Genomic DNA, 56832 nt, shown 5'->3' with positions numbered 1-56832 from the left:
CCAAAGGTCGTGGCAATCCATCCAGCAGTTGGCGAGACGTTTCACTGAAAACCGCAAATGTGAATGCCGTGGTGCACGCTAGAAGAAAAGCTAGGGGGTTACCAAAGTCAGTGGTATTTATCCCCTGGAGACGATAAGGCCAAAGAGCCACAGTGCCAGAAAGAACGGACAGTGTTGTGACATTTGCTTCCATAAAGCAAGTAAAATGAAAAATGATAGGTGCAAAGTAAAAAAAAGACAGAAAAATTTTAGAACCATTTGGATTTATTGCAGTATTTTCCTGAAGATATTCATCATCATAACCATAAAACAAATACAATATTATAATTTCCCCCTAAAAAGTAGCACAATTGAACTGAAATCCCACAAATTGTGAACAACATTTAGAAAGGAAATAACTTAATAGAAAGCATCAGTATAAATCAGTGTTGAATAGCTGGAGCTTTGACAGTATGGAAAAGAGTTGGTCATCACAGAGTTAGTGGGGAGTCACAGTTGATTGTGTCGATTGTCACCAGATGACCCAGACTTAAATACAAATATTGCTTTCGTTAAAACAACCCCTGAAAAACAAAACAAAACAAAAGCATAGAATATCTCTGTAATGCAATACAACTCACATACTTCCAAAAGTCCCGAGTAAAGAGGAGTCTTAGCTGCAGCGAAAAACAAGTTCTTCATCTTCACAAGACACTTTTTTTTTTGTTTTTTTTCTGTTTTTTTTTTTTGCATGAATTATGATTTAATTTTGTATTTAGTGACACAACAGCATCGACTGACATGGTAGGAGAAACATGTTTTATTGTTTCAAACTGCTAGAGTACTGATTGAAAGACTGACAGTTTATGGATGCCTGCTTCTCGGTGGTAGTAGAAGTTGCTGGACATTTTCTGCAGACGTGGACTTCGCAGGAAGCTGTTTGTGTTTGTGTCTCTGAACATGTTTGGATTAGCTTGTAGTTTTGCTAGTCTTCAGTGGCAGTGGGCAAGTCTGTGTCTATGAAGATTATCTGCTTTCCTCTCCGCCTGCCTGCCTGCCTGGCTGGCTGGCTGGCTGGCTGGCTGGGGGATCCTGGAGGAAGAATACAGATAAAGACACCGTGAGGGATTTCTGCTATCGGCGGCCTCAGAGCTGCTGACCCCTGAGAGGCAGCAGGACGCCAAGGAGAGGGCCAGGTCGCTGCATTCATACAGGCCCACTGCGGAGCAATATAAGATCTGGCTGATCTATCACCTGCTTTCCCGCTGTGCTTATCTCTCTCTTGACCTTTTTCCATTTCAGTTTCTCTCCCTGGCTTGATCTCCCTCGCTGTTTGCCACATTTTCAGTTTATTTCCATCTCAAAAGAGTCGAGTTTCAGTCATACAAGCACTTCTCGGAGGCAGAGACTTTGAGTTAAATATCAGCAGATGAAGCAAAAGGAGCTCTAGTTTTGCTAGCTAAGACGTTACACTGAAGCCCAATTGAAAAGAAGGGAGATTAAGATGGCAGCTAACGCGTAGAACTGAGCTGAAAAAACACATTAAAATGTTTCATTAAATGCGAGTTAGCTTAGCTGACCTTTCACATTTGAAGTGGTTATGCTAGCCAATAGCATACAACAAGGAGGTCATTGCCTGTTGTATCTCATTTCCTGTATCTGTTGTATTTCTGGTTTGGTCTTAAACAGTGAAGTTTTCCAGCTAATCTGCTTTTAGCTCAAACATTAGCTTTGCCGGCTGCAACAACTGCATACTGATAGTTAAAAAGTATGTAGTATACTATAAGGTGGTTGTGATTTTTCATTTTGCACTAACTTAAGGTAATATATATTACATGGCCAAAAGTAAGTGGACACACATGTTTGTGTGGTTTATGTTTTTTGGTCTGGGGCTCTTTTTCTTTTCTTTTTTTTTTTTTTTAAAGTTTAACACATTAATTAACTTTCCAATTGAAAGCAAAATATTTTTTCTAATATTCAACAATTTTCTGAGCTAACATTTGACATTTGTGCATTGAATTGCAGGACAGATAGGCTAATGTCTATCAAAAGGATACTCAGAAGTCAAGTGGATTTAGTTTGCAACATGCTCAGAAATAGTATGTAGTAATATTTCTTTTTCCAGAGCCGCTCTGCCTCAGAGAAATGTGTTTATAACTTAAACTTGAACCAGCCTCTGCTTCTTTCTTTCCATCTCTCTCTCTCTGTCTCTCCTACACAGCACACCCACATGGCTTGGGCAGGGCAGAACAGTCGCAGTGTTTGAATATTGTGGTTTCTGTGTCCCGCAGAGAAAGTCACAGCACAGACTGCCCCTCAACACTCACACACACTGCTTTTTTTTTTTTTTTTATAAAACACACACACCAATAAAATATAAATTTAGCGCCTGACTCAACCCTTCCTGCCCACACACACAGAGGCATCAACACACACACACACGCTGCTTGACCCAAACAAAGGCAGAGCAGCCCACACTGACTCCCTGTGGTGAGCTACGACCACTGCATGTAATTATTGTGGAGACGAGTCTCACCATTACTATGCAGGATCTGTATCTCTGCATTTATCACTCTGTTACAGAAGCATAATGTTAAGTGTCTTGTTAGATTAGGATGTAAAAAATTAAGATAAAATAAAAAGTTTCACTTTTCTCCCATAAAAAGGTCAAAGAGCTGTTCCAGAACCAAAGTGAACCTGGACTAATTTACATAAATCACTTAATATGCACATAGTATTCATGCATTTTTAGAAGCATCCCATATGTTTTTAGGAAACATGAATCCATTTAGCTTAATTTGCATCTGGTGAATGGACACTTTGGTTTATATTATGGTACTTTGTGTATTTTAATAAATATAAATGTAGCCTATATATATATATATATATATATATGATGGTTTTATTAGTATGTTGTGTTGAATGTTTTCCTGTCTGTCCTGTTGCACTATGAGCCCATGAGGCAAGTTCCTCACAATGTTTATTGTAAAGTTAATTCAACAGACTGTATAAAAATAATTCATATTTTGTATCTTCCCAACTGGGACTGTAATAAACTTACTTTCTTACACACCCATTGCGGTATCTAGCAGACTGATAGTTTTAGTTTATCCGTCCAAGTTTTTATGGAGTTTTATTTGTGCCTTAATTGGGAGCGATGGGACATTTTGAACGCAGAAAAAGCACATTAATCATTACCAAGCAAAAAATAATTAAATTTAAGCAAACAAATCTATCTTGTTTTATTATCCACATGGTATGATAATAATCTCTTTCACAAAATAGGTTTTTGTTTACTCTGTGTTAATTGTTTCTCTACTAAATATAATTTATGTGCTTGGAGAAAAAAAATTATATTTTCGGTGCTCAAAATGTGTTATTGCACACTCAGGGCTGAGTCACAAAAATAATGCTATACTTCTGAGATTTCTGCTGCCTCCCCAGCACAGTGGAGGGGTATTGATTTTCATTTGTGGTGCTTATGGCTTAAAAAAAACATTTACAAAATAATTGTCATGACTGAATGACAGGGTCTGTGGTTAGGTTTGTCACACCAAATAGGTCCTCGGCTTCAACCTGAGGCTTTTCCAGTTTGCATGTCTCACCATCACGTTGAAAGCAGCCAATATTTAATTAACTTCCTGCTGTCTGTGTAACACCTGCATGCACCTGTTCCTTTAACCTTTAGTCTTTGCCTCATTTCTCACACTCTGCCTTCCTCACAGATCGTGGTCACTGTGACTTGAAGCACATGACATTCATTCATATTTTTTCATTCATTATCCTCACTGCTTATCCCTATAGATTCGCCATAGTCCTGCGCTTTGGGTTGGACACCTGCCCCACCCCACCCCACCCCACCCCACCCCCCCCCCCATCAACACGCGCCCACCCCCACATGCCCAGGATAAGTAGAAACTGCAAACAAGTAGACATTCAACTTTTTGATCAGTGCGCGTGTGTGTTAGTGTTAAGGACTTTAACCTGCTATTCTTTCCTCATATCAGTAATTCTGAACACAATCAGCTGTTTCCAGAAGCTTCTCTGTGCCTCCGTATTTGTAGAGTGAGATTAGTTATTTGCTGTTTTCATACTCGTGGAGAGAATTTGCATCATTCACAAAGAACTTGTGACTCGGGTTGTAAACTCATCTCTGTGCTTCCTCACTGTAGTTTGGTTCTGATTTGCATCTTTTTCTTTGGACTCTTTAATCCTGACCTATCTGCTCCACAGCTGCCTCAAATATTTCCAAATAAGCCTTTATCACAAGGGATCAGTGAGTTAGGGAAAAGATACAAGATATAATACATTCCTACATATTAATTATAGGTAAAAACATATTAATAAGGGGGAAAATATATATATTATTACTTCTATTCATGAAACAGTGGGGTCTGTGACCACCTACCTATACATTATTCCTTGGTGACCCATCGTAGTTCGCTCTTGACGTTCTGCAGCTCTGATAGGTTAACGGCAGGCCCAGGCAGTTTCACCGCACCCGGCAACGCCTTCTTCTCCTCCGGCGTCTGGGCTGCAGCGCTGGTCTGGTCGGGTGATTGAGGCTAATGAAAAATAACACAAACAGCAGTTGAAATTTGGTGGAATTAATTGAACAACATGCATTTTAGAAAAGAGCTTTGTGGTTCTTGAAATCACCAACCTCACACCTTTGTGTGTGTGTTTGTTTGTTTGTTTGTTTGTTTGTTTGTTTGTTTGTTTGTTTGTTTGTTTGCAGTGTTTCTTCTTTGGCTACTTCAGAAAATGTATTATTCAGTTACAGTTACTTCAAACCTGTAATTTTAGGGTTTACTCACTGTTACATTGGTACCTACTAGTGCTACTGTTGCGTTGTTCTGACCTATAAGGCCAAAAGACAGCAACTACACATTAATTCGATATGGGAATAAGAGCAAAATACAACTTTCTGACATTTATTTACCTTTATAAAATATCATTTTGCCACTTTAGTATACAATTTTAGAGAAAATGTGATGTAAAGTCTGCAAAACTACCAAAACATACCATCTGCTAGCTGGGGGAGTTAGCCACAGCTAGCCTTAGCTAAAGTCAAATTTACCAACTTGCTCGTGAGCACAGAACAAAACTACAGCTCCCATGAAAATGTTGCACAACTTGGCTTCGTCCATGTCCATAAACCTCATAATAATAAAATAAAATTCAAATTTTAGCTGTAATCTCTGGTGTCCTGCTGTTTTTACAGGCATGCTGAACTAACCGTGACCCTACTACACAATCATGGACTCGTCTCTTATTTTAATTTTTTACCTGTGAGCATTATGGGAAATGGTGTCCATTAAAGGACACTAACAATTAACAACGATATTAGTTGTAGGTACAAATGTTAGTGGGATTTTTAATTACGTTTTTACTTCTGGTTCAGAACTTGGAAGTTCTGGTTTCAGCTCTCTGTGAGTAAATCATGATGATGGAACGACAAAGTTACATACACATTGGAGAGGTGTGGTTTGTGAGACAATACAAGCCCAAAATATTACATTTAGTTTGCTTGTATATTGTATTGTATGTACGTATTTGTGATTAAGGGACACCAGTTTGTTATTTTTCAAAGCAAAATGTTCTTTCACTTACCTGTATGTATGTGTGTGTGTGTGTGTGTGTCTCCTGCGTTGTCTTACCTCCTCTACTGTTTCTACTGTCTCCTCTCTCCTCTTGACAGGATGTCCCGCCCCTGGACGCAAAGCTCCCATCGGGATGTTCAAATTAGCCTGACAGACATCGAGAACAGCCAATGAGACACTTTCATCACTTAAACAAAAAGAAGTTTCCTGTCCCTGTGTCTCGGCATGTGTGTGTGTGTGTGTGTGGGTGTGTGTGGGTGTGTGTGTGTGTCTGTGTGTGGACTCCTGCTGTTTCCTCAAAACCCCTTGTTTTGATTATAGTCAATATTTCCTGGTTATCATCATGTCCCTAAAAGGGACTTGTGTTTTTATGAAAATTGGGACACACACACACACACGCACTCTCACACACATGCACAGAGCTCAGAGATCTGCCTGCTAACTTGATGTTCTACTGCTGCGTGCCCTGACGTCCTGTCACTTGGATTTGATGTGTTTTGTTTTGTACTGTACTGTAATGTATTGTATATATGCTCATATTGTACAGCTGTACAGACAGGGAGTGTGGTGTGTGTCAGTGAGGATGTTGGATATTGTTCTATGAGAGAGTTTTATTTTTTCCAGAGATTAAGGTATGAATGTTACAGGGAAAGTTCTGGAAGAAATCGCCTCATTCATAGCATGTTTGCTAAAATTTGTATTACTGTAACGTTGCTTTGGCTGGGATTGTTTACTGTCTCTATGCTTAGCATGCTGTTAGCATGGAAGGATCACTGAACGGGCCTACCGGGGGCCCAGGGGGTCCTGAAGGGACTTCTGTTTGAAGTGACGGTTAAAATTTCTTGTTGGAAAGTCAGTCAAACAACTACAAAGAGACTCAAAACAACCACAAAGAAACTCAAAACAACTACAAATAGACGCAAAACAACCACAAAGAGACTCAAAACAATCACAAAGAGATTCGAAACAACCACAAAGAGACGCAAAACAACTACAAACAGAGAAAATAACTACAAAAATTGCAAAACAACTACAGTTAGATCTCACAAAGAGAGATGTCGAATGACTACAAAGAGACAAGAATCAAAACATGACTTCAAAGAGATGCAGAACGACCTCAAAGAAACTCAAGACGACCACAAACCGACGCAAAACAACCACAAAGAGAGGAAAAATGATGGAAAACTACATGGTTCTTTTGTTTGTAGTCACTTAGTGTGTCTCTCAGTCTGGGGATCTCGCTCCTACATACTGTATAGACGGGGGTCGTGGGGTGGCCTTTTGCACATTTGTGCCCTGGGGCCCTTTTGTCTTATAATCCTTCCATGGCTGTTTGTAATTATCCTCTGACACTCCACTGTGCGCAACAAAAGATTAAAGGAATATTTCACCCTAAATTGACAATTCAATCTTTACTCTCACCATTAAACATGCCCCAAAATTAATTTACAAGGAGAGAAAACACACTGAAATCGCCCGTGCGCTGTAGTTCCATCTCAGCCTCTGTCATGATCATAAAGGCCGATAACAAACCTGCAGCTTAGGTAAATTATCTGTAGGGAAAATGACAGCTAATGATATAATTACAAACCAAACTGTCCGCTGTGGACATCCATCACAGCTTAGCCATCACAACTGCCAGAGTTGTGCGCACACATTGAGAAGTTTGTGTTTGTTACAGCTGTTCTCTGCTGATTTTACTCCAGTTTATTACCAGCCCCGTGTGTTTGTGATTGTAATTTCTTTTACTACAAAGTAATTTTTTATTCTGCAGTCCATTTTAAGTGCATGCCACAGTACAGTGTTTTAGATTTACACTTGCCTTTCCACACATCAGTCGGTTTCTACTCATTAAATCAGACTATAATTCTTAAAAAAAAAAGGGGTTTGAAATGAATGAAAACCAATGGATGCCATGGGTGGAACAGTAGAAAATATATATACAAATGTCTGCAACACAGCTGTTATGTAAAGTATATGTGATTTGTAGTCTCCTAAACGCAGCACACTCTAAGTGTTTTATAGCCAAACAACTGCACCGAAGGCCTAAATATTTATGCTCCTCACTAATGATGCACACGGCCGAGTGAAGAATAGGTGTGAGAGAAGTAAATATTGGACCAATACTGGAAACATTTGGAGACAGAATCACACAAGCTGTTTGGGGAAATTTACTGGCCTGCTTTATTTGGAGCTACGGTACTGTATATACTCGCTATTACCCCTGGGAGGAGATGGAACTACACAGTGTGACTTGCTGCATTTCGATCAGTCCTATGAACGTTATTGAAGGTGAACTAATCCTTTAAGCTCAAAGTGTTTTGTGAACATGAAGTGAGAGTCTAGATAAGAAGTCAGACCCCAGACACTTAGGGGCAACAGTGTATTTGGGGGGGGGGGGCGGAGGAAACAAGTCTGTCAATCACACTTTCAATCCAAGACTGTAGTGTCCTGTAATCCTGACCTATATAGTTGGGCAGGAGAAAGAAGCTGTTTTTTCAACTCGAATACAAACAGACTTAGATTTTACTCTAAGGCCGCGACAGATTTGAGATTTAGAACTATTGGCCAAATAAAAGTCGACACTGCTTTTGCTGTTGGGGTACATTTGCTGATTTTATCAGCCGTTATGGCGACGGTTCAACACTGTTTGGTGGTTGCTTTCAATTTTATAGTGTAGTTGTTGGGTAACACAGAATGTATCCAGTGTCAAAGCGTTTCTATAGGAATCATCAAGCTGTGTTCTGCAGGTTTTAGTACTTTAACTGCAAGTCAGATATAATTAACCTTACCTCCAGCCCATTTTCAAAATCATAACAAAGATTTTTAAATTGATTTCCCACCCTCCAGACAGTCACTAGTTTCCATTCAGGTCACTACAGGTCAATTTGCAAAGCTATAAGTTTTCATCAAGGCAGGTTATGCACTGCAGTGAACTTGTGAACTAAGGTATTAATTGAGACTGTTATGTTCAAGAACACTCCAACATTCACTATTTCAGAGTCTACTGCCAAATCCTATTGAAATTCGACTCCACAATGCAAATGATAAATAAATTCTGACATTTTGGATGTCATGTAAATTTGGCCTTTTTTCTTTTTTTTTGCATTTAAAAGGTTCATGTTCGGCAGCCGACTTTTTGCAGCAACTTGAAACACACGAACGAGAAGAGCCTTCCTGCAGCTGTACAACCTGAAACAATAGTAATGTAGTGATGTAACAGAAAGTAATAGCTGCCTGGAAAACAAGAACTCAGTCTAATAAACATACGGTATGCTTTTGAAAATGTTGGAAAATAAAATAGATAAAAGGAAAAAGGGAAGAAAGTTTTTTTCTTTAATGGAAATGTTATTTATATTGTGAAGCTGTGCTGCTGTTCTTGTTTGTGATGAAATGAAACCTATGATGGAGACTGAACTAAGAACCTCATGTTTGTACTGTACTGGTATTTAAAGACCCTCTGTCCTGATGCCTCCCATGGTTAGACATGAAAATGAGCACAAAGATAAGAGAGACGACGTGCGCGCACACACACACACACACACACACACACACACACACACACACACACACACAAAGCCATTACAACAGAAACACAGACGACTCTGCATCCCTTCGCCTCGCTACAACTCTGCACTAACGAAGCCTTGATACTGTATATGCACAGTCACAACTCTGTATTTGCCTTTGCCATTAAAATACTTTAATGTGGAAACACGTCTGTCATCTGCGGCTTCCATTTTTAACAGGATCAAACTGTTATCCACTTTTATCCTTGCATGTTCATGATTGTCAGGGTGGGAGTAGAAGTAATGAAGATTAATGTGCAGATCCATGCAGGACAAACACACTCAGGACCAGTAGTGAAAAGTAACTAAGTACATTCACTCAAGTACTCTACTTTTGAGGCACTTGTACCTTGAGTATTTCTATTCTATGCTACTTTAAACTTCTAATCTGCTGCAATTCACACGGAAATATTTTTACTTTTCACTCCACTGCGCTGCCTGACAGCTCCAGTTACACATCACTTTCAGATTTTCCACTGACAGCATATGATCAGTTTATGAAGTATAACATGCTGTTATGAGTTAAAGAGCGTGTGTTCCTTACAGCAAACGTTGATGTTAAGGTAAATATTAGAGTTATGTGGGAACTTGGAATACATGAAATAATAATGATAATAATTGTATGTAAAATGCATGTACAACTACACACCTGACTAAAAATAAAATGCTGCTTAGATATTAATGCACCAACAACATATAATTGATATATTATAAAATAAGACACTGAAAGGGCCTTTTCTGTATAATCCATTCTTTTACCTTTAAGTTTGTTTTGCTGATGAAACTTCTGTGTTTCTACTTTTCCTTGTAATGGGGTATTTTTTAAAATCGAGGTAATGCTACTTCTGCTTGAGGCAAGAGATGTGAGATGTGAATACTTCCTTCACCGCTGCTCCGGATAAATATTTGGATTTAGAGTCACTGACACATGCATGCACACACACACACACAAACACACACACACACACACACACACACACACACACACTCTCACACTCACCCATGGAAACAGCTCATATTCTGCAGACAGATGAAATTTTTTTTACCTGAAGGGCCTTGACGTTGGACGAAGGTTTGGACATAATCCCCCCGGTAAGTCCACTGACCTGGAGGAAGCACAGACCACAAACATTCAGCTGTGTGTATATGTGTGTGTATATGTGTGTGTGTGTGTGTGTGTGTGTGTGTGTGTGTGTGTGTGTGTGTGTGTGTGTGTGTGTGTGTGTGTGTGTTGGGAGCATTGGGACTCTGTTTCTGTGGTTTTAAAGGCTCGGGATAGCATTTCAGTTGCTTAGCGACTCTTAGAGAAGAGAAGCAGGTAGAGGAACTGTTCTCTGAATCATTCATGAGAGGGAGACGGAGAGACACCGGGGAATGTCAAAATAAAAGCGCAACAGTGCCTCAATTTCAGCAAGAGCACTGAAGCTGTGAGAGAGAAACTTACAGTGATGTATATAGAGGTGCACGGTGAGGCAGTGCTGAGTGTGAATCTAAATCACCTCCACACCTTCTTTTACTGACCGTCTCCTGCTCTGGGATATTTGCATATCATATATTGTAACATTTTTCAGCATATGAATAACATTATAATTATTGTTACGATAATTACTTTGTCCAATTAAAAGTAATTTTCAGATAAACTGAAGGATCGAGTTCCTTTTTTCTAATTCTAAAGCTAAATGAATAATTTGAAACCCCACAGGATTATCTGAAACATGCATTGCAACAAAAGTGAAAACGTTTTTCTCAGCTCATCAAAGTGTTGGAAGTACATAGTTTTAACAGGATAGCGAGAAATTGTAACTGTTACAAATGGGTACCACTGATATCACTCCATATATATCATTTTCTGTCTGTGGCCCTTGAGTCCAACCCGATGTAAAGACTTAAAAATGGATCACAAATATATAATTTCATTTTTAAACAATGCTCAGTCATTTTCAAGACTGTCCTCCCATAAAAAACGACCCCATTGGCCGTTTGTACGAGCAGCTCATTATGCACCATAGTTATGTTTCATTGTTAAGCATCAGCATCAGTCAACACAAATTTATTTTAACAAATTTATGATCTTTCCCTGAACCTAACCGAACCTTAACCATAACGTCGTCACATCATAAAATGACTTATCTTTCAGCAGTATTTTAGAACAGATTTAGGAAAGCACAGACTTGATGTTCACGTCTGATCAGAAGACGCTTTAATGAATTGTTGCAGAGGGCATGAACAAATGGTTAATTTGAACAAGTTGTTAGTGAGCCCCGAGTCCATCTTTCCCACTCAGAATGTAGTTTAAATATATAGTTTCATTTTCAAAACTCTGTACCAAAATCCTTCACTTCCGCATTTCCTCTCAGCCTCTTTTCATTTATTTTTTTTACTTCCTCCCTCCCCTCCTGCTGTTTCACAGATCAACACTGACCCAAGTGCTTCCTGATCGTAGAAGTTTCCATGCCCTATTTATCTTATCTTTTAGGAGCCCAGAGGACCAGAGAAACTGAGAGAGTCTCAGGCTCTGCGGCTGCTGCTGCTGCTGCATCGATGGCAGCACTTAGATACCGTTGCCAGGGTGTTGTTTGTGCAACAACACACAGTAAGAGCTCTTCTGTCCTTGACATGACAGCAGAAGCCTGGACACCCCCAAAAATACACAAGCACACACACAGACACACACTCGTGCTCTCACAACGTGATGATATTTATGTTGGCCATGAGTAGCAGCTGCGTTCTGAAGCCTGACAAGCCCTTTCACTTTCACACATATTGTACACACACACACACACACACACACTTACACTCATGACCACAGGTACAATCCTCATGTTTTAAATAATTCAAATCTTCAGTCTTTAAAACCCTTTAAACCTCTGTGCTAACACTTCACAGAAACAGCCTTTGAGGTATGTGTGTGTCTGTGGATGTGCGAGGGAGTGTGTGTACGTGCATACCTTTGTGCAAAAGAGTGGGTTGGTCAGTGTGTGATGTTATTACTGTATTATCTCGGGTATGGATATCAAGTATGTTCAGATAGGTGCAGCTGCAGGTACGGCAGCATTAAAAACAATATCTGATATGCTTTGTTAATTAGCATAATCCGGACTGAAATATCTCAAGAACATTTGAATGAATTGACATGAATGTTTTTACAGACGTTCATGGTCCTCAGAGGACGAAGCTTAATGACTTTGGTGGTCCCACGACTTTTCTCGTATTACCACTGCGAGGTAGATATTTCTGCTTCAGAGTGAACTACCTTGATCACTATCAGATAAGTTTCTGTGAAATTCACTGCAGTTGCTACTACATGCTCCCTAGAGGATAAATTGTGATACCTGCAAAACTATAATGGCATTCCCATCAGCTTCAGCTTTACTTAATTGCTAATAGCAAATGCTAGCATGATAAAAGGATAGAGAACAGCAGCATGTTAGCACTGTCATTGTGAGCATGCTAACAACACTGCTGTGTCTAAGTACAGCTTCACAGAGCCGTTAGCATGGCTAAACAAGCAAAACCAACAATGAATTGATCCTCGTAACAAGCATTGCCTCTGTCGTCAAGCCTTATATAAGTTATTGAACACATAAAGGAGACACAAAGTTGCATCATCAAAAACAAAAGGAATAGTTTGACATTTTCATAAAATGCAGTTATTTGTTTTCTTGCCTAGAGTTAGGTGAGAAGACTGATACCACTCTCACGTCTGTACGCTAAACATGAAGCTACAGCCAATGGGGGATTAGCCTAGCTTAGCATAAAGAATGGAAGCAGTTTTTATGCTACAGTAAAAGTTGCTAATTTGTTTTGTTTTTTTTGCTATTTTAATGTTTATAAAACTAGAACACAGCCAATTCCTTAGCCACCATAGCCAGTCATTATGCTAAGCTAGGCTAACTCTCCTGGCTCTAGTTTCATATTTAGCATGTGAAGATATGAGAGTGATATTAATCTTCTGAGAAAGTTTCTTTCCAAAAACTGTTCCATTAAATAATGTGCACTTGAGTAAGAAGTTGGTGTGGACTGTAACAGACAGAGAAGGAAATGTTGGAAAGTGCTGCTGGTGTTGATTGTTACATCGTTAGGTTTACACTAATGTCCTACCTGCCAATCAAAAGCACAACATATACGTCGACACAAACACACCCATTGACAAAGCAGATGCATCTTACCTGTTGATGACACACCACTGTATCTATCCACTGTCTAATGCTCGATTTTATACACACTTAGACTTCTCTTGCTTGTTCACTTACACTTTCTGGCTGTCTCTCACACACTTCTTTTCCCTCTACTCTCCATCTCTTTCTTTTTCTTTGTCTTTTCTTCTTCTCTCCTCCCCCTCTCTCTTTCTCTCTGGCTGCCTCATAAGTGGTAGAAGGATTCCTCTCATATCTGGGATTTGTTCTCACTATAAATAGACGAGTGATACACAGAAGGGACCTGCTTTCTATCCACACACACACACGCACACACACACACACACACACACACGCACACACAAGGACACACTCAGAGACGGACCAAAACATAGTCAAACAGTGGCACAGGGCACTTGAATCTCCTTAATTTGATCACCTTTTTGGAGGTTTTGGACATTTATAGTAAAATGTAAAGAATTTTCTCATAAGACCAAACTTCATTCAAAACTTTTAAGCATCACACACCTTAACACAAAACTCTCTGTTTATATAGAATTTTAATATGTTTATAACTACAAGTATGGGCCCTGCTTTGAGCATATTTTTAAGGTTGTCAAACTAAAATTATAGTAAAATTTTCCACTGAGGGAAAGAATTTAACTGCAGGACCAAACTTCACTCGGAAAATTAAACATTTGAGCATGAATCACTCAGATACAAAACTTTCTTCTTGTAGGATATTCACAGATATGAAAGGTCTGGGAAGAAACGTATTTGAACATCTTTTGGAGCGTTTTAGCTAAAACCTTCCGGTGAGGAAAAGAATTTACCTGCAAGACCAAATTTCATTCATACATGGAACTTTTAAGCATGAAGCACTGAAACACCAACTGTCTGTTAATATGATATTCACAGATTTTTAGAGAGACAAGTACATTTCCTGATTTGAACATTTATTTTAAAAAAATTTTAAACTATGATCAGAGTAAAAACGTTCAAATGAATAAAATAATTTAACTGCAGGACCAAACTTCATCCAAAAAACTGAAACATTTAAGCATGAAATGACAATAATTAAACTGGCTGCTTGTATGTTATTCACAAATGTTGCCAAGTATAGTCCTTGATTTTAGCATCTTTCTAAAGTTCATGAGCCGTTTGTTTTGGAGCTGGAAAAATTAAACTGCTAATCCAAACTTCATTCAAAAAACCGAAACATTTAAGCATGAAACACTAAACTGTCGGCTCCCGTGACATTCCCAAACGTTTATAATGGCAATATGCAATATACTGCATCTCCTTCGAATCCTGTCACTTCAATCCTGACACTTCAATCCTCAAAACACTCCTCCTAATCTTAGTGACTAAAATGGCACTGCCCTATTTCTGTTCTGTCACTCACTCAAACACACACACACACACACACACTCATGCGCACACAGAAGTAGTTATGCTGGTATATCTGCTTTTAAACATTAATGCGCAACCACAGGCCGACAGTGATCTCACAGGGTTAAAAGGTGTGTGTGTGTGTGTTTATGTGTGTGTGTGTGAATGTGTGTGTGTGCTCTCTTACCTCCTGGCGTGCGTGGCTGCTCTGCCCTGCCTGCGTTCCCTCTGAGGTCCTCTTCAGCTACCTGACCTGTTTCCGCTCGGCCTGATTGGCTCGGACAGACAGGAAACTCCTCCCTGAGTGGAACCCAACCCAGCATCAGAAAAGCAGAATGAGTTCTCAGCCTCCCTTCAGTGTGTGTGTGTGTGTGTGTTCTTGTCTGTGCATGTGCTTCTATATATTTAAAGTCTTGTGGATTGTGTGCAATTCAACCTACCTTTCTTTCAGTATGTTACTCAGCTGTTCCTCAGACGAAGCAATTCACCTTCATTGCAACAAAGCACAGTGATCTTCTTCAGGCTCACCTATGAAAATTAATCCCCTGTGTGCCCAGGTAGTAAAATGAACAGACTCAAACTGTTGGCTTGTAATATATTTCAAATTATGCAAATACAACCCACACACTGGTCTTACCTGTTGGCAGGGGCAGTCCTTAACCTCTCACAGATAAAGCTGAATGTTGTGCTATTGCCATTTGGCGAGATGAAGTTTTGCAGGAAGCTGTGGCCAAACGTTGTAAACGTTGTAAGGGAAAACAACATCATTCGAGCGTAGAAGCTGCGCTGTCATTGTACAAGTTTGAAGCCACCCCATAGGTAATTCTGGTGAATTCAGGTGATTTTGTGTATAACTTCCTCAGGATGTGCAGATGTGGAGGATGTTTTTATATCCCTTGGCCTACAGCCATGGGAGGATCACAAAGTGGTGAGCCACGCCATGGCCCTGAACCCACTTCCTGTGTAGCACTTAGTCTGGGGTAATTTGACTAACTGCAAATTTGTTTGGTAATATGCAATATACTCAAATGACAGGTCATGCACTTTACTTTCCCACGTCAATAAAGAGACTGCATTTTTATACTAGTGAGAGTCTCCCTAAACTCCTTACAAAAGCTTTTTTGGACAAGAGGTTCAGTCTAAGTTTGGGACAGCTCAGTTAAGGGTAGATGAGCTATAGATTTGGGGCTAGGATTTAGATTAAAATTTAAATTGGGTTATAAAAAAAAAAAGAGAGACTCTCAGTGATGATGGTCAAGACTAAACGAGTCCTCCCTCTGGTGTGTGATTGTTTCAACCAGAAACTAGTTTTCAGCATTACAATGTTGTTAGTGTGCGTTAACCTTTAATCTCACATTATTGTCACAAGCGTTGGTCATCATGTTACTGAAATTAAACTTGTAGCCTGTACTGAGAAACTGGAGGCTCTGTTGGACGCTGAATTATGTCCAAATCGATGTGAAGTCCATCCACACGCACAAAGCTCCATTCAGGAGCAGGTTTATGTTCCCTGTTCACATTTATGGCTTAATGAGTCAGCCTGGGAGCAAGTTTCCGTGTTGCATCTGAGTCGGGCCATACACATTTATTGGTGTCCTTTTACCCTCCTGACCTTTTTAGTAGGATGAAATCCAATATCTGGACACACTGTTGCCTTTTTTTATCGCTGCAGCTTAGGCAAAGTAGCTCTGCAAACTCTGATTGATTGTTCTGGGCTCCACTTAAAGGACTGGTGCTGCCTTCAGGAGCTCAGTGTTATATCACACTCAAGTGCCAGGCTTTTTCTTTCTTTCTTTCTTTCTTTCTTTCTTTCTTTTCCATTGCATTTTGCACTACTATCAATCGATAATCCATATAGTTGCCAGTTACTTCCTGTCAATCAATCAATTGATCATTTAAGCTCTAATGCCGTCCCATTTTTTTTTGATTTGTAATTCATTATATTTTCTTATCAAATCCTGTTGCTAGTAAAGACTAATAAATTGCTTTTATCATCTTTCGGGCCTGTCATTTGTTCCTGTTTGTTTATTACTTTCAAATGGTCCACCCCCACCCCCAATGTAAATTGTATTGTATTAATTTTTTTATTTGTTTGTTTATTTTATGTATCTCTAATAACTTAGTGAAGCATCAAACATGCTTGTTTTCTTTTGGCCCAGTATTCCCCCAGTACCACGGTCCGAATCTGGCCCATATCCAGCATGATTGTCAGATGCTACTCCACACATCTGGATGAATTCTTGCGACAGACGTTACAAAAGAATAACAGCTGGAATCTGCCCAGATGTGGAAGCATATGGGCCAGACTCGGCTAAAAGACCCTGGCATATGTTGGGCTAGAAGTTTCATTTTGCTGTTTATATCTTTATTTTTGAAAGAAGAAAAAATGGTAATTCCTCCAGTTGAACACTAGGCGGAGGCAGTGCGCTGTTCGGTTGCTGCTGCCTTATAAAACAGAAGAAGAAGAAACCCCCCCACCCCCACCCCCCCACCCCCCCACCCCCCCACCCCCACAAACCAAGTTAACGTTCCACACTCCGGTCCGATAGGTGGCGGTAATGGCTGGCTGGTTGCTAACCGCCAATAAAACCTGAAAGAAGAAGAAGAAGAAGAAGAAGAAGAATTCCCAACAGGAAGAGTTTGTCGCACAGTGCTGACGGTTATTTTCATTCACAGCACCTCTGACAACAAACACCGCCTGCCTTCACGGTCAATAGTAATACGCCGACTTTTTAATGCGGTGGCGAACATGTGTGACCGCGGATAGCTGCGTGACGAACGGCGGGCGGAGGGAGTGATGGAGGCGGCGCTGCTCGGGTGATTCAGTCCTCGGGTGCACCATGATCCCTGTGTCTCTGCTGGTGTGTGTGATGGCAGCCTGGTGTGCTGTCTATCTGGCCGACACACTGCTGAGGGTGAGTATATATGCTTTTGTTTTTGTGGTGTGAATTAGCTGCCAGCTGTAAGACAGGGAGAGTTATAGTGTTCACGGACCTAATGTACGTAAACAACAAAGAGAGAAACTGGGTAAATTGTCCTCAAACCTGGTGAGAAGCGAGTTCAAATTCATCATGAATCATAATGAATACAGAGAAAAACACAAGCTACAGTAGCAGTAAATAAAGGATCAGATAAATTAGGTAGATGTTGTACAAATTGGCTAAATGAGTCAAATGGACTTGAAAATTGACCCTAAAACTTGCAACTAATTAGTAATTCAGTGTTGCATTCAGAGGTTCAGGTCGAAATTGAACACAACACTTCATCTTAGTAACATTTCCAACTACTTTCTGGTCTTTAAAAAGCTCATCGGCATCATTGTGTTGGTCTGCAGCGTGAGTCAGTTTCAGAGCCAGCTTTCTGGTGTGGTTAGTGGGTTGTACTGTGCAAAAGTTTTAGGCTCAGTAGGTTTTATACATCAGTTAATATCATGCAAAGTCCAAGAAAAAACATTAAATCAGTATCTGCCGTTTTCCTCGCTGCACTTGCACACAGTTTTTTAAAAGCACTCTGCAGGTTTCCGAGCATCTCATAGAACCTGCCGCTGTTCTTCTGTGGATTTAGTCTGTCTCTTCATGTGAGCCCAGACTGACTCCCTGATCATTGAGATCAGGGCTCTGTGGGTGCCACACCATCTGTAGCAGGACTCCTTGTTCTACTTTCCTCTCCAAATGTCTATAGTGCCTAAAACATCTGCACAATATTAATGCAATCCACTCTGAATCTAATGCAGCTGATGACTGTGTGAGCTCAATGTTAAATATAGACCGCTAATGTACATGTAATTTGAACATGTCAACATCCTGAGAATAAACTTTATGGCAGTTGAATTGGATTGCATTAGATTGTACAGGTGAGTGCGGTTTGTCCATCAGAGAGCGCTGACATGTTTAATTTTTTAACTGTAAAATGTTTTGCTCAGAACAGATCTCAGCTGCTTCCTCTGTCTCTGTCTCTGTCCCGCAGTCGTCAGCGACGCACCGGATCAGCTATGAGTCATGGCTGGCGAGTCGAGGGCTGATGCTGTCTCCCTTCCACGTGCGGTGGCAGACGACCATGTTCAACCGGCTGTTTGCGTACTGCGCCCGCATAAACCCCCAAGCCCTTTACCTGTGGTGAGGAACAGCTATTTCAATTATAAACTTACTGTTCTTGAATTATTTCCGTACTCTCCTCATCCTCACTTTCAGTCTCCTGCTTTTAATAAGTTTTTTTGGGGGGGATTTTCCAGTTGGTCACCTTAAGCTAACTGATAACAAAAAAAATCCTGCAAGCTTTTATTTTATGTCTCAAATCCATTCCGTACCTTTATATGGTCATAATGTTCCACTGCTTGAAATAAATCCTCTGTTGTGTCAATTTTCACGTCTCCCAGGTTCAGCAGCGGTCTGGTGTTCGGTATAGTGGCCATGCTGGGATCGGTGGTGCTGCTGGTAAAGACGCTGCAGCAGACGGTCGCTCAGATGACCACAGACAACCCTCGGATAGGAGGTCAGCAGGCCCTGCAGGTGGTGGTACGTGCGCGCCACACTGGACGTTTCTGAGCTGTTACAGATGATTCACAGCAGATAGAGGATGTTTTATTCCCTGGTTTGAGTGTTCAGTGTTTCAGACTGCTGGTGTGAAACATAAAGACATGTGTGACACCCAAAAAGATCAAATATTCACTTAAATCTGACTGGTAAATCATTGTGTTTTCAGTCCGTTCAGTTTTCAGAGCACAAACATCCTTGAACGTTCATAAAAAAGACTGGTTCAATTCAAATGAGGGGCCGAAAAAAGCCCCCAATTATGACGAGGGCTCTTATTTAGCATTTCCCTCCTCTTCACTTTTTATTCATTGAGGTGCCAAATGGCGGTGCATTAATGTGAGCACTGTTCCCTGCGGACCTGTGCAGGTGATTCATGGGAAGCTATTAGCCGTCCATTTATAGTATATATAGTATTCAGCCTGGAGAGACAGAAAATGCACCACACAGCTAAAAAAGGGGAGGGGGGGGGGTGCACAGGAAACAACAGCTTCAGCAAAACGTGACACAAAACAGTGGAGAGGAGGATTTTAAGTGTTTATGTCCAGAGTGGTTAAATTACATCATATGGCAATAAAATTTTCTGCTATAAAAGGTTTTAAAATACACATGAAAATCATATCAAACCCAAAAGAAAAAGAAAATCTAGTGATGCGTCTAGTGAGCGTCTGATGGCGCTCATGTTGTGTTGTGTCTCCAGGTCCCTGGTGTCAATCTGCCCACCAATCAGCTGGCCTACTTCTTCACCGCCCTGCTGCTCAGCGGAGTCATACATGAGCTGGGCCACGCTGTGGCAGCACTGAGGTAACGTGCTTTCTTCTCCAATAACACACACACACAAAAAAAAAATGTTACCATGGCAACCAGCAGGCTCATGATAATCATCCACCATCCGCCGTTAAGACTTAATTCAGTACAGTATGGTGGGTATCATAGGGATAATGCTTTGCCGTACTTTTAAACATCTCATATTAGCTGCACACACACTCGAGGTATTTTCAGAAGGTTTCCACTTAAATTGAGATATTTTTCAATGTCATTCTGTCCCTCCTTTCCTTCTTTATTCCTGCTCAGTGAGGTCTCTTTCTCTACAAAAATGTACTTCTATTTTTCCACCCCTCTGCAGGGAGCAAGTGCGAGTGAACGGCTTCGGCATGTTTGTGTTCGTGCTGTATCCCGGTGCCTTCGTGGACCTCTTCACCACTCACCTCAACCTCATATCACCCACGCAGCAGCTCCGCATCTTCTGTGCCGGTAAGATGGTTTTGTTTTTTTTTTTCATCTGCTGATCACAGCTCAGGACAGAGATGATGATAATAATCCTGATTATTTTTGCCCTCTCTTTGTCATCCCTGCTGTTAATCACAATTATTACAGGCATTGTGTTAAATGCTCTTTTTGTTTTGTTTTTTTTTTTTTGCTTCCAGTGAAGGTCACTCTGAAAGTCGCACTTTTATGTCTGAGCAGCGGACAGCTGCTTCACATCAAATCATTTCCCTCTGCAATTAAGAAAATTAGATTTTAATGAATTGATTGGTGGAGCTGGCACTTATTCATGCATGAATGGGACTGATGTCTCCTACAGGCCACCGTAGGTGATCAGCAGGAGCCGGTTTATGAGAGTGCAGTCTGCTCTACAAAAATAGTTCAGTTTTTGATTAGAGACCTGCTGTGAGGTTATGTAATGCTTTTGTACTCAGGTGAATGCAGTATTATTACAAGTACTGCATTAGAGAATTTTTACCGAGTGGTGTTGCTACTTTTACTCAGCTAAAATATACAAGTCTTTCTTCTGCCACTGGGAAATGGATGTCAGCTGTAAATAATAAAAATGCAAAATTATTAAATTTTGCAAAATTTCCCTTTGCGGTTTGGAGCCTTTAGAGGGCAGCAGAGAGCTTCTGTAACTGAAAACCCCATCTGTCTCTTTAACTGGAGAAAATTTCCTTCAGGCTTTTCCTTTGCTTAATGTGACAAGAAAATAAGTCGGGTGGTGAGTGCTGCCATGAAACTGAGACATCCAGTCAAGTCATATGACAAACCAGAGAGAGAGAGAGAGAGAGAGTGTGTGACATAACAGCATGCTGTGTTTATTTATTTATCCGTCTCTCCCTCCTTCACAGCAGAGATGGCTGTGTTCGCAGGGGGGCTCTCTCACATAACATGTTTATTATTTGTCCCTGTGGAGATCGGTGATGCAACTTTAATAGTTTGTTTACTGTAAAGTCAATAACAGAAATATATGTAACTTTTTCTTTGGCCTGAAATTAAAAGCATTCTGGGATTTATTTCCCCACTTGGTAGTAAACCAGCAGTGACATTTTCAAACATAAAACAGGAAGATTTTTTTTTTTTTTATTTCCCATGAGGAAAGAATTTCCTCAAAATATCCTGCTATCTTAAGCTCTTACTTCTCCCCCTGACCAGAGACTGTGTCTGCTGCATGATGCTGCTGCTTTGACCTCCTCAGGCAATGAGACACTTCCTCACGTGGTTTTTGGGCGACTGACTTTGTCTTTTTGCATAATTAGGAGTATGGTATAGACGGCTATTTTCAGTGCACAGTGGTTACAGTTTTACCACAGCATCCTATAGTCTGAATATGTGGAGAACAGCTGTAAAACAGTGGTGGAGATGTATGTGGAGAACAGATCTGGTGCAACTCTTGGTTTTCCCATAGCTTCAGTTTAACTGGGTTTTCCTGTTTGCAGCGGGAACTTGATCACGTTCATAATCTTTACAGTATTTTAGGTTATAATTGAGAAGTTTGAAGAGCTGCAACAATCCGTCAATTAATCAATTAGTCGATCGGGGGGGGGAAATAAAAATGAATCGCCAACTATTCTGATGATAGTGTTTCATTTATTTTTCAAGCATAAATGAAAAAAAGATGGTTTTCAAATGTGATTATTCGCATTGTGAAATGAATCTGCAGACTAATTCATCATGAAGATCATTCTTAATTTGCAGCCCTATTATACCATAAATGAATGTTTTTAAAAGTCAACACAAATTAAAAAGTAATCAAATCTAGGCTGAAAATGTGAAAATATAAAAGAGATTTCCTGTATTTTTTATTTTTATCTTTATTTTATAGGAGTCTGGCACAACTTTGTTCTGTGTGTGGCAGCGTTAGCCGTCCTCTTCCTGTTGCCTCTCTTTCTGTTTCCCATGTACTCCACTGGAGGCGGGGCGCTCGTCATCGAGGTCGTGCAGGTCAGTGCAATAAAGATAAGATGGAGTCCACTCTCTCATGACTCTACAGTAAATATGAAGCTACTAATATTGGAAAAAAAACAAAGGTTTGATCACTTGTCTGTCATTAAAGAAATCATTGCTTTGCTCCTTTAGCATGTTTCCAATATTAATAATAATCTGGGCGAAGCTGACAGCGCATGAGTCATCACCACTACATAGCCATATAATAAAAAAAGTAATAATAATAATAATAAATTTTATTTCTACAGCACTTTTCAGACCAAAGTTACAAAGAGATTTACGTAAAATAATAAGAGTGAAATATAAGAGTAAAAATAAAGATAGTAAGACAGATAAGATGTTGGAAATAAAATAAAATGGTGTCGCCACAGTCGGTTGCTGAAGCAGCTTGGTGTTCAGTCTGTTGACAGGATTCCCGCATTGCAAGATTGAAGGACTGAAACCGTCAAACTATGTTTTGCTGACCTTGTGACCTTTTTGAACCAATGTTTACATTTGTGTGTGTGTGTGTGTGTTTGGACCAGGGCTCGGCAGCCGACGGTCCGCGGGGTCTGTCGGTCGGGGACATCGTGACGGGGCTGGAGGACTGTCCGGTCAAGGGGGTGGAGGACTGGAGCAGCTGCCTGTCTCACCTCTCTCACACCCCGCAGACTGGATACTGTGTCCCCGTCGCCAGCCTGCAGCCCAGCTGGGCTCATGGGCGAGGTGAGCGTGCCGGCCGGACAGCGAGGGCACCGCGAGGCTCTGCCAGAATAACAGACAGATATATATTCAAAGAAATAGTGAAATGAAAATGACACAGCAAAGATGAGTTCGTTAATAGTTTGTCAGAACATTTTAATAATCAATGAATTGTATTTTTCAAACACAAATCCCAAATATTTTCTGCTTGCAGCTTCTCAAACGTGAGGATGTGCTGTTTTTCTTCAATCCATTAAAAATCTTCAGGTTTTGGTTGGTTGGACAAAACCACCACTGTGGGCTCTAAGTCACTGTCTTTTTTATATTAAATACATGATTTATAAACGATTAATAGAAAAAATAATTTGTGGCTTAATCAGTAATGAAAATAAATACTAGTTGCGGCCCCATTTTCATCTCAGCCAAAGGGCAGAATTAAAGGCAGCATCTTCCCTCCATCATCACATCATGTGAAACTTCTTCACACGGAGCGTGTGTTAAATTTAGATCCCGTCTGTGGCCATCTTTCAATCTGTGTTTGATGATGTTGAAGATTCAGAGTCATTTACTGAAATGTGTACTGGATGTGTTGGATATCTTGTCATTTTCTCCACTTTAAGGAGGACAAGAAGGATAATTATATTTAGCCACACCCAGCCTGGCGGTCGAAATAAACCAATAACAAGCTTTTTTTTTTTTTTTTAATTTGACTCGGATCTGAACTTTGAAAAACAAGCAGAGATTTCTCAATCTCGTTTTTATCAGTTGAGAAGTTTTTGCATCAGTTAGTCCAAAAAAGAAGCAAAAACATATCCTGTGGTTAAGAGTTAAGTCAGTTGTTGTGCACAGCTGGAGTCATCAGGATAATCTGAGTTATGTCATGAAGTGAGTGATACTGTGCTCTCGTCTAATCTTCTGCTGTGAGTAGATTTAACAACTGAGGGGAGGAAAAAACAAAACAAAACGGCGCTGCCATCCAGAGAAACCCAGAGTTGCCTTTATGATTTTCAGTTTTCCAGCCCGACTCACACAAACCTAATCAATCTGCTTCTCTCTCCTCCATCCATCTTCTTTTCTCTCTCTCTCTCTCTCTCTCTCTCTCTCTCTCTCTCTCTCTCTGTGTGTGTGCAGCCTTCAAGCGTTTGGATGGAACGATGGACTGCTGCAGCAACAACAGCCTGACTGACCTCTGCTTCTCTTACATGAAACCACAGGGCAGGAGCAGCAGAGAGAGAGAGGTGACACACATTCACTCACTCACACACACACACACACACACACACACAGACAGGCAGGGAGTTTTATATGACTGGTTCATCATGAGAGCAGGTTTCCAAACCATTTTATATAGTCAGGCATATTTATATCACTTCCTTAAATCAATTCAGTTCCTTCTATTGCTATTTTTGGCGGCTTTGTTTACAACAATGGGACTTAAATGCACAAAAAAGAGCTGTTGTTGTTACACAAAGTCACAATTAAAACTATAAAATGATTATACTACAGAAAAGTAGTAAAAGTTGATTTACTCATGCTTGATGGGACTCCCAGTCCCCTGAATGTTAGCTGCAAAATATCTTACAAGGTTTCTGTGCAGTTGTCCTTTGTAAACAGGTCATAGAAAAAGACAATATAACCACTGTCATGAATCAACTCAAAGAAAAAGGAGTGCGTCATTAAAACAATGCGCTATCACGAGTGAAGATACTGTATGTGGGAAAAAAACAAGATAACAAACGGACAAAGACACAAATACTAGAAACCAAAAAACAACAATGGCAACAACAAGAGAAGTTACATTTAATAAATGGGAGAAAAAAAAGGCTCCGAACTGTTCGTTTCTTCTCTCATGTCTCTGACCCTGTGGCTGCAGTACGCCTGTATGCCGGTGCGCAAGATGGTGACGGGGACGCGAGTGTGTCGCACCGACGACGACTGCGCCGCGCACTCCCACACCGCCAGCGTTTGCGTCACCCCCTCGCTGGAAAACCAGACCCGCTTCATCCGTGTCACACACCCTCCCAACACACACATGCTGTTCGTGGGGTATCCGCCGCACCTTCAGTACGCTGGTACGTTACCTCCCCTCTTTATTTAATTTCACCATTTTACTGGTAAGTTTGAAACATTATGAACTGAAGCAGAAATTTATTGAGCATTTTTAGGTCAAAATAGCCACAAATATTTATTAACTACTAATAATTTTACTATAAAGTTATAAATAATGATTACATTTTTTTGTTATTTGTAAATAATAATTCAAAAATTGCTGTTTAAAAGGTTTTTTTTTTTATTTTTATATAAGTTTCTCCCCTGAAAGAGACGTGAGCTGTAATATTGATATAATTGCTGTTTACAGTGTGTCTCCAGTCTGAGGTGACGTACAGTGAGTGTGTAGGAGGCTTGTCGTCTCAGTCAGTTCAGAGACGGATTTATCAAGTGATGTAAACAGAGTCAATAAAGTCCAGCAGTGTGACAGTAACCCCCCCCCCCCTTTTTGTTTCTACCCAGTGAGTCTGACCAACTTTGTGCCCCGCTTTGGGTTCCTCCACCTGGACCTGCCCGTCTTCTTGGAGACCTTCTGCAAGTATCCTTCCACGTTTAAAGGACTCGACCCCGCTCATAATCAGGTGATGGATGTGTGAGGAGGCGGCTGTAGATAAAGTAAAAGCTACTTTTCTGCCAGGGTCACTCACACACGCTCTGAACAAATGATGTTACTTTTTGAAGGATAGAAAGATATTATAAGTCCAGGGTTACAAAGTACAGTCTGCTCTGTCTAAATGAACATTTTACTATTTTTCTTTTAAAATGGTTATATCGTAAAAATAATAATAATAAAAATAATAGCAATAATAATAATAATGATGATAACATTTTTCATTATATAGCTATTTTCATGTTTTCCAGATTAAAATGATTTCAAAGTAAAAGTCAGAATCCCGTATAAGCCACTGTGTGTGATACAGCTTTAGAGCACAGGTGCATTGCAAGTGCAAATTTAAAGAATTTGCTTAACTCGGATTAAATTGATCATATCATTAGGAATCATTGTTATATACTTCTGGGAAATACTGAAAGATATGATGTAATGGTAAGTAATTATCTTTTCCATCATACTTTCTTACTTTGGCAGATATTCAGTTGCATTCTGTGATATTAAAAAGTCTTGAATGTAACTTGAATGACCGGTGAAGAAACCCTGGTAATGCTGCAGGGAAACGTGAATATTTCTGATTTCTATATATTTATTAGTTACTGGATAAACTGATCAAAGGGCCAAACTCCTCAAATGTGTGTATATGATTGACTGTGTTTATCGTCCTTAGCCCTGGTGTCTCTCAGATACGTGGTCTCCCTCTCCGGTGCGTTAGCCGTAGTCAACTCTGTGCCGTGCTTCGCCCTCGACGGCCAGTGGATGCTGAACGCTCTGCTGGAGGCCACGCTGGTTTCTGTGGTTACAGACCGTCAAAAGCGCGAGCTGATTGGTTTCTTCCTGCTGCTGGCGGGCAGCGCCCTGCTGGCAGCCAATGTGGCGCTGGGCTTGTGGATGGTCACGGCGCGGTAGCCACAGCGGTCAGCTGCCCTGGCAGGACGCAAAAACTAAAAGAATAGAACCCCATGTGGACTGAGACGTGTTCGAGATGTGTCGACCATTAAACTGTGAACATGCAGGGAACAGGCTGCATTACCCAGCAGTGCTGCCCAATTTCTGGAGACTGTTGAGCGGAACATTGCTCGGCCTTTGAGCCCTCACTGGACCACCAGGGAAACCTATAAACGACTCACTTCCACCTTGTTTCCCGCCATACACAAAAAAAAAGCACATACACAAACAAACAAAGCACTGTCCTGTGTGACTGTTTACAAAGACTGCGCAGTCTTTTCCAAATTTGAATATCTGTGACGTGTTTGGGTTTGAAGTCAGAGAGAAAGCCATCTTAGTTTTGCCAAGGGTTTGATGCCATATTTCCCTGCAAGTCATGTCGTGGAGTAATCTAAGGCAAAAAAAAAAAGCCTTAATTTCATCAGCTAATGCATGGCAATACCTTGGTTAACTCCCACTTATCAGCTGGAAAAAACTGCCTCGTCCGAAGTGTGTGAATTAATTCATGAATCGATGAAAATGACTCCTACGGTATTTTGTAACGTCCAAAAAAAAAAAAAGTTTGAAGGTGGGAACATTTTGAAATGAAAAACATTTGCTAAGTGTGTTTCTTCTCCTCGGGCATTGTAGCCGGAAAATGGCTGAACTGTTTCCCGCTCTTCCTCAAAAGTGTTAGTTTCGTTAATTTTACCCCCTTGGCCTCTTCACTGTCTGTGACCTGGATGTAAAAGTTGATTGTCAGTAGTGTGGAATAAAGGACTGATTTTATTGAAGGGCTCTTTTAATCAGTCGGAGAACTCATCTACAGTTTCATTTATTATTATTATTTTTTTGCTGATTTCTTTTTTTCCTGTCATATCTCAGGTGCTGCCTGAGACACCATTCGACTAACTGACACATTGTGAAGGATGATGCATGATTAGTTCTTTGGTGGGAATGAGAGATTAAAATTCCACCCATTGATCCATATACTTTCCTGTTTGAGGTCAATGGAGGCTGGAGTGGAAAGTCGGGCTGCGAATGGACAGGTCTCCAGTCTCTCATAACACATACAGTTATAGACAAGGTACTTAACCACAGGCAAGACAGCTGTATTTATATAGCACATTTCAACCACAGATGATTTAAATATATAGGCAAAGAAAAGCATTAGAACAACATGTGGAAGTAAAACCAGAATAACATTAATTGATAGAGAATAAAATCCGATTTTAAACATTAGATCAAAAAATAATGTAAAAAAATACAAATAGTTTGAAATACAAATCGAATTGTAGAATTCCAGTTCACCTAAACACACAAACACTTAGACACCCATGTGTCCATCATCTGTGACACCCTGCAGTTGTCATGGGTGATGGTGTAATCCTATCTTTTCAGGGTATGAAAAATAATAATAATAATAAGAAAAGTGACTTTGTGAATTTTATATCAGATTAAATTATATTTTAAAAGCATGTAATAAATCATTTATGATGCATTATAATGTATTTATAAGCAGCAACTCCTCCTGTGAGCTTATCTGCTAAATATGGGGGTTAAAGTCAGGTAGTAAAATCCATATTCTAGTTCTTAACGGTCACATCCGCTCACATGAAGGCAGTTAGTTACTGTTGACTTCATGGCCTCTTTTAGTTTCCTTCCTCCTTTTTTTTTTTACATTACACATAGTTTACCATCTTTTACTCCAAATATGAAATGGAAGATTGGATGATTATGTCAGGCTTGTAATCGGTTCTCTCTGGAGTTTGTCTCGACTGCAGAGCAGAGCTCCTTTCTAATTTTACACCCTTCATATTCCCAGCGCACTGGCACACTGTCTTCCTCAGACGCAGTAACAAAAGAACACAGGCTACACTTTTAGCAGCGGCTCCAGACCGCAGTGTTGCTTCAGTCGTTTCGAGGAGTCGTGCAGTGATTATGTTTTCCTTGAGTGTGACAGTGGGAGAGATGACATATTGTAATTTGGAAGGGTGTTTCCCACAGACATATAAATACTGAACGGCCTTCAGCTTAGTCACAGAGGTGTGTTTAGCAAAGATGAGCAGACGACTCTGTCAGCAGGTTGAAAATTGTTGTCCTTATCGTTGAATAATGAGGGGAGAATACGAGAGGATTAGCTCATGTTGCACGCAGGGGTGGCATCTTTGTCATGTGTATATGTTAGTGTTCAGATAAGGCATTTCGAAAAAAGATTTTTCCCTCCTCAATCTTTGTTACTTGTGTCCTTGCATGTGTGTTTCTGCTGCTTATCTTGTGCTAATGACAGCCTGGAGGGATGTTTGGGTAAACAGACATGGGAGGACGATGAAGAGGAGGAGGGTAGCGGGGTGAAGGGAGGTTTGTTCTGACTGTCTGGTTCATAATGAGCCATGGGCCCTTGATTTAACTCAGTGAACTCCTCTGTGTTTAACAACAGAGTCCACAGCCACTTAGGCACAGCAATATGCTAACATGCTCACGGTGACAACGCTAGCATGTATATGTTTAGCAGGTATAATGTTTAGCCTTTGGCACCTCTGAGACTTTCTCTTCTGTGTCATTGGACGGTGCTATAGATGTTTCCTAGTAACTGATTTACAATTAAAGTATTTTTGTTTCATTGACAGTAGACTCCATTCAAACTTGATTATGGATTCATGAGTAGCTGTTGCAACCCGGTCCAGCTCCTCTGTTGCCGTCACTACAGCCACGCCCCCAGCATGGACTAAAAAGTTTGGAGGCTAAATGAGGAGCAGAGATGATGAAAACCAAGGGTCCCAGTTGAGCTTTCAAACAATGAGAGTGAAACAGGACGCAAATGATTGCGAGTCCAAGTGGTGAACAATAGCTTCGTGGTCAAAGTGTCCACATGATGAATGGGTGTTTTCAGCAGCGCAGGAAGTCAAGTCTATATAAGGGACTTTGTGGCCGACGCCCCAAACCCTAATGAGCACGTGCAGAAAGAGCTCTCACTATATTGAAGGGGGGGGGGGGGGGGGGGGGGTGGTGGTTGACGGTTGACAACCTATCAGGAACTGTGGTGTTATCATCATCAGAAACTATTGATGCACTGTGACAACAACACAGATGTGTTTCTACAGGCAGCGACGTCACCATCATCATCATCATCAGATTAATCGATTGTAATCTGTGTGTGTGTGTGTGTGTGTGTGTGTGTGTGTGTGTGTGTGTGTGTGAGAGAGAGAGTGAATCTAATTTTGTTCTGGTCTACTGACTGTCTGATCTGATAAATGTTTCGAGCAGAGCACCCTGCTGTTTTCAACATGAGACTAGACACGCACACTTTTCACACGTATGCTTACGCCGCTAACAAGGTCTGCAGCCAGTTATGCACCACACACACACACACACACACACACACAGATAATGTTCTGGTTTTAGCCAATGACTTTAATAAATGATTTCTGTTCACCACTGGGACGTCTGGTCCCTTGTTTCCTAGAAGGAGGGAAGGAGGGAGGAGAGGAGAGGAGGAGTGTTGGGTGAGAGGTGGAGTGATGAGGGAGGGAGGGACAGTTTGAAGAGCTGGGGTGAAGTTAGAGTAGCTGCAGATAGACAGATAGCAGCAGAGAAAGAGAGACAGGCTGAGAAAGTGAATAAAGTGTGAATTTCTACAATATGTTCCTGTAACCTTTTGGATTTCTTTTTTTTTTGGTCAGATTTCTCTCCTTTTTTCTTTTTTTTTTTTGCTTTCTGTTGTGTTTTTGTCACTGCTTCCCCACCTGAGAGTTAGATTTTTAGAGTTGTGTGTGTGTGTGTGAGTGTGAGTGTGAGTGTGAGTGTGTGTGTGTGTGTGTGTGTGTGTGTGTGTGTGTGTGTTGTGTGTGATATAGTAAAGTCATGGAGCTGGAGCGTTTAGGCGGCGGTGGGGTTAAACCTGAGAAGGGTAACACTCGTCTCTACAGGATAGCACTGGCCATGTGTGTGTGTCTCTGTGCTGTTCTTCTGCTTGCACTCATACTGGGTAAGTCCACAAACACACACACACACACACACACACACACACACACACACCACTCACCACACACATTTCTCCTCACTGATCCTACATTATAATTTGAATGGAATTCCATGGAAACATATTGTATATTACGCAGGCGGTCCTCAGATTATAGTACACACTGACTGTAAATAACACACAGGCACGCTGCTGGGAGCAAAGGTCTTTATGGAGGGCTCGCGGGTAATTTGTGTCAAACTATTTTTGGTCCATATAAGGTTTCAAACACACCCACGTGCACATGCAGAACCTCGGACTCTCCATAACGCACTGTGGGAGTCAAATGGGACACTGGGGAAAGAGGAAAGAATGTGTGTGTGTGACACTTTGTGGGTATTGTTTCCTTCAGAATGTGAAATTAATTAGCAGGGACTGTGTGGTAGAGTAGTGGCGGGTAGGGCGTGTGTGTGTGTGTGTGTGTGTGTATTTGTTTATTTAGAGAGGGCAGTGCAGATTAAACAAGACTGGCACTTTCAAAAACATGAGTATAGATGTGACAGGGAGAGAGAAACCAGCAACTTGCTCCCAGAGTCCGGCTGAAAACAGGCAGAATAAAAATAAAAAAAGTGTTGCAATACTTTGTCTTGATGAATTTAGGCAAAGCATTTTTATTTGTGTGGCACATTTCAACAACAGCTTTACTTAAGCTATAAAAGAAGCACCAGACAGTGTTGAAAGACTATATAAAACTTAGGTAACAGTGTAGAAAGAATCAGACTTTTCATATTTAATCATACTTTATTTAAAACCACTACATGTAGCACGGTTCCTCTTTTTCTAGACTTCATGTCAACCAGATGTTTGATGGTGTCACAGAAAAAACAGTTTTTCCTGATTGTTAAATTTTGCTGCATATGAATGGAAGAATGAGTTCACACAAAAGGCGTGAAATTCTCCATATTTACCAACTTTTAAAGTGTGTTTCTTATTATTATTTTGCCTGATAGATTGAAGCTTTGTCGGTGCAAACTTTGAGATTTTAAGAAAACTTTTTTAACTTTTGTAAAAGTTAAACTTGAATCCAAAACAATGGCAGGACACTTTAAGTTTCAACTGTCTCCATTTAGCATCTCCTGGCTCTAGCTTCATATTTAGCGCACAGACAAAAGAGCAGTGTTGATATTCCCATTTCACCACTCTCCACAAGTAAAGGAAATACGTGTATTTCCCCAAAACTGCCCTCGTGCAGACGGTTTGAGCGGTTCAGTAGTTTCAGTAGTGTGTGGTGGTGAGGATGCTCGTGGCTGGGAGGGGTACACGAGTGTGTCTCGGGCGGGGTAAGTATTGTTTTTCTTAGTTATTGAAGGAAGCCAGGATTCTCGTGGCAGCAGTGAAGTGTAATTATGTGATGTGCCTGCATATGCAGTTCCACACACCCACTCTAATGGAACCTCTCTCTAATGGTCTCCAGCCATGTGACTGACCACACACAGAAATGTTTTCATTTTTAAAGAGTGTGTGTTTGTGCACATGCATGTTTGTGTGAGTGGCCTGTTTGGTATCTGAGTAGCGAACATGAGGTTAATATTAGTAGTGACACCGGAGCCTCGGACATCTGTGGATGTGGGCGTTTAAACCCCTGAGTGTTTCTGAAGGAGCAGAATAGGTCGTCAAGGTTGTTGTAGGCCGAGCGCGGTCGTACAGGGCTGAAGTTGTGAGTGTGTGCATAACGCACAACGTTGATCAACCCATCACAAGCAGCTCTAACTAGACAACATGACCGGTCAACCTCAGAGGTCAGACATTGCGGCGCAGCTCCATAAACGCTCCACTCATCCGTTCACAATGGGGATTTGGTTTCTAAATCCGTTAGCTCACTTCGCGGGCTTGTGCTGCCTCTGCACGCCCTCGCAGACACATCACAATAACGGTGGTTTCTGCCTGGAGGTTAGAGAGACAGGCTTCCATTCACCTTCTAGGAAAGGAAGTGAATGAGTAAACCCGTGGTTACGCCACAAGTAGCGTAAACAATGGAGGGCTTACTCTGTTTGTGGTGTTGTGATTGCCTTAATTAGAAGTATGTGAAGTAATTACAACTGACAGTCAAGTTAAACTCAGAAAAGGTGATGTGTTTCAGAAAGTGCTCGAGATGTTCTCGTGACTTGATGAGTAAACATCATCATTATGTTAGGTGGCGGTTGTAAGTTGAGGCATTCCTCAGTTCAGGCCGGCGTAAGGTTAAAAAAATGAATCCACCAACTGTTTACACTGACTGCTCTCCTCCAGCTGTATCAACTGCACTTTGGTCTGTATTTGTCCCATTTTGATAATGAGTGGATTGTGGGAACGTCACTCATTACACTTCCCCTCTGATAACCACTTTCATTTTGAGCTGCATGAAAGTATGATTATCAGGTTCTCTTCCATCAGCGCTTCATTCACTGATGGCCTGTGTTACCATAATAACGCATGATATTGCAGCCTTTTAAAGGACACAATATGAAAATGCTGTTTTCTTTCAGCTCCTTGATAAAAGCAGCTTTGTTAGACTTACATAGGCCGAGGAGGTTGTGAAGCACTGAGACCATTTGCACACAACTCGGTGGAGGGATGGGATGCGGGTCCGGAACAAACCCAATAAATTCTGGGCCAGATCAAAATCATTTACTAAAAGTTTGACTTTTCTCTGAAGTCTTGTGTATGTTGTTTGACAGCGGCTTTGGTGGAGTTCTGCGGTCTCATAACATAAGGCCCACTTACAAGCTTCTTTCTGCGCTTTCAACTAGAGATAAAACAATTACTCAATCAATGGGAAATGAATCTGCATCTATTTTGATAATCTCTTAATCAATTGATCTTTTTTTTCAAGCAAAAGTGCCAAATATAACCTGGTTTCAGCTGCTCAAATGTGAGAGTTTGCTCCATTTCTCTGTCTATCACCATTTTATACTGAATATTTTTGGTTGATCAAAAGAACAACACCTTGGGCTCAGCATTTCTCACTTTTTTTTTGCTGACATTTTACAGACAAGACGATAATCTATGAAGAGTTGCCAGAATGATTGATGATAAAAATAACTGGTAGATTTATCCCTTCCCCGACAACATCTCAAGGTCTTCATCTGTAGTTGGAGTTTGTTGAGTTGTCCTGAGATCACATTGGCAGAATAAGATGATTTTCTGTCCATGACTAACGCACCTCCGCCAACTTTTCCGGGGTGACGTGTTTTGTCAACCTCCACCTAAAATTTCCTTGGTTGAGTTTCTGTTGAAAACCCGTGTCACCAGCAAACTGTACATTTATGTGGTTTGGGGCAGTATATATAGACATGCATGCAACCAACGCTTCCTACAAAATAACACTACTGTCTGAGTCACAGGGTGATCTATACATTTCACTTGTCACCATTCATCCTCAACTCTTTTCTTCCCCCTCAGTCTCTCAAAAGTCCAGTCAGGAGGAGTTCTGTTTGAGTCCAGAGTGCATCGAAGCAGGTGAGGAGTGGTGGCTCTGAGCCTCCACTCTTGTTTGTATGGAAACTGCTTGAGCATGAGATATTTCAGTTGTGGCTGAAGTATCTAGTGCTCAACACTTATTATTGGGACTGTTTTTTGTCTCTTTCCCTCCTGTAGCGGGGTCTATTTTAAGTAAAATGGATCGGTCTGTTGACCCCTGCGAGGACTTCTATAGTTTTTCCTGTGGTGGTTGGCTGAAGGAGAACCCGATCCCTGAAGATTCCTCCTCATATGGCATCTACCCCTGGCTGCGACAGCATGTCGACATCCAACTCAAAGGTTTGCTTTTACCCAGGAATTTCCCATCAGTGTCTGAGTTCATCAGCCTCAATGAAAGTTGATGTACACTGTGATTAAAAGACTCAAAATGTTCTATCAAAAGACAAAAAGAGAGCTCTACTTGGATATGTGAGGAGAAACAGCAGGAATATGATTTCATAACAACCAGGTCAAGTTTAATGAGTGATTTTCTGTTATTATCACTTAATTCCAAAGCAAGACTAAACTTGTTGATTTTATTTTATTTCACAAAGCAGTTTCACAAACTCTTGATAGGGAAGAAAACGCTGTCCATCACTCTTTTTAAATAAATAATATAAATGTAAACTATATATCAAAAGGAGAAATGTATCTTAACAAGAACATCTGAAAAGTATATTTGTTTTTTTTGTTTAGATACATTTCTTTTGTTGATATGCATATTAACATTTTTCTTGTTTTTTCTTCTTCCCACGAAGCCTGGTTGGCTTCGTGGGAAGAAGAAAAGATAAAATAAAAAATAAAAAAAGTGTTAATTGTTACCTAACCTGTTGTTTCTTATCAGAGTTACTGGAAGCTCCATCAGACCCTGATGAACTGGAGGCAGTGACCAAAGCTAAGATCCTCTACCGCTCCTGTATAAACGAGGGTGAGTCTCACACACACATGCACTTGGTTTTTGTTACTTAGAGGGACATTGAATTGATGTACATTCATTCCCCGGAGACTCACCTTAACCTGGAACATAACCACTACACACCTACCTCCAACTCTTATCCCCATAATGTGGCAGCATGACCATATTATTGGCCATAGCGTGTAAACAATACAACAATCATACACTCAAATCTACGTACAGCACTTGTGGGGACTGTTGTTTTCATCATACCTTCTCTAGCCCCTAACCTGACCTTCAACCTAACCTAAATCTAAACCCAGTTGTTATCTTAACCCTCAAACAACTCTTTGAAGTAGACAGGAGGACTGGCCAAAAAGCATTCGTGATCCTAAAATGTCCCCACTTTCCATGTCTACAACAGGTCCTCACAAATATACTGTAAGTCAAGACACACACAAACACACAGTGACAGTATAAAATAGGATAAGATAAGCTTTTATTGATCCCAATGACAGATCTAGGTCACTGCAGCATCAAAAGTAATAAGATACACGAGGGGGAAATGGGAAACTATGATCACAAAGGTAGAAAAAATAACAACAACATGAACTTAAATAATGAAAATCAATAAAGGACTGTAGAATTAAAAAAAACAAACAAATGCTGATGTTTTTTGTGTGTGTCTGTTTACAAAGCTGTGCTGGAGAAGGTGGACACTAAACCGATGCTGAAAACACTGAGGCAGGCAGAGTTTCGGTGGCCTGTTGTCGGGGAGGGGCTTGGCGGGGAGTATCAGTGGTCGGCGGCTCAGTGGAGCCTCCTGAAGACCGTGGCTGAGATGAGGAACCAGCACAGTAAGAGCGTTCTGATTCGCCTGTACGTCTCCCCTGACGACAAGAACTCCTCACTCCACATCATCAAGGTGAGACATTCCCTTTTATTGTTGTTTGTGCATGATTCATGTTTTTTCACATTTAGGTTTGACATTTAAGGTTTTTTAAGGGATTAGGGCTGCAACTAATGAAGATTTTGATTTCCTCAATTAATTAATTAATTGTTAAGTTTTAAAAATAGTGAAAAATTAGAGCCCAAAGTGATAACTTAGTGAAAAGTGAAATAGTCAACCACTCAAAAATATCCAGTTTACCCAATATCACTCTGATAAAAGTATCAAATCTTCAAATTGGGAACTCTACCATCAAATTTTGTATTTTTGCTTGAAATAAGACTTCAACAATGAATCAATCATCCAAGTAGGTGACTGAATGATTACATTAATCAACTAATGGTTCCAGCTCTAAAGGTTTGACATTTTGGAAAATATGCTTATTTCTCCAGCACCCTCCCAGTAAATCACAAGCTGCCATTTTCACACTCCAGTGTATTTATGGATATAACATGTTAATTTTGTTACCTGTGCGCAGACCCAGGGCAGCCGTTACCCCATTTCCAGTCTTTATGCTAAGCTACGCTAACCAGCTGCCAGCTACAGCCTCATGTTTAACTGACGCACATAAGAGTAGCATATAAACTTACATATAAACATTTAATAACTTGTTTATAACACACTAAAAAGTAGCTGTATGCATATTTAAATGTGTATTAGTGTATTTGTTAACAACTATAACTCCTCCTGACACCCATAAGAGGAGGCAATATTTAAAATGTCATTATATCTGCATATAAACCATTTATTAAAGGTGTTCAGAAATACTAAATCGGGAGACTTAAAGTAAAGTGTGAAAACCACCAGCGTGGACATATCATATATGACTGTACGGATTCAGCAGCTTGCTCAGTAACATTTTTCTGCTCATTATTGCTGCAGCAAACGTTAAAAAATAAACAAGCCCAAAAAGCTGCGGAGGCTAACCTGTGCTCTCTGTCTTTATGCAGCTCGACCAGGCATCCTTGTCTCTGCCCTCCAGGGAGGACTACATCACCAACACTTCCTCTGCACAGGCAGTGAGTTTTTGCTTCATCTTTCACCACTTACCTGTCATCTAAAAACTCCTCTTCCTGCAGCAGCCATTTCCTTCCTGCTCGGGTGATAAATCGCAGCAGAAAAGAGTTTTCAGCCACTTGAAATATCGAGTGGTTAATGTTGGGTTTTTATATCAGAGCAAGAGCTTCTTCCCAGACTCAACATTTTCAAATGTGAGACAGTAATAAGGTGAGAAATTAATTTTGGGAAAGGGAGCCGATACCGATTGCTCCACTAATAGTAACCTCATTAGGCCAGAAGGGAAAAAAAAGCACAGTATGCAGTGACGAGGTTTTCTCAACTGGAAAAACTCTCACTATCTTGTTATTAGTACGCTGTCCTTATCAGTGTTGTTCTCTCAACTGTACAGAACAAACTGTATATACAAAGCTCTGCATTAGGTCATAGGAACAAACTCTAGATTGCTATTCTGCTATTTTGTGTTCAAACACTGTGTTGATTTCATTGTATCATAACTTAGGCTAATAATTATGTTAAGAAAAATGCTATGTAATTAAAATTACTATGTACAATTCAAGGAGAAATATTTTTTTTTTCTTTTTCTTAAACTTTTTGTATTTGACCAGTTCTGAGCAGCTGGATGTCTGGAGCAGAATCCACTTATAAACTTATTAGCACTGTGTATCTATCTCTTCAAAAAAGTTACTTATAAAGAACATAAATAGTATTAAATTAAACTTACTGTTACACAAGTATAATCATGTCTGAGTGCAGATGTAAGCCCTTGATGTCAGATGTTTGGCCGTGATAGTGACAGTCGCTCACAGCAATGAAAGAATAAATGACATTTGTCTTTCTGCCTTTGTCTGCCCCCCCGACCTCTCTCTCTCTCTCTTTCTCTCTCCCTCTCCCTCTCTCTCTCTCTCTCTCTCTCTCTCTCTGTCTCTCTCTCTCCTCTCTCTCTCTCTCTCTCCCTCTCTCTCTCTCTCTCTCTCTCTCTCTCTCTCTCTCTCTCTCTCTCTTCAGTACCGTGCGGCCTTGCTCAGCTTGATGGTGGACACAGCCGTCATGCTGGGCGCTCCAGAGAAAGCAGCACTGACCCAGATGGAAAAGGCTCTTGCCTTCGAGACCAAACTGGCTCATGTAAAGACGTCATGTCACATAAATATAATCTCACTTAATGTATGGAGATGATCTGATAGGCCGCCACGGCTCTGGAGCTAATTAAAACCCCAATGTTATTAACCATGAGATATGAAATTGATTCATCAACTTCACCGACAGTATAAAGGGAGATTATTTTTTGCATAAATTTTGAATCAGTCATGTCAGTGTGACATTGCTCATCGTGTCTCCAGATCCTGATTCCCTATGAAAACCGCACCAGTGAGAACATGTACAACAGATACACACTCTCCCGCCTGCAGCGCTCCATACCACAGGTACTTTGAACACACACACACACACACACACACACACATAAACAACAACAATAGATAATAAAATATCCTTCTTTTTCCCCAAACCATACCATACCCAAAACTTTACGACAGTCCATCGAATAGCTGTTGAGATTTCTCAGTCTGGACCAAAGTGATGGAACAATTTTGCCACATGGCTGAAAAAGTAAAAATATGTTCCAAACCGAGATGCCAACAATTCGTAGAAGTGAATCTGCGAGAGACTCACACTGTACAATCAGAAATAAATTACTCATTAGACTGATATGGATATGGAAGGAAACCGTTAACGATATGTCTCGCCGTGCCTGTGTGTGTGTAGTTTGACTGGCTGGGTTTTGTGAAAGCTGTGGTGGAGTCTAAAAGCGACCCGTCTCGGTCCATCCCCTCCTCCGAGCCCGTCATCGTCCGAGCCCCGCAGTACTTCAAGGAACTTTTCAAGCTCATTAACAGCACAGACCCCAGGTATACACATTAACACACACACACACACACACACACAAACAGATGAACAGACACTGGGGCTTGGGGCTCCTGTATCTCATTATAGGTACATTATAGCATATAATAAGATTACATGTAGGCTTCAATTAATCGTCCTCTCTCTTTCGCTCTCTCTTCAGGACTGTAGCAAACTACGTACAGTGGAGGACGGTGTTCTCCAGGATCACCACTCTGAGTCGTCGTTTCCTTTACAGATACCTCGACTACGCTCGGGTACGTTTTTCAAAGCATCTTCCAAAATCTATGTCCTTGTTCAGTCATTTTTTAAGTCTTTAAATAAACTGCTGAACCAAATGTTCCTTAATGGGTTGAATCCTTTTAAAACCCTGTAAATTATGTAAAACTGCATCATAAAGAAATACATTTGGGCCCTCGCAATGCATGATTTACCTTTAATTAATCCTGATTTCAGAGTTAATTTAACAAACTATAAATCTGAACTCATGACTTTCTCCCAGAATCTCTCTTGACCCGAGCCTTTAATGTAGCACCGACGCTGTTCAACAACCAGACAGAGGAGTTAAGGAGGATATTTAGACTCAATATATTAAGGTTTTATTACATTTAGGCCAATAAATAAAATAAATCAATGAGTGATTCAGTATTTAAAGAAACCCTGCCGGTGCTGTTTTATACACACAAGAAATAGTACAAGATATGAGCCAAAGATATTAACCTGCTATTTCTGAAATATTTCAATGATGCTACTAATCAAAATTAAGAGAAGCCAAAATTAAGATTAAACACACATATATTCTTTACTTTCTGAGATCTGTCTGAAGTTGTTTCATCAACACACATTTTGTTTTTTATATTTTGGAGCTGTAAGCAGCTCCTTCATTTCTTTTGGACACTACTTTGTGCATCATAAATAAATAAGTAAAAATTTATGTACAGTGGTAACTTGAAAAATGTATTTATAAAAGTATTTAAATCAAAGACAAGTTAATTTTATTGAAGTATAAGAAAAAAAATGGACTAGGAGACGTAAATTAAAGCCTGAGATTAAACAGGTTTTTAGATGAGGTTTAAAATATTGAGTGGGAGCTCATTCATCAGTCAGCTCAAAAATTCAGCATATTTAATATGCATATATTGTCACTTTTCCATCGAGGACGGATTACTCACTCAAACCTGCTATGAATGTTATATGGAACTGAGACACAGTCTGAGCATCATAAATGGAGAGTTCAATATTAAAACTTTTTTTTTAATTAGGAAAAACTCTGATGTAAGTTATATATTTTTTTTTTATCAAACCCTGATTTTAAGTTAAGGAGCTGGGAAAGTTATGTGATTTTGAAAACTATGGTTTTCTGTTTTTGCTGAATTTTTAAAGCATCAGATAAATACAAATAATAATGTCATGTATATTTCAGACTGTTCATTTTAATTTAAAAATGTTCAAATATAAACATCAGTTTTGAAATCACCTAAAGTTGAGAAACTGCGCTTGAATGATTGAAGTTGGAAATTGACCTTGCATCTCTCGCTCCCCCTGCAGGTCACCACGGGAACCACGTCTCTGACCCCGCGCTGGGACAAGTGTGTGAACTACGTCGAGAACTCGCTTGTTTATGCCGCTGGGCGCCTTTTTGTCAACACACACTTCCAGGAGGACAAGAAACACATGGCGCGTGTGTGTGTGTGTGTGTGTGTGTGTGTGTGTGTGTGTGTGTGTGTGCACGTGTATGTGTGTTCCCGACATGACATCATATCTTAAATCTTGGGTCAACTGTTAAATGTGAGTATATGTTTAGTTGTGTAATAGATGTGTGTATGGGGTTTATTTTGTCTGTGTGTCACCAGGAGTTGATGTTATTTAATGTGTGTGTGTGTGTTTATGTGGCAATGACACTTGAGCACACACACCCACACACACACACACACACACACACACACACACATATTTGTACTTCTATCTTTGTGAGGACCCTAGCTGACATAATGCATTCTTTACTCTTACCTTAACCGAGCAACCCTTAACCCAACTCTAGCAAACATAATCTCCCCTGTATCATACATTAAATTGTGCGTGACTGTGTGTCTCAGATGGAGGAGCTGATCAAGGGTATTCGCTGGGCGTTCATCGACATTCTGCAGAAAGAGAATGAGTGGATGGATCAACCAACGAAGAACAGAGCCATAGATAAGGCAAGAGAGGCGGACAGTCATCGGCCCGTTCCCATGTTTCTTTATAGTACACCGTCTTTCCTCCTTTACAAAACCAACTTTCTTCAAGAGACAGTCCTCGCTTCATCTCAACTCTAAAACATGATTAAAAAAAATCACCAGTAAAAAAAAAAAAAGAAAAAAGAAAAACTTCCTTTCAACTTAGCATTTATATTTTTTTTACCACTTGGGGGCAGCTTTGATTTGGTGTTCCACCAAGGGAAATACCTGGCTGCAGCTATACTGTATGTTAACCTGTCTTCACCAGGTAGTTGCAAACTTTGGCTTTATATGTACATATATATACTTATACATATATATATATATATAGATGAGAAAGAAATACAAATAGGGATAACAGTTACATACATTTCTGTATTTTAACCAGCTACGTCACAGCCCTGTGCTTTGCTTGTTTGTTGCTCAATTCTTGCATCTTTTTTTAGGAGACCATTAACTTGAAATAAAAATAACAATTCATGTTTATTTACTTGAAGTAATGCAAAGAAAAAGTGGAGGGTGTAACTCCTCTCTCCTCTTACCTGGATTGTGGGAGATGGATAGTCTGATGACTCTGTTTAGAGAGATTTTAGTAAGAATAAAATGAAAAATAAAGTAAATTGAATATTATTGGCTTTTGGATAAAACAAAACAAAAAAAAGGCAAAAGGTTTTCTGATGTTTTCGTAGACTGAAAATTATTTAAGCGCCCACATCTATTTTAATAGTGCTGTGCCATCCGCAAGCACCATTGGGTAAAGTGTTCTGTTCATTTTAATGGAGTACTTCTCTCCTTGAACCAAACTACTCATCATGCACCAATTTTGTAACAATGACAAATGAAGTGCACCTTGAGTTTTTGTTACATGTTAAACTTGCACAGTTCAACAACACCCTAATAAAACTCCTACATCAGTGTCTTTTATTGTCTGGATCGGCTTAACAGTTTAATATCCTCAAAAGCCATTTGTAACGATTCAGGAACATTTATTCTTAAGGCACTGTGGTTTAATAGAATTGAATCTTATTCTGTCTTTTCGCTCACTGTCAGTTACTCTGAATAAATGTCTGATCATTCTGTTTATGTAAAAGTCTGTTCAAACTGTCCTTAACATTCACTCTGCTGTTGCTCTCTCTCTCAAGGCTCATGCAGTCCTGGCGAAGGTTGGCTACCCCGAGTTTATTCTGAATGACACCTACCTCAACGAGGATCTGAAGGAGGTTTGTTTGGCACTGAAACTGAAACAAACTGTGCAACATAATAAAACATCATTTCTTTTCCTACACGCAAGTTTGAAAATTGCAAGACTTAACAGTTTGTAGTTGTTTTCTGTGTGTTTTAGCTAAAGTTCGATGAGACGGATTACTACGGTAACGTGATGCAGACGCTGAAGTTGATCGCTCAAATTGATATCGCTTGGCTTCGAAAGAGCGTGCCACGTACGGAGTGAGTAGCGGGGCTCGTCTGTAGGTGGGTTTCCATCCAGCTGCTTTTATGCACAATTTCAATTTGAACATTTAAAAAAGAAAAAGGAAAAGCAACAGAAACTCCTGATAAATTGCATTTATTTGTAGTTTCTTTTGCTGATCTTCTTAAAATTTGGTTAGAGTTTGGATGGAAACCCACTTTGTGTCAACTCTAGTGATTTTATTTTTTTATTTTTTATTTCCTCATTGACCGATAATGTCTTTGTGTGTGTGTCTGTGTGTGTGTTTGTGTTTCAGGTGGTTTACAAACCCAACAACTGTGAACGCCTTCTACAGTTCTTCCACGAATCAAATCAGTAAGACGGTGTATGATTGATTACTGAGACGCCAACACTTGACATCACTTTAACTTAATTATTCTGATGTTCTGTCTAGACAGATAACATTTTTAGGGATTCTGCAAATTTCCACTTATTTCAGTGGCTGAGTACATATTTCAGCCACTGAAATAATTGTGAATTTGCTTTAAAAGCAAACTAATATAACAGGCGGACACTCTTTATAAACTAAGCAATTTGAATCAGTTTTATAGTAGTTGCTTCCTCTCCAAAAACCGCACTTTTTAATAACAAATTAAAGGCTGAAAGATGACGAAAATTACTCAGCGTGCTCCAGTGAATGAATCAGATCTGGAAAGAGCTACAGACACACAAACAAAAAACTACTTTCATCTTCTCGTTTAGGATTTCCTGCTGGAGAGCTTCAAAAACCTTTCTTCTGGGGAAGAGAGTACCCAAGGTGAGATGAAAGAAAATGTGACACGCTCTGTTAACAGACCAAAGAGACGCCAGCTCGTGCAGCGAAGAGCTCTGAAATAAGTACAGGATTTTTCTGACATTGACCTCCTAATAGAAAATCACATAGAAGAGGTGCAGTGGTACCTCAGTCTCCACAGGTCATGGAATTACAGTTTCTCCAATAATAAGTTTAATGCCAAGTCAGTTTTAGATCAGTGCTCTACATGAGATGAGTGTTTTCAATTCATCAGTAAATATTTCACATCTATAGATGATATTGTTCTCAACATTTGAGTTTATTATGAAAGATAATGCAGTTTTTAGGATGTGAAAATATATGATGAATAATCTTTAACTTTGTGTCTGTTTCCAGAGCTTTAAGTTATGGTGCCATCGGGGTGATAGTGGGACATGAGTTAACACACGGCTTTGACAATAACGGTAAATATTGGTCGCTAATAACGACCTCAGAAAACATTTAAAATAACAAAACATGATTTGGTACCACCTTCTGATAAAAGGCTCATAAGATCAATAATTAACACCTTTACTAATGGTTTAAGAAAAGTCATTCACCAGTGCTTTACAGATGAGTTATAAGTCATTAATAAGAGCAACGTTTGGGTTGCCAGGTTGTAGAAACTCTTCTTCCAGCATGAGTAGTCGTTTTAGCTAGCTCTTTAATTGATTAGGGAGACTCCTCCATTAGAGTGTTCTCAGGACGCCTGGACCAAAGTCTATTTATAAACAGCTTATTAAACTTTTATACTTTTTGGATTATTATTATAGAACCATTTGGCCAACTATTTGGCTTCTTTCCCTCAGTTTTTGCTTGAAAAATGACTGACTCAATCCAAATGGTTATTATAAATATATTATATTTATATAATATAAATATAAACGGTGCCTTATCAGAAAGTGGAACAGATATTTCTCTCCACTAGATTCGGGGATTTTATTTGTGAGCCGCTTTTTCTGAACAGGTCGCAAGTATGACAAAAACGGAAACCTTGACCAGTGGTGGAGCAACTCGTCCGTCACAGCCTTCAATGAGAAGACCCAGTGTATGATAGAGCAGTATAATGGCTACCACTGGGAGGAGGCAGGCCTGAATGTAAGAAACAAGGGGTTTGAATCTACAACTGCGACAGTAGAATGAAATTGAAATAATAACCCCCTGAATCATGCATTCATTAACTAACTTTTGTACATATCTGGTGAAGGAGTTTGTGCTTTGTGGATGTTTTGTCCTGTAGGTGCGGGGTAAGAGGACTTTAGCAGAAAACATAGCAGACAATGGAGGAATAAGAGAAGCATTCAGGGTAGGGTCTATTTTCTTACACTATCTCTCTCTCTCTCTCTCTCTCTCTCACTCTCTCTCTCTCTTCACACTCTTTAGATCTTTGACATTTGTTTATTAGTTGCATCCATATTTCACCACTCAAAATGTCATCTGTGGAAAAAAAGACAGAAGTCCAGGTGAGAAATCTTCACCCTCTTTTTGTGTTTTGTGCGTAGGCATACAGACGGTGGGTTGACGAGAGCAGAGGTGGTGTGGAGGAGCCTCTGCTTCCTGGAGTCGGACTGAATAACAACCAACTGTTCTTCCTGAGCTACGCACATGTAAGAACACATAAACTGTTTTAGCTGTGCCTTCAGAGCCATGCTTCTGACTATAAGAGCATTTCTGGGTACCTCTGTTGTCATTTCTGAACATACATGGCGTTTCTCCTGAGCAGGTAACGTGGGTTAAAGTTTCATTAATAAAAGATGAAAAAATAAATAAAAAATGTGAATGTTGAGGTATCGGCCTTACTGGTAACGTTTGAAGGGGCTATTTGTAAGTTTTGCTATTGCTACATAGCTGACGTTAGCATTAACAGCTGTTAACTTATTAGTCTAGAAGAAACATTGCTAGTTCAGCATCAAACTTCATTCCTTTATTCGCCAACAGCTGTCTCCAGAGGTGGAAAGCAACGCCAATGTTACCTCTTGTCTCTATCACATCTTTTCGTGATGGATGGAGGTTGAAATATGGGTAAAGTTAGGGGCTATTACATAGCTAATAAGGCTCCATTTGGATCTTGAACTGTTAATTAGAGGGAGGCTGCAAATTATTTCAGACTGATAATTTGAGCAGCGCTGCAGCACATTTTTCCTTTATTAGGCAGTTTTTCTATTTATCTGCTCAGTCTGCTGCTCCCTCTGCTAATTATGTTTGTTTTCTATTCTCGTCCCGCTGATGGTCCCTCACCGACGACCACCAACCAGCAAGCTCTAGTGTTTATGACCCATTTGAGGGATTTTCACTGATGACGTGCTGCTACAGTATCTTCAGCCCAGTATGCTTCATATGTGTTTGTGCTCTGCAGGTGAGATGTAACTCATACAGACCAGAAGCAGCCAGGGACCAGATCCAGAGTGGAGCCCACAGTCCACCAAAATACAGGTGAGTACACACTCAGTCACACACACTGATGAATGTACACACACACACACATAGAGTTCTTACAACCTTGACCTTTACCGTGGTTGTTGCCCTGCAGAGTTGTCGGAGCAATGAGTAACTATGAAGAGTTTCGGAAAGTGTTCAGCTGTCCTGAGTCGTCGGTTATGAACCGGGGGGCAAAGTCCTGTCGGGTGTGGTGACCTTTGACCTCAGCTTCACCGTGAACATGGCCAGAGCTGTCAGCAGGACACCTGTTGAAAAGGCTGATAGTGCTGGAGCCAACATAGTTTACATGATGTGGGAGCAATGAAAAGATGAAGAGTTGTTAACTCATAGACATGTTAGCGACTGAAGACCACTTTTAATTGGATATTGTACAGTATATTATTACTACTACAACAAAGTTGCAATGTTGTTTTTTACAGATACATTTACTGCATATGTTGCTGTTACTGCATAAATTATGACTGAAGCCATAGTTTATGAATTATATATTAGAAAAAGGCTGTTTTTGTACAGACGTGCAACAATAACAGACGTACAGTATAAATACTGTAAGTGTGACTAGTTAAAGATGGAGCCTTTCTTATGGGAATAAATAATTTATACATTAAAGGTACCAATGACTGGAACGTCGTATTTTTGAACAGGAACATTTTTTCCGATGTTGCGGTAACTGTGGGAAGCAGAAATATATCAGGTCAACATCTGCATATATTCATTAGCAGCCTTGTCGATGATTTCCCAGCATCCCAGAAAAAAGATTTTAATTCATGTTTGAACATAAATATGAGCCAAAAAAAGCAGCAAACAATACAAAAAAAATCAATCCATATATTTTTTGAAAACTTTTTAGTTTTCCTTGTTTTTCTTGAAATAATTGTGAAACCCTGTGTTTTAATTATGTACTTACAAAGCAATTCAATGACATCAACCTGCTGGTATGTTTTTAAAAACTTGTGGGTGGGGTATGTTTTGTATTTCGTGTGTGTGTTTGTTTGTGTGGTCTCAGTCCCGTCTTGGTTTCTGTTCCACTTTGTTTCAATCTTATTCTTGTGTCAGACATTTATATTCATTCTGCTGCAGTTCAGCCCGAGGCAAATGAACTCACAGAATTACAAGCACTCAAACTACAAGATGCACTCTCTCCATTTGTCTTTCTGTCTCTGGTATTTACCGGCACTGCAGAGGTGCACTCACACATCAGCTTCTTGTAGTATGTTGATCTGGAATATTGGGGGTATTTGACAAACCAGATTTAACAAGTTAGTGAGAAAATGACAGCGATTTATCATCTGAAATATGGTTTATTCCTAAATCCAGGTTTATGTATTTAAATAATTATGGGTATTGTTTTTCCACGTTTAATTGACTAACTTTTCTAATTCTGCTTTTTGAAGTCTTGATTTTCATTTTGTCTTTTGTCTGTCCTACAGAAAATGGTTATATGAACTCTTCATAAATTTAAACTTAGCCTAGTTATTGTGATTACTAAGTGAAGATATAGACATCTCTTAATTAAAATGAGTTGCACAAAACTAGTTCTTATGTCACAAACTATTTACACCCAGAAACTGCCAGGGGTAACTGTTACACAGCTAACGTAACTAATATGGTCGACGTGTCGGACCGGAAACCAGATAAAATGCTGTAATGATGTTACCTGGGGAAGATTTAAGATGACATTTCACAAAAATAACACGATATACCTCAAATGACAAAACATAACGCCGGTAACGTTAGCTCATATGGCTAAATAACGTCCCTTCGCTTACGCAGCCGTTATTAACTTCTCACTGTAAACTTTACTAGTACCACTAGTTCTGAAACACATGAATATGCACATATTAATTAAACAAAGTTATACCTACATTTACAAAGGGTTGGCAGCTTTTCAAATTTTAGAACCTGATTTAAACTTGCTAGTTGTCTGTAAAAAATTTTGGAGGGACTTTATGCACAAAATTAGCAGTGGATTTAGGAATCGCAAGTGCAACAAAATGAGGGCAGCACTCTTCTTGTTTGCAGCGATAATAAGGGAGTTTATATGAGCTAATACACTGAACCAATCAGCTCTTTTGATGAATAAATCTGTATTCAATCAAATTAGGATGAAAGTTCTAATATAAAATCAAACAGAGGAAATAAATATCTAATCTACTATTATTTTAACACTATATTTGGATTAGTATTGAGGTTTCTCATTTTTCATGTTGCTGTGCTCTTGACAAAATAGTATTTTAGCAGTTTTAATTGTCGATTCATCTGGTAATTATTTCTACAAATAATCTTTTAGTCTAAAATCTTAAAGATCTAAAAATCAAATGAATCTATAAATGTGAGAAAATAGTGGAAAAAAAAAGATTTTAGATTCTTTATTTACATTTTATTATCTGGAAGTGTTTTTCTTGATATACCTTTTTTTATCGTACTGGGATGAATTTGAACTGCCGTTGTTCTGGTACCTATTTGTATGTTGTGATCGTGGGGTCACTGTGTTTCTGTGTTTCTGGTTGTGCTTCCTTCTGTGGCGTTCTAATAAAACTCTTGAGACATTACGCTGCCCATTCACCTTGTAACTTTGCTGTGATTGACAAGGTCAGGTGAGAAATGTGCGCGTGAGAGAGGAGCGAGGTGACAGTGGATGGAGGGTGCTGATGGATGGAGGAAGACAAAAGGCATAAAGAGGGATTGGGATTCATAATCTGAAAGCATGTCCATTTATTGATTGTCCTCCTCACACACACACACACACACACACACACACACACAGACACACAGACATCATATCTCATTTATTTAATATCAGCAGTTCCCATGGCAACTTCGTGTTCATACAGTTGACTCTTGAACCTGACGCTGTGCTTGTGTGTCTGTCAGTTTGTCTTACAGTGCCAGGCAGGGGGTAACATTAATGACTTGTATTTGTGGCAACGCCAGCGGCAGTCTCATCAATACACACCAATTAGAAAAACTGTCCTGTGCCTCAGTCTATTACAGTAGTGTGTGTGTGTGTGTGTGTGTGTGTACTGGGGGGGGGGGGCGCTTAAGAGACAAAGAGAGGGAGTAAGTGAGATGGATGATAATGAGCAGAGATCTTCTTTTACAAGATGTGTAAGCAACATCATGCATCAGGCCCCTGGCAGCCGTTCTTACACGACCATCTATTATCAATGGACGGTTTGACCGCTGACGTACAGGACAAATAGATGAAACAACTGCTGTTCACACTGTCACTTTGCTACAGCCTCCTCCTGCCCCTTCAAACATTCAGACTCAACATCTGAGTCAGAACTGATTTTAAAACTGTTCATTTTGTAGTTTACGGGTTTAAAGTCTGGTTATATAAATATCCATATTAGATAGATAGCTAGATAATCAATCAGACACTGCTCTGTGTTAGTACAGCAGTTAGAAGTGAGCTACTGCCTGACTTTGTGCCATTACTTCATCGAACTGTGATGAATCTACTTTAGTGGCCAGAGTAAAAATGACAACTACGGTGATTAAACCATTGATTTGTCACCTGGATCCAGTCCCTGTTAAACACAGCTACACCTATCTGCACATATTAGTAAATCAAGTCGAATAGGGTCATGGATAAAACCCCGTTATCGGATGTATTCTGTTTTTTGATATTTCATAAATTTTTTTCCCATTAAGACGAATGGGCAGAATGTTTTTCAACCCCTTCTCCTCATTCCTTCCTTTGTTTTCCCCCTCTTTTTCTGCAACTATTGTCTTCCCTTTATGTCAAACTTGTGGCTTTCTCACTACTCCTCAGCAGCTTGCGTTGAGCTACACCAGGGATCAGGACGAGCTGGCAACACTAACCCAACATTAGAGGGATTACAGGGAGTGTAGTAGAAACATGGCTCACCGGGCTGACACCAGAATCCAGACAGGCAGACGGGATGAAGGAGAGTGGTAAAGGAGGAAGGGGGGGGGGGGCTAGCTGTGTTTGTTCATAGATACATGGTGCAACCCAGGACCCGCCTCCCCCGGCAGCTAGCTCGCTGGCTGGGTGCAGGACCCTCTGGGGGCACCCTAGCTGCCTCCCCTGGCAGCTTGCTTGTTTGATGTGGATTTTACTGTAAATTTGAGGATTGCTTCCCCACTGTTTGTGAAATATTTCCTTCCCTTTTTATTACTTCTGACATTGATCTCCCTTTCCCTTGTGTACTGAATTATCCTGTTTTGGTGATGTGTTGTATTTGCAGACTTTTGGACGTATTTTGGACCTTGGAAGATGCAATTGCAAACTACATGAAAAAGCACATGTGCTGTATTTGATGTTGTTATAAGCCCTGGAATTCCCTATTCCCTACAAACACGGGCTTACTGACTGAGAGCTTGGATTTATTATTAGATATTTGGATTGGATTGAAGTCTGCGGAGACATGTCTTATCCATATTTGACAATTTGTTCGACTCATCCTGCACTCTGGGGGTACAGGTACTGAAATAATTTGTCCAACAAAATACAACCCTATACGGGAGCCAGTGCACTTTATTGCTGTTTTTATATTATTACCATTTTATTATACTTTTTTGATCTTTTCATAAGTATCTTTGATTGTATTTGGCCAATGTGAAATCAAGTTACTGTGCTGGTGTTATTGGACTTACAGGATTGCTGCATCAATGCAGTTGAGTAACTTTATTTATTCAGTATTTGTGTCACTGGATGAACAAAAAAGAGATGTTGAAATCTGATTATTTTATCTAAACTCTTTTGCAATTGAACTTTACTGTATCAATAAACAGTATATACCACTCCTGTGATATACTGTATGATTTCATATACCCTCAAAGAAGATTTTTATCCATATCACCCGCTCCTGTTCTCCATTATATAAACTCTGCACGTCTGTCAAACCAAGCAGTAAGTGGCTAGCGAGTGGATGTCAGTTTGCGACATCATCTCAAAACGCAGCAGTTATTTTTGTCAGTGGCTCAAACACGGTCGGACCAAAAAACAACAACACCTTGTCTTTAGCGTCCTCCGAATAGAGGTGAACAATTCCCAACAGTAACTGTACAGAAACACGTCACTGCAGCCCTAAGACTTGCTGTCAGAAACCCACCCAACACACACACACGATCACACACAATACTATCTCGGTCCTGCAGTTCTGCTTCTGTCCAATAGAGGGCAGAGGAAACATGGCTTCAGGGGCCTTTCTGAGGTGGTGTACAGATTACAGATGGGCCCAGTAATCACACAGATTAAATTTAGCTCTGTGAGAGGTGAAAATGGCTCTTCTCAGATATCGCACTCTGACATTTTAGCAAATCAGGTTTTCCTCAGGCACTGCTGGAGTCATCGGGCCTCTCCCAGTTTTCTTTATCAAGCTTGTGACACTCAGCTGCCTCGCTCTTTATCTTCTTTTTTTTTTTCTGTCTCTTTCCCCTGCGATTGTGTCCGTGAAGGAGAAGCAGAGTGAGCCTGCGTTTTATCTGAATCCGTCTGCATCTGTCTTCTCTGTTTCTGGGCTGTAACTGTAATCAAATCTTGGGAGTCTTTAAGAGGCCACAAAGACGACTCTACTGTATTTCTCTGCCCGTGCCCCTCCCAATGACCTCCCTTTTCCATCAGACACCAGCCACCCCACCCCCCTTCCCTACTTACAGCATCCTGTCTGGCCTCATGAGCTAATGTCCAAATGACATCTAGAAATTATGATTGCTGCTGACCACCAGGAAGATGTGGAAAGTAGATACACAGAAATAGCAGAGAGGAAAATAAAGACAGATGGATAAATTGATAACATAGAAGGAGATGGAGATTCAGATTGTGACACTTGAATGGAGAAATGACGTGTGGCCGTCTGTGATAGACGGACAGTCGAGGAGAGAGCTGGGTGTCCTTTAAGTTTTGAAATTACAATGTAGAGAAAGTGAATTACAGCAGGTGGACACTAAGGTGAAGTGTCTGCTTTGAATCCATCCATTTTTGCTTGTACCTCGAGGTCCAATGACAGTCTCTTAAAAACAGATTCAGACAGCCAGGGTGTCATATACCTGAGGAACCAGTGGGGCCCAGCTGTCAGGGGCCTATCACACTTATGGTTTTGAGTCATAGTCTTTTATATTTTCATTGCCCTTATTGAAATATTCCAATACTGCATGTTTTATTAAAAATAGATATTATTTCTACCCATCACTTAAATACTTTCTTCCCAAAATATACGAACTTGAGCTCGAGCTTGAGCTTGCTCCCTGTCATTCAAGATAACTAGCGTGACTGGACGTTAGCAGTAGCTATAAGTTAGCAGCATAATGTTTAGCAAGCCCAAACAAAAAAAGCAGCACTCGGGCGAAGAAGGATAGAGGAGAACAGGATGAGTTTACTGCTGAACTGATGAAATTATATAAGTTTTTACTCACTATGCCTCAAGTTCATTGAATGCTAGCAGTGTTGATATGCAGCCAGAGGCTAAAGTTAGCTTGATTGGCTATACTCCTAAATATGGAACAGTAGAGCCTGTGATTTGGACTTGAGCGGTGTTGTTAATGACTTTGCTGAGCGCAGGCCCGGCGGGTGAACTTCTAACGGGTGAGTACAGTTTTCTCTGTTTATGGAGCGGCATCAAGGATTTAAGGGATCCAGAATTTCTCAATGAGGAAGTAAGTATAGATCTGCTTTTTTCCCCCCATTTTTTATGTGTTAGTTGTGTTAGTTTACTTGCATTGTTTTGCTAAATTCCTGGATGCCTATGGGATCATGATTATGTTATTTGATCCCTCAACAATTGAGCCAAGATAGCCCAATACGTCCATTTCACATAATTTGAGATTAAACCAGATACACTCATGTCCTAATGCTTTTATTAGTTTCTGACTCTGGGAAACTTGGAAAAATAGTAAAATTCCCCAACACAACTGGATCTCTGAACTATGTCTTTAACCAGATCACACTCATTCAGTCTAATTTACGTGATCTCCCCTGGCGAGTCCCACCTCCTACTTTGAAATCCTCTGTATTAGAGGATGTGACAAAATGCCTACATCTGGATCATTTCTCAAAGACAGTATTTAGGTTAAATCCTGTCGGAAAGGTGGACGTTCGCAGCTTTAAATGGGCTTCATTATTGTTGCATTTATTCAAATTTATGCGTAAACGCTCCATAAAGACAGTTTTAAAAGTTTGAATGTGAGAAGTTAATTACAGTCATTAGCATTTTTAGAAATAATTTCACCATCTTCTCCAGCGATCACATTATGAATCCCTTTAATCAGGAAGGTTTCCTGCATTTGAACTGACTCAGCTGCTGTAACACCTACGCTTTGCAAATTTACTTCATTTGAATCGGAGGAGCTGCCAAACAGGGCCTGTATTAAAACGTTGCTGTGACAGTTTAGAAGAATTATGAACCTCGGTGGATTGTAATTTTCCATATTTGGAATATAACAAACAGGCAAGGCATTTAGATGAAATGAAGTTTTCATTGCTCATAATGGGCAAAGTTCTTGCGCAGTTTTCATCCGAGAGGAAGGCGGATCTGATCTGCCGCAATCCCAATCTGGCAGTCATATCTGCTCACCATAACTACACATAGATGGGTAAATAAATAATCCAGAAGGAGGGAAATAGAAATGAAGGGACAGACTCTTTATTAATGGATGGCCTCCACCAAAACAGATGGACTGGGGGATGGGAGGGGTGGAGGAGAAAATAAAAAGGAGGGCGGGAGGGTTCAGAGGAGTATGAATGCAGAGAGAGGAGCCTTATTCATGAATGTCTGTCCTCTACCAACTCTGCATCCATATAGAAGTCTTTAATAATGGAGGGAAGATGTCATGCAGATGGACAAACGTGAGGGCGAATGAAATGTGCAGCCCGAAAATGGACACACAGAATGACAGCCTGTCCAGAGTGAAATCATAAGAGCTGCTTGCCCTTTTTTGCTGCCTGTACTATTTCCCTCATCTGTCCATCTTGTGTGTGTGTGCGTGCGTGTGTGTGTGTGTGTCGAAGTGTGTCAAAGTGTGTAAGTGTATTTGTCAGCCACAGTTTCCAACCCCCTGGAGGACTTTCCCTCTCCTCGGTTCTGTAGGTGCAGAAAATTAGCCCGGTAAAAATGGACACGCTTTCAAAGGACTCTATTCATTTTCTACCACCTTTCTCTTTCTGTCTCACACACACACACACACACATGCACACACACACACACACACACACACACACACACACACACTATTCTGATTTCTATAAATCATTTAGCAACACTAATTAGTACTTTTGTTATCAGAAACTGCCCCGAGCCCCTTATATCTCAGCAGTCTTTCATTTTCTATTCTGCTCTTCCTTTCTCCCCGGGGAGACACTTACTCATTCATTCCTTCGCCGCTCGTCTCTCACTGGACTGGTAATGGGGATTAAAGGCTAATTGAGGCTTAATTGAATAATGGATTAGAAACATGCATAAGCACATGCGCGCAGATGTTGTTTCCTGTGTTGAATTCAGTTTTTATCTTACTTTTTCGTGGCCGTGGGCTTGTTGTTTTTCCCAGCAGGCTGCGCTCACACCTTGGTGAAGCAGTTGTGGGCTGAGCGTCTCACTTAAGCCCTTCTCCATCAGTCATTTGTGCAAGCAGCTTATTGCAACCTATAGTGACAGTATGTTTTACTCAGCGATGAAACATATTTACTTTCAAGTGACCTCTAGCCCCCTAGTTGCCATGGTAATTTGACAGGAGCAAAGATGGAAGTCATGTGATTGACACACTCAAATGGGTCACAGGAACAGAAACCTATACAGTCATTTAGGTTGGAGGACTTCTCGTATAATGAGCTTTACCTGCCTCCTTTCCATTATTGAAGATGTTGATCTTTGAATTTTACATTGATGGTCTTTAAAGGAATAAGTGAGATACCTTGACAAGTTCTTGCCAATTTAATATCTCAAATGTTTCTGTTATGATTCTGTAGCACATGCTATTGGTATATTCTCTGTTATATTTTCCTATTCCGTATTAGTTAACACTTAATCTTCCTCTTTTAGCTCTGATTTTGTTCTCCACCAACTCCTGAGGGAAATATCTGACTCTTTAGCTGCTAAATGCTCCACTATGTTCACCAGCGAGTCGCTAACTGTGTCCGTCTGCTGTTTGCTGAGGAGCGGGTAGTGTACAGTAGGTTTTGCTGCTGCAAGCTGAAAACCTAAATGAGAGCAGTGAGAGTGAACCAGCACCAGCAGTAAAAAAAAGGTGCAGGCTGAACAGCAAAGCAATCAGCTGACACTCACTATAAAACCCAGATCCCAGGTGAAAACTCTTTTGTAGGTTCATATATGTGACACATTTTCACATTGTCTGTAGGGGAAGCAACAAGTGGATGCAAGCTGCAAGTGGATGTCTTGCTGCTTAACAGGATAATTTAATCATCTTTATTAACTAAATGAATTAAATTAGCTAATTACCAATATATAATGAGGATGGATGTGTACTGACTGACACAAAACCTGATGTTTATGTTTTGCTCAGAGCAGAGTTACTGCATCATCTCCACAGCAGGAATCAATGAAAATGTCATTGATTTTCTAATTCAATTTTGCTTTATTAGAAATGGAAATTTCTGACATAAGAAAATGTATTGAATAGCAAAACAAGTGAAATATTGCAAAATAATACGCAATAAAAAACGTATAAAGTGTTATATTTAACTATTAAACTTTTTTTTTTTATGAATGTGAACATGTGCAGAGTAAAGAAAAAGTTTTTGTGTGTTTGGATGTTTTTAATCCAAACTGCCTTGATTCATATGATATCTGGGGAGAGGAAGGAGCACAAATCAAAGACAGACAGGAAGAATGTGATCTCGGCCGGTCTGCGCTCATTATTATCTCCGCTCCCTCTTCTCTCTCTCTCTCTCTCTCTCTCTCTCTCTCTCTCTCTCTCTCTGCGTGTCTCTTCTGCTTTTAATGCCACTGTATCAGACACCTCCACTCCATAAGCAGATTGGGAGTCAGCAGGTGTGTGTTTCTGTGTGTGACAGAGAAAGAGAGAGTGTGTGTGTGTGTGTGTAGTGTGGGTGCACGACTGTGTATGTATGTGTGTGTGTGTGTGTGTGTGTTTTGGGAGGGGGATGGGTGGCATCACCATTGCCATGGGAACCAGGGCTGTGTAAAAAAGAAAAGTAATTTGTCTGGTCTCCGTAGCAACGGGCTACACAACAGCAAGCCAAAGAGATGCTTCATGCATCTGCAGCAAAAAGACAATTATGTATATGATTATGAGCAAAATCATAAGGTCGAACATGTCAAAGAATGAAATGGTCAGTTGTGCATTTTAAAGGCTTTTTATGAAAAATATATACATACATATTTATTTTTTGTGTACATCCCAGCAACCTTATGAATATCACCTTAAGCAGAATAAAATGGCATAAAATCCTTATTTATCATTTATAATCAGTATATAAACCTTTACCAAACAGTTTATTACACACTTTAATGTAGTTTTAATTTCAATGAAAGAAATTGCACAATCCAATTAATATTTATCACTTATATATTTATTATTAGAAACTTTATTCATACATGCTGAACTGTTTGTTTGTGGGATCTTTTCACAGTTTGCAAGTCTCAAGGTTGTGCTAGTTTAGTATTTAGAAATAACTGGATGTGTTCACACTTATCACTGTATATTTTACCCATAATTAGTAGAAAATGATGTGCTTCTTTCCAGGAAACAAGGAGATTATTTGGAGATAAATTGTAATTTAAGGACCTTTATTATCATTCATTATCTGTTTAAATACAGCAGCCTCCACTTATAGGAGTCCCCGGGATGAGTTAAACACTTAGATTTGTGTCTGTTATTAACCATTTATTACATCTTTATATATTGATTATTAGGGAGATATTATAATATAGAGAATATCTGAGGAAATGTCAACAGAGTGGTCACTATTAAACATTTTTAATCCGTTAAATTCCTAGAAATATTTTAATCTTTCCATCTCTGTCACACACGCTGCCACTCACTCCGTATGAAATGACTGTTTGTTTCTCTGCATTGTA

General features: G+C 40.1%; 3 protein-coding genes across 5 annotated transcripts; 2 read left to right on the top strand and 1 right to left on the bottom strand.

The window, feature by feature from the left end:
• Nucleotides 1-246: 246 nt before the first annotated feature.
• smpx (small muscle protein, X-linked) lies at nt 247-14945 on the bottom strand. 2 transcript variants are annotated; one of them, XM_022767256.1, is made up of 5 exons: nt 14867-14945; nt 10198-10257; nt 5640-5729; nt 4388-4544; nt 247-1071 (listed from the first exon to the last, which is right to left on the bottom strand). In XM_022767256.1, the coding sequence occupies exons 2-4, from the start codon at nt 10231-10233 to the stop codon at nt 4395-4397; spliced, it is 276 nt and encodes a 91-aa protein (XP_022622977.1). In that variant the 5' UTR covers nt 10234-10257; nt 14867-14945; the 3' UTR covers nt 247-1071; nt 4388-4394. The 2 variants fall into 2 exon arrangements, with proteins under 2 accessions (XP_022622977.1, XP_022622976.1); XM_022767255.1 differs by lacking the exon at nt 14867-14945 and adding an exon at nt 13321-13480.
• Nucleotides 14946-17305: 2360 nt separating this feature from the next.
• mbtps2 (membrane bound transcription factor peptidase, site 2) lies at nt 17306-27488 on the top strand. 2 transcript variants are annotated; one of them, XM_022767163.1, is made up of 11 exons: nt 17306-17594; nt 18646-18794; nt 19055-19193; nt 19909-20012; nt 20335-20462; nt 22306-22424; nt 22952-23132; nt 24240-24346; nt 24982-25180; nt 25620-25695; nt 26454-27488. In XM_022767163.1, exons 1-11 carry the CDS (start codon nt 17520-17522, stop codon nt 26674-26676), a joined length of 1500 nt encoding a protein of 499 aa, XP_022622884.1. In that variant the 5' UTR covers nt 17306-17519; the 3' UTR covers nt 26677-27488. The 2 variants fall into 2 exon arrangements, with proteins under 2 accessions (XP_022622884.1, XP_022622885.1); XM_022767164.1 differs by having other exon boundaries at nt 25620-25738; nt 26438-26572.
• Nucleotides 27489-30513: 3025 nt separating this feature from the next.
• phex (phosphate regulating endopeptidase homolog X-linked) lies at nt 30514-46626 on the top strand. Its single transcript, XM_022767103.1, has 22 exons — nt 30514-30682; nt 34097-34153; nt 34292-34453; nt 34998-35081; nt 35747-35973; nt 36948-37016; nt 38023-38139; nt 38355-38438; nt 38779-38921; nt 39080-39173; nt 40465-40593; nt 41013-41114; nt 42275-42352; nt 42475-42578; nt 42857-42915; nt 43303-43357; nt 43730-43797; nt 44340-44470; nt 44613-44678; nt 44875-44979; nt 45729-45805; nt 45903-46626. Exons 1-22 carry the CDS (start codon nt 30559-30561, stop codon nt 46003-46005), a joined length of 2238 nt encoding a protein of 745 aa, XP_022622824.1. The 5' UTR covers nt 30514-30558; the 3' UTR covers nt 46006-46626.
• The last annotated feature ends 10206 nt before the right edge of the window (nt 46627-56832 follow it).

The sequence above is a fragment of the Seriola dumerili genome, unplaced genomic scaffold (genome assembly GCF_002260705.1).
Source record: "Seriola dumerili isolate Sdu_G_001 unplaced genomic scaffold, Sdu_1.0 BDQW01001124.1, whole genome shotgun sequence".
Classification (NCBI taxonomy): Eukaryota; Metazoa; Chordata; class Actinopteri; order Carangiformes; family Carangidae; genus Seriola; species Seriola dumerili.
Note: the sequence above shows the minus strand (reverse complement) of the source record. Positions and strands in the feature narration are given on the sequence as shown.

Bases quoted from the DNA above. Each gene is read 5' to 3' on its own strand.
- mbtps2 (XM_022767163.1), top strand. From the start codon at position 17,520: ATGATCCCTGTGTCTCTGCTGGTGTGTGTGATGGCAGCCTGGTGTGCT. The intron at 20,013-20,334 runs GTAACGTGCTTT...ACCCCTCTGCAG, and splicing joins CACGCTGTGGCAGCACTGAG to GGAGCAAGTGCGAGTGAACG. The intron at 20,463-22,305 runs GTAAGATGGTTT...TTTATTTTATAG, and splicing joins GCTCCGCATCTTCTGTGCCG to GAGTCTGGCACAACTTTGTT.
- phex (XM_022767103.1), top strand. From the start codon at position 30,559: ATGGAGCTGGAGCGTTTAGGCGGCGGTGGGGTTAAACCTGAGAAGGGT. The intron at 37,017-38,022 runs GTGAGTTTTTGC...CTCTCTCTTCAG, and splicing joins ACACTTCCTCTGCACAGGCA to TACCGTGCGGCCTTGCTCAG. The intron at 40,594-41,012 runs GCGCGTGTGTGT...TGTGTGTCTCAG, and splicing joins AGGAGGACAAGAAACACATG to ATGGAGGAGCTGATCAAGGG.
- smpx (XM_022767256.1), bottom strand. From the start codon at position 10,233: ATGTCCAAACCTTCGTCCAACGTCAAGGCCCTTCAG. The intron at 5,730-10,197 runs GTAAAAAAAATT...GATGTCTGTCAG, and splicing joins CCAACGTCAAGGCCCTTCAG to GCTAATTTGAACATCCCGAT. The intron at 4,545-5,639 runs GTAAGACAACGC...ATTTTTCATTAG, and splicing joins CAGTAGAAACAGTAGAGGAG to CCTCAATCACCCGACCAGAC.